General features: G+C 39.2%; 1 protein-coding gene across 5 annotated transcripts; it reads right to left on the bottom strand.

Moving 5' to 3' along the window:
- Positions 1–49932: 49932 nt before the first annotated feature.
- On the bottom strand, positions 49933–56385 carry LOC139637077 (uncharacterized). 5 transcript variants are annotated; one of them, XM_071505600.1, is made up of 6 exons: positions 54936–56385; positions 54498–54559; positions 54317–54361; positions 53138–53372; positions 52139–52305; positions 49933–51330 (listed from the first exon to the last, which is right to left on the bottom strand). In XM_071505600.1, exons 4-6 carry the CDS (start codon positions 53268–53270, stop codon positions 51046–51048), a joined length of 585 nt encoding a protein of 194 aa, XP_071361701.1. In that variant the 5' UTR covers positions 53271–53372; positions 54317–54361; positions 54498–54559; positions 54936–56385; the 3' UTR covers positions 49933–51045. The 5 variants fall into 5 exon arrangements, 4 of the variants coding, with proteins under 4 accessions (XP_071361701.1, XP_071361700.1, XP_071361699.1 ...); XM_071505599.1 differs by having other exon boundaries at positions 51974–52305; positions 52606–53372; positions 54936–56384; XM_071505598.1 differs by having other exon boundaries at positions 51974–52305; positions 54313–54361; positions 54936–56383.
- Between the last annotated feature and the right edge of the window lie 15704 nt (positions 56386–72089).

The raw sequence follows: 72089 nt of genomic DNA, 5'->3' as shown, positions 1-72089 counted from the left end.
TATAATGACAAAGTGAAAACAGAATTTTATTAATATTTGCACATTTATTCAAAAGTAAACACCAAAATATCACATTACACAGTATTCAGACACTGCTATGATGCTTGAAATTTAGCTTAGGTTCCTCCCATTTTTCTTTATCATCTATGAGATGTTTCAATACCTTGATGGGAGTCCACCTGTGGCAAACTCAACTGATTGGACACACACCTGTCTATATGAGGTCTCACAGCTGACAATGCAGATCAGAGCAAAAAACAAGCCATGAGGAGAAAGGAACTACCTGCAGAGCTCAGGGACAGGATTGTGTTGAGGCTCAGATCTGGACATTGATACAAAAACATTTTTGCTGCATTGAAGGTTCCCAAGAGCACAGTGGACTTCATTGTTCTTATATGGAAGAAGTTTAGAACAACTGGGACTCAGGAGCAATTGGGGAGAAGGGCCTTAGAAAGAGAGATGACCAAAAACCCATCATAAAGCCTCAACCCTGACCAGTCTCCCTGGTGGGATTGGATGGAGCAAAGCACTGAGATGAATAATTTCATGAAAACCCGGTCTGGAGTGGTCTGAAGGTTCACCTTCCAACAGAACAATGGCCTTCAGCACAAAGCCAAGACAACATAGGAGTAGCTCAGGGACAACTCCGTAATATCCTTGAGAGGCCCAGCCAGAGAAGTGACATGAAACCAATGGAACATCTCTGGAGGGACCTGAAAATGTCCAATAATGTTCCCCATCCAACCTGAGCTGTATAGGATCTGCAGAAAATAATGGCAGAAAATTACCAAATCAAGACGTGTAATGCTTGTCTCATCATACCCAAGAAGACTTAAGGCTGTCTTTGCGGTTAAAGATGCTTCAAATAAGTACTGAGTAAAAACATAACCTGGCCTGATCTGGATTTCTACTGAGTCAGCAGATGGAGGTTCAGTATTTACCATCAACAGCATGAATCCATGGACCCAAACTGCCTTGTGCCAACAATCCAGGCTAGTGGTGGTGGTGGTGTAATGGTGTAGGAAATGTTTTCTTCACTCACTTTGGGCATCAATGCCAATCAATCATGGACTGAATGTCACAGTCCATCTGTGTACTGTTGCTGACCATGTTCATTGCTTTGTGTTCCATAAAGAATGATGTTCCATGTCACAAAGCTAAAGTCATCACACTGGTTTCATCAACATGACATTGAGTTCAGTGAACTTTAATCGCCTTCCAAGTCCCCAGACCTGAATCCAGTTTCTAGGTGAAGTTTCCAATATCTGGTGGAATCCATGTCATGAAGAACTGAGCCTGTTTGAGAACAAATGGAGGAACTACCCAGTGTTAATAGGGTGTTCCTATTTAAGTATACGCTGGGTGTATTACTTGGCCTGAAATTGCAAGGCAACCAGCAGAGACTACAAAAAGTTATTGGTCCTGAACAAAAAATTGTTTTTAAACTTTGTTTTATTTTTTACACATTAAACAAATAATATATAATGTGTTAATGAGTGAGCTGAGAGGTGCTGGTAGACAGATTGTGTTACTTCTGGACAGTGAGTCAGCTCTTTCCCATTTCCAGTCTTTATGCTAAGATAAATTTGCTGGCTGCATATGAGTCAACCTCATCAGCTATCTCACGGCAAAGAAAAAGGGTGGACTGGCCACTGGGATTAGCGGGAGTGGGGTGCTTAACAATTGGGCCAATAAATATCAAAATAAAGACAAGAAAACTGCTGTTGACAATCTATTGGTACGTGCCTTGGTTGACTGGCCCATAGTGTGGTGTGGTTACTGGGCCATATGGGGGTGGGAAGGGCTGAAACAAGGGTGTGCTGAAAAGTTGAGAGAGAAGAAAAATAACTCTCTCAGATCCAGCATTGCCCTCAGAGCCTTGGAAAAGCAACAGCAATATGTTATGGTTGATGATGATCAGGCTTATTAGGCTTGCTAACTTTTTAGCTAAATCAGTTGCAGAAGAAGAAGAAGCTAACAGTTACACAAGTATCAATAAGACTAATGTGATGGCTGACTTTTTTTTATTCGGTAAGCTTAGAGACTAATCACAAGTCAGAGCTTTTTTCTGGATTTAATGAAACAAGAACTACTAAATGATAACTCTTAGCCCAATTTCTCAACTCTCTGCGGTACTTGCTGTCTAGTTGAAATTCTTATCTTGTATGTACACTATAATAATCTATTGTTGTAATTAAGAGTTCAAGTGAGGTGATAACTTTACTTGAAAAATTGCATTAAACTCTCAAGTATGCTGTAATAAAGGCCTCTAAAGTCTCAAATCTATCTATTTCCCAAGCCTGCCCAAACATTGACATTTTTATTTTCAGTTCTAACATATTTTGAAAGTGGGTAAAAACATGTTGAAGTTTGGACAAATGAAAAGTATTGTCTCTTGCATAACACACACATTGGCGTCCTTCAGTGGAAAATACCAGAGCTGTTCGTTCATTATTTGTTTGTGAAAATTAAAAAGATAATGAATAAAAACACTTACTCAACATCTGTTTAAAGTATTGGATGTCTGCAGGAAGAACAGTTTCAATACTGATGTTTAAACTATTATTAATGCAACAAACTTCAGTTATTGCAGAGTCCGAGTTAATTTGGAGACTGTTTGAGATTCAGCACAGAGCAGTTGTCTGGTGTGGTTTTAAAGCAGTGGTGAAGATGAGGCTGTGGATCGATCTTGCTGTCTGTCTGAGTTTGTGTAAAACCAGGGAAGCGAGTCATGTTTTCCTGCTTCCTCAACATTCCCATCCTGGAAGTTTTTGATTGATCCGGAGCACCGTCGGATCGGAAGCTCAGCGTGCAGATGGGAATGAGAGGCACCTCGTCACGGCCTGTCAATCACAGCCACCCCACACATGCATACACACACACATACTCTGAGCAGCTTACACACTTCATAGACTTGCCTTTTCCCTACGGGAGAATAACCACAAGAATATTTAGTTCCCCCACATTACCAACCACCCACAGACACACTCATGCTCACACATGGCCACACACACACACACACACACACACAGACGATTGTTCAGTCATCTGGCCTCTTTTTTCCTGCCTTCTTTGTATCTGTCTTCTCTCATGTGGTAAATGCTTGCAGTTTTTGACAGGAACACAAGAAGTTTTTTTTTCCAGTTTCATCACTGTCCTCCTGATCACGCTTAGAGAACATGACGGCATGTTGATGTAAGATGTCTCCAGATAACCACCATGGAAAAGCTAGGACCATGTCTGAAACTTACATAAGAAAGAAGGCACATCTGACAGGCATTTTAAATTCACTCCATTTTGGCAGCTGAACAATTCAAAAGTAACTGGTTTTATTAGGTTGTCACTGGGACGAGGAAACTGATGATCAGAGCTGTGAATGAATTCAAAATGAGGACTTTAAATCTTTTTAGCCAAGACTGTTTCAAAATTTATTTCCTATAATGATCAAAAACATAAAATTATCATCTGGCAAAAGTATCTGGACGCTCATTACAGCACATCCATATATTTAGTCTCTGGTCTGACTTGTTTATTGAAATTCAGTTTCGCACATGTATATCCTGTAAACATATCCTTTTACATAGCAGTAAGTCAAACACTGGTCAAAATCCTAACCCAACCCTTCCCAGTAAGCACTGACTTTGTAATCTGCAGGTCTTGTTTGGACTTCACATCTGTCAAGTGTTTTCATATGTCTACATTAAATTTCATTAATTATTTAACAGTATTTGCATATTTCATGTTCATCTATGAAGTTACCTGAAATGTACTGTACATAGAAACACTGTTTAAAACAGCCTGTTTAGCCACATTTATCTTCTTTGTAATGGAGATTTCAAAGCGTATTTGTATCTGCATGTTACCAAATCAGTGCTTACTAGTGCATCCTCATATTGTCAGGCAAGGGTATTATCAGGACTATGTCTAAAATCAGAGAAACTAAACATCTTCTACTCTGAACAAATATATAAACACTACTCTGTTTTTACTCCCTCTTCATGAGTTGAAAATAAAGATCTAAAACTTTTCATCTGAACACAAAAGACACACACACACACACACACACGCAAACACACATGCAGATATACTGTGATGAGATCCTGAGGCCCATTGTCTTGCAATTCATCTGTTACCATCACCTCATTTTGCAGCATCATGTACACAGTTCCTGGAAGCTGAAAACATCCCAGTTCTTGCATGGCCTGTGTAGTCACCAGACTTATCACCCACTTAGCAGGTTTGAGATGCTTCGGATCTGTGTGCACAACAGTGTGATCCACTTCCTGCCAATATCCAGCAACTTTGTACAGCCATTGAAGAAGAGGTGTCTAACAATCAACAACCTGATCAACTTGGTGCAAAGGAGATGTATAGCACCGCAGAGGTCACAACGGATACCGACTCATTTTCTGATCCATGACACAGAGGTTTCATCTGCCTGGTTTGATCACTTCTGGATTTTACCCATCACAACATGATAGAAATTACTGATCTAGTTCCAAAATCTCATCAACTGATCTTTAAGCTGAGGGTCAGTGGCTTGATCATAGAGATGCTCCTGACTTCACACTGACAGAGGAGGAAAGAAACTACAGTACATTACAGCCTCTTTTCTCTAATCACTTCCCAGCATCCACTTCTGCTCTTCACTGTGTGGCTGAGTCTTTCTGCTTTTGCAGATCTGTGTTTGTTGTCTAGTTATTGAGTGAAGAACGCATCAGAGTTGAGAGTGTGTGGGACTTATTCCTCACAGGAAATAAAGAAAACACATTCACAGCAGATAACCTGAGTCAACTCCAAGTATACATGCTCATTGCTCCGAGGTGTAACACCATAATGATGCCCAGGTAAACAAATAGATATGCTGAAGAAAAACAATAAGTGGGAAGCTGTTGACAGGCAGGACTACTTTGGAGAAGTTCACAACAATGGAAGATAAAGTTTTCAGGGGAAATAAAGAAAATTTGACTTGGCTACAATTTCTCACTTTTCATTTCCTTTTATCTTCCTCCTCTCATTTCCTCTCCCTCCTCTTCTTTTATCAATCCACACCTGCTCGCTTGTTTCTCCTCTTTCTCCTGCATATAGGTGTATTTGTCTCTGGTGTACAGTTAATATACACAAGCACAAAAACAACCTAGTGTGTCAGTATATCCAACCCATCTGCCTGGCAGGACACTGACTCTTCAGCAAAAACTTGGACATTTTTTAATTATTCCTATAGTGTCTGTGCATTGAAACTACATTATGGTGAAGTGGTGGTTAAAGGACCAATGTGAAAGATTCAGTGGCATCTAGTGGTGAATCCTCCTCCCCTCACCATTCCCTTTCCAAGTGTGTGGGGGAACCTATGGTGGCCTTCAGGTAACATAAAAACACATAAGGCCCTGTGGTTGGGGCCACTGTAGGAATGTGGTGGTGCAACATGGTGGGCTCTGTGGAAGATGACCCCGTATCCTGTGAAGATATGAAGGGCTCATTGCAAGCTAACAAAAACATGATTCTTAGTTTCAGATGATTATACACCATTGAAAACACAATTATACATATTATATTCCATTTCTACCAACGGATTCCTCTAAATCCTACACACTGGTCCTTTAAGTTTAGTTCAACTAATAATAGTTGGTACTTCAGAAGTGTAGGAGGTGAATATTTTGACAATTGGCACCCTCTAGTAGTATCAAAGCTGATCTAACTAAAATAAAAAATCCCACACTGCTGTCTTGAATGTGTCCGGAGGGGGTCTGCAATCTCAGGTTAATAATCCATCATGAGCTAATTAAAGCAGCCTAACTTTTACTGCAGGTGTGATCACTCGATTGTGATTGGACCAAAACAGTTGTGACATATGCACATAGACAATAAAATAGGTGTAATGTATAAAAGCTACAAAAAGCTTGATCTAACCAACTAGAATAATAATTTTGTAATTTGCATCTGTATAGTGCTAATTGTGAGATAAATAAAGAGTTTGGTGACATTGGTGACGTAATTAGAGCTCAACAGGCTCCAATGGGGGCAGTAGCTTGGGGTTGGTGGGGGCCATTGAGGTCGTTTGCATCTAGGATGAACCTTTATCATCACTCAGGCCAGATGGGGCACATCTGCACACAAGTTGTTTGTTGTTTTAATAAACAGATTGAAATTAAACTTACTGAGCACACTGATGTTCCCAAGGTGATAAACTATTTTGAGGCCTTTAGTTTAGTTTGAGGTTTGTTCATTGTAATATGTAAAACTTTTATCTTGTGTGGTGTTAGTACCTGATCACACCATGAAATGGTAACACAGTAAAGATCCTTTGCATGTTCTCAATAAACTGGTGGTGCTATTGGCCCCTCACCAGATAAAAAGTTAACACAGTTAAATTAAGTGAAAGTATAGGTACCAATAACGCCATCTTTCAGCAAACTGCAAACGTTGCTGCATCTATTGTGTGGAACTGTTTGTACACACCTTCAATATTGCTCTTGTGCAAAGACTGGAGGTGGTTGCTGATTAATGCCCATTGATTTTGAGTCACAGGTTCAGTAATCACATGTAAGTAGAAATTTTCAGGTGTTTGTATACTGTTGTCATGTAGTGTAGTAACTACTTGGAGGTTATACAATGCCAAGATTTGTTGAACTGGTCAACAGTGCAAAATTGCACATCGAAGTTCACCAGAGTTTTGGTCTGAAATTTCACCTGTATTGGATTCTTTGACTCTCAGTGGGACTTTTGTGCTGTTTTTGTGTAGATTTCAAGGTAGCATAGGTGGAGATACTCTGGCTTTTAGTTTGTACTATGAGCTTTGGAAATGGTGGACCCTTTCCTTCCCATGATGCAACTGAATAGCATCCTCCATTAGACCTACATCTGCCATTTTGTAATGTAGATTTTCATCACCAAGGTTATTTTTCATACCTCCACTTCCTTTTCCCTTTTCATACTTCCATTTGTTAACTAGCTGTGTGCCAATTAATTGGCTTATTGGCTGTGTGTTAACTAGCAAATGCTCTTCTGAAGATATAGAAGAATCCCTAGAGAATCCTCCTGAGAAGCCACAGCTAAAACAAAGACTTACATTAAAGATACATTAAATGTGAGTGTGAGTGACTCAGTCTGTGTGCGCGTCTGTCTGTCAGTTGTGTCTAAACAGAGAATGAGAGAGAGAGGAGCAAATATTTGCAATAAGTAGTAATTTCACTTGCCTGACATTATTATGAACAAAACTGTTCATAATAGATGAATTTACTTATTAATGGATGATGCTGGAATACCTTCAAACTACTACTCGCAGGCCTCCTCACCATCTTTAATGCCTCATTCAGGTCTGGCTGCTGCTCAGGTCCCATCACCTGACCTGAAGGCAGTGTCAGAATTCTTTCTTTGGACCTAATTTAATGATAACATATAAATGTGTTGAAAACACATTGCAACTTGCAACTAACCCATCTCTAGGGTTCAGAGAGAATTGTCTGAAAAAGAGAAAATGGCATCAATAACATGAAAGCATGAATCCACCCTGTTGAGTTCACTGTAGTCAAATGGCCTCCACAGTCACCAGATTGCAATCCAATAGTGGTGGAACGGGAGATTTGCATAATGGATGTGCAGGCGACAAATCTGCAGCATCTCCGTGATCATGTCAATATGAACCAAAATCTCTCAGGAATGTTTCCAGCACCTTGTTGAATCTATGCCACAAGAATTAAGACAGTTCTGAAGGCAAAAGGGGGTCCGACCTGGTACTAGCAACCTGTACCTAATTAAGTGGCTGGTGAGTGTAGGAGGAGGGGCCCAATTTGGAAAATGTCGTCCCCCTGTCCATAATTCCTAATTGCTGGCCAAGTCTCCAGTTTACCAAAGTCCTCAAGGGCCACAGAAGACATTATACAGCTGTTTTCAAAAGACATACTCTGAAATAACTGAGCTTCAATACCCTCAATGTGGCATTAAGTATTTTATTTGATCAAAGACATTTTTTGTACCGTTGTCAAAACAGGAGTCACTTTGAGTCTTTAGGAAACATTTCAGCCTTGCAGCCTCTGAGTCATGCAAATGTCTGTGTGATGACAGAGTTTAAACTGTTCTGATACACAGCGCGCATTTGAAGTTTGTTGAGGATTAAAGTCACAGACTGATTTTTTCGGTGTGGTCCAGCAGGCTGCTCAGCCATCCACCCAATGCACAGACAGCCATCCAAACAGCTCGCCAGGCATGAAACCAACAGTCCACCCAGCCACATACACAGTCTTGTCAAAACACAGACAGAAGTATTAGTCCTTACAAGACACACATAATCCCAGGGGGCAGAGGAATAGACCTGCTCTGCTGTCCGCTACTGTAGTTTTTGATATGATATACCAATACTGGACGACCTCATGTGCTTTACAGACTGATTTGTTCTACTTGTGGATGGGCCACAGCCAACACAGGGATGTCTGTGTGTGATTGCATCAGCAAATACACACACTTCTTTGCGTCAGTGTTACTGAAATTTTGTTTCTTCTTCAGTTTTTCAAGTCTACATAAAAACACTCCATGTAGTTTTAAATAACTTGAAGCAAAATCATTAGCGATTCAACTGCAGAACATCGCCACTCTGTCAATTACATATAAACCATTATGTCAATTAATTAATTGTGCATGCATTTATTTATTTATTAATTTTGCTCTGTTTTTTTTTTTTTTTTTTTTTTTTTGAGGTTTCTGAGGTGTTTGATCAAGTTTTTATTTATAGCAGTCACGCAAGCTGGACTAAAGCATGACAGGTTGTCTAAAGCAGAACAGCTCGTCTGTAAGATGTGATGTATTTAATGTAACTGAGCAATATTCAAAGCACTGCACATTAGTGTATTATTGTTTTTTTGCCATTTAAAAATAAAAAAATACACATCAATTAGAACAAAACCAAAGCACAAGTGATATCGCTCCCTACATCTGATCTCAGAACAGCTTTCTGTCACATAAATGATCTGATGCCTGTTTGCACCCATCATGTAATGTACTGCCCTCTTATGGTGGCAGCACTCTCTTGTCTCTGAAGCTAGCTTGACTACCAGCTGTTGTATCTATAGTTTTTGTCATTTTCATGGGCATGTCCAGGTCCCATGGACAAAGGCTGGAGCTTGTCAAGCGGATAGGGCACCAGCAACATTCATAGGGTTGGTGGGAAAATTAAGTGGACAAATTTCAGGGGTTGAGATGCTGGTGAATTTTCTCATGATCACCTGCCTCTCATTAGGTTGAATTCAGGGGTTATGGCCAGTATTAGAAAAGTAAGCCCTCTGGCAGTGCATACAGTGTTATTCTAGGTGACTGTGTATTTTTGACCTACGGTACTGTTCTTCATTTTCTTCCTGCAGCTCTACATGATCTCTCAAGCTAATGGATATGTGGTGTTGTCTATAAATGGAGATATTTTATTGCATGGCTTTAGTGGTAGTAAGGTTGTTATTTCATCCAGTGAGCAGCTTACACACATGGATCAAAATAACGTAAAAGCTCAGAGAACTCATTTTCTGTTGCAGCATAGAAGAATCGTTTCTGAACCAAACACTCATATGAGACCTAGCTACGGATAGACGGCTGCTAAAGAACACGCTGTAATGGTCAGAGACAGGGCTACAGGGCTACTGAAACGTAATCAATAGCTACCCCTTTTGACACAAATCGAGGAAATTGCCCTATTGGTGGTTGCATACAGGTGTAAAAGCTTCAAGTGCTTCTAAAAATGACTCTTGCCAAGGTTCAGTGGAGGGATGAGACTGGAGATAAAGATCCATTTATCATTGTCCATCAGAGAGTCAAGAAGCTTAATAAAGTCAAAGCTTCGGTACCTAATAGGACTGACTGACTATGACATCGAGGGTGAAGCGGTACAGGGCTAGGATACTAAGAATCTTCTCCAGAATATCAAACACCTTTTCGGCAGCAAAAAAACGCTGCTGATTTTCCTTTAGCGTTCCTCACGCATGAGTCTCCAATAATATGCATGGTTGGATGAGGAGCAGTTGGTGGAGGGAATTTCCCCTGGGTTGACAGAACAAATGGTGAAAGGACAAGGAGTGGGGTGGGAGCCCCTCATGGAGCAGTGAGCCCTGGGGCGGTACGAGTGCACAGGTTTGGTGTAGTTATCATAGGTGACAATGAACTGTGGGTTCCATGTGACTGCAGGGGAGATGGGAGAGGCCATGATTCTCCCGCCTTAATGGAAAGCAAACACCGTGGTGAATATTTGACTGATTCGTTCAACATCAACACATTTGTGACTTGCGAAATACATAAAAACATATCCTCATTATGTTTATACAAAATGTAATCCAGTCGCAACTACATTCCGTACAAAACATATTTGTTTAGTTGTAAAGAAATATACCATTAGGAGACAGTGTTGGTCTTGGAGTCATCTTAGCACACCAACAACTTCTACAGGGTGTAGCCACTGCACTCAACCATCTCTGTTCAGACAGATTATCACATTGTGGACTGCTGTTAAGAGATTACTTGGTAACTGTTTCCAGTTTTATGCAAACCAGCAATTCTTCATCATACCTTCTGAGAACTTTTTTTTTTTTGCAAGACATGGCTGCAGACACAGTCTTTAGCGAAGGAGTTCACATGCTTTTGATGTCTTGATATCTGAGTGACACCTTGAAGGACCTTCTTCAAATTTGGCACAAATGTGCACTTGGACTCCAGGATGAACAGATTAGATTTTGGTTGTACAATATGGTGTGTGTATTAGTTTAAACAGATTGTGTTGGTTATATATTGTAACTTTAATAAAGATCTGACCATATATTTTGACAAATGTGTACAATATTGCAGATAATTACAAAAGGTTCACTTCACTTCTTTCTGCCAATGTATATTTGTACAATATACACATACACACATACAGTACAGTCAGTGAGCAGTCCTGCAATAAATCCTACCTACATGAAGATTATAATGCTCAGTTTTTATTGAAATTCTTTTAGAGAGGTGTTGATTCGACTTCATGCTGCAGTTTGTAGTTCTGTTTAATTGTATTGTACAATTATTGTGTTGCGATTATGCCCACCCCATTTACATAAATGAGGGTTCTGTCCTCACTAAGCGTTGTCCCCATGAACACATACACGCAGCTATACCGACAGCGAAACACTCCCCTCATCAATTTGACTGTTTAATCAAGATAACTTGTAAAACTGTAAACAAAGAACAGGAATATACAAATTAAAATGTTGCATGACTAGATAACATCACAATTAGTTTGAGAGCTACAGTATATAACATCTTCCACTACCATATACAGTATACACAGATGAGTATTAAGCTACCAAATAGGTTAAATAAGAAGTTAGTCTGTAAATCCAAAGCAAGGCCATTTTCGTACAAGTTAATAAAACATATTACCTAATGTTACTGTATTAAACAACAAATAATAATGCACCTATGCCACTCTTAGGCCAATAAACGATGTCACTCACGGCTGACGCAATATATGAACCGTGAGGGAGAGGATGCTGATGGATTGTAGCCAGCAGTAATGTGGTGGTCGCTAACTGAGAGAAAATGAAAGTGCCTCGTGTTGCTGCGGTTAATAAAAGTAACTATACAGACCAACCACTTGGGGTGGTAAATGCAATATGAAACAGATCTAGTTCCATCACAGTGGTCTCTGTATAATGTAGCACAGTTCAACAACACCACAACCTACATTCTACAGAAAGACCAAGGCTTTGAAGTTAAAGGCAACAGGTCTTCTCATGTCAGGTCACCAGTGGTAATGCGACCTGCATCTATTACCCACTCCTGGGTAATTAACCCTCACCCCAACTTTGGGAAGAGCTACAACGCATTCAGAAAGTCTTCAGACCCCTTCACTTTTTCCATTTTTTATGTTGCAGTTTTATGTTAAAATCATTCATTACATTATTCTACACTCAATACCACAAAATGACAAAGCCAAAACAGAATTTTAGATTTTTTTTTGAAAGTTATTAAAAAGAAAAAATTGAAATATCACATTGACATAAGTATTCAGACGCTTTACTCTTAGTCGAAGCACCTTTGGCAGTATTACATCCTCATAGATAATCCAGCAGGATTCATGACTTTCCATATCACTGGGGGACTTCTGTGTTTGGAGGGTGACACTGTGCTAAAGCAAAAGTGCTCTTTTTCACCAGCAATGTACAAAATGCAAGAATTGGCTACTGAATGCCCTTGAATGCCTTTTATTGTGACCAGCCCAAGGCACACCTATGCAATAATCAGGCTGTGTAATCTGCAGCTGGTTACACCACACTTGTCAAGTGGATGGATGATCTTGGCAAAGGAGAGCACTGATTTAAACACATTTCTGAAGCAAATTAAAGAGAAATAAACACTTTGCGTGTAGAAAAAAAATCTTAGATCTTTTATTTCAACTCATGAAAAGTGGAAGGAAAAACAAAAGTGTTGCATTTTATATTTTTTGTTCGGTGTATGTTTTCTTTTTTTTTTTTTTTACCTGTTTCTGAATTTCCTCATCTTTCCCTGTACTAAAACAATCATGAAATCTGGATATTATCCTCACCTGGCTCTTAGGACGTGAGGCATTAGTTTTATATTGGATGTGAGCCGAAGTTTTTAGTTTATATTTGTATATTTTAGTTATTTTTGCCTATATTAATGTTTCTTTTTGTATTTAATATTATCATGAACAATGCTTCATATTCACCTTTTGTCATACAGATGAGTAAGGAGATATGTAATTCTTTGTCTGCCTCTGTTAGAATCAGCACTATGGACATCCAATGGAGTCCATTGGTCCCTTAAGTATGGTGAGTGTGGTTTGCCTCCTGGGTTATGATATTTGTTTTTTTTTTCTGTCACATATGTGAAGCAGAGACACATTTTAGGGAAATCTGAAACTAAGGTGCAACCAATAAGATTCAACTGAGTAATAATGTGGAAAAAAAAGCCACAATGAAAGTGAATGTATCCAGTTTGTGTCCTCGTTTTTTTTTTGTCGAACCTTCAGCTGAGATCCTGGATGGCTTTGCTCTGCTGGCTGTCTGCACAGCAGACAACAGTAGTGTTGGCATGTTTTCATGTGTTCCGAGTTCAGAAGAGTGATTGATTCTCTGTCACTGCTGGAAACTTCAAAAAGAGCTTCAAATGACTCGCAGTTAACGGGCCCTCTGCTTCCAGACTGCTCCTTTTTTCAGTCCTTTAAAATCTTATTAGACATCACATCAGTGACTCCAGACTTATTCAGCTGTGTCGCTCCCACTAGGATAGCCACTTATCCTGTCAACCCCCCCTACCCACTGGACATGGCAGGACCCTTATTAACAGGCAAAGCTCCAGTGGGTCGTACCAAAACCCTCATGGGTGGGGGTGATGGTGGTCATCAACACTGTGCCGCTGCACTGCTGAGTGACAGCTAAACGGCTTAAAATGTCACTTTGAATAAGAAGTAGGCCACACACAGGGACTCACACACACAATGCATGCAGGGATTCCCACCCACACAAATGCGTACCTGCCCACACACACACACACACACACACACACACACACACACACACACACACACACACACACACACACACACACACACACACACACGCAACACTTAAATGCATATATACCAGATTGTAGGGTCTTTTTGTTTGTGTAGGGGTCAGTCTTTTCTTTGTCCTGAGTTCCTCATGTATTAAAAAGTAAAGGATCCAAAAAGTAAGTGTCTGTGAGACATTAACACACCAGAAAAGTTCTACATGAGATGAGAGATTTTTTTTTTTTTTGTTAATGACATGTTTCTTCTTTACGCTCACTGAACAATATCTGATGAAAAGTGTTTGCAATGAGAATCATTTCCTCTACTATACAGTCTAAAGTCTGACATAGAGCTTTTCTCGCTAGTATCCATGACAGGACTTGGGCTGTGGTCAAAAAGTCTTTGTTTTTTAGGAAGGTTCCTAACTGATTAGGGGAATGCAGTGACATATTAAATACTTTTCAAATAAATGGCATTATTATTGTCCCTCTCTTTTCACTATTATGTTTTTATTGTTGTTAATATTATTATTGTCACTAATGTTATTGTTATTATCATTTTTTCTTAAAAGCCTCCCGTGGACAAGCATTGAGAATTAACATGTGTGCTAACACACTCAAGCAATGCATCTGGTTCATCCACTGTAATTGTGATGTCCATGTCAAATTATATATATATAAACAATTTTTTGTTGCGAACAACAACTCACATATGCGGTCTGTTGATACCAGGTGTTATTTTACACCAATGTGGAACAATTTTGGTATAATGCGACACTGAACTGAATTGGTCTGTTGTTTCTTTCGTCCCAGCCAGTTCAGATAAAAGAAACAGTGGTGGGACAGATGAAACAACAGTATAAATTTGAGTTGTTTATATTTTTCTTGTTTTTATTAAAATTGTCTGACAATGCCTAATGCCTGACAATGGTAAATGTAATTTTTAATGGCCTATCAATCAATGATGCACATTTGGATTTTTCTTTTTTTGTGATGTTCTCACCCTGACTCTCCGCATATTCTGTTGGTACAATATGTCAGACACGTTTTAATAAATGCTGTGAAGCGCTTATTAAAACAGCTGTTTCAATTGTCCCGACAGTGACTCCTGACTGTTAAACCCAATTTGCGTCGACACTGAAAAGCTCTGACAATACAAATTTCTGGAGCTGTTAAAGTACTAATTAATCTGTCATATTATCATGTCAATGACACTTGAAACAAACACAACTTATTTAAAATAATACCCAAAAACTGACAATTGACTGAATTTACTTATCGCAGTCCAAAACAGTCTCCCAGGTAAAACTCCACAGAAGTACGATGTATCCAAGCAACATTTTGCGGGTCTAGTAAGCAGTGCGTGCTTTACATGCTGATGAAGTTTGACAGATCTGACTGATAATCGCTGTGTTTCATTCAGCCCTCATTTCATTTGTCCCAGCTCTCCCCTACGACTATCTAAGCAGTAGTCATGATAAGAGCTGGTCCAGTTCTCTAAATGATAAAGAAAGGAGCTTCAATGCTTCCTATCTTACCTCCTTTAGCAAAGGAAACACCGGACCATCGTTTCTGAAAGGAAAGAAAATGCTGTCACACAATTCCTTGCTGCAGCAACATTTATAGCGATGCACCCTTGTAGTTTCCTCGCGGCAGACCCACACCACATAAATGAAGAAACAACACCAACACCAACACCAAGATTGATATACATGGATCTATTTATTATATATTTACAATATATTTTGTGTGTGTGTGTGTGTGTGTGTGTGTGTGTGTGTGTGTGTGTGTGTGTGTGTGTGTGTGTGTGTGTGTGTCCAGGTCATTCACTGTCCCTCTGGATGTGGAGCTCACTGAATATAAGGAGGAAGTGTCTCCACCTGTCACCTTTCATACACTGACCACATGTCAGACTGCAACCTTTATTATTCATAAATAAAACTGAAGTAGTACATTAAAGAAAAATATTGGGTCTTCAGGTTTTTTGTATGAACTAAATTAAAGCGGAGGAGTTTGTGCCAAATGTCAGTGGGTTTGGGTTCTGTTCAGACACGATGGTACCAAACTCTGCAACCTCACAGGAAACTGCACACACTCACTGCACCCAGCTGTTCTTCAACAAATATTGACCTCCTTTAATCCTGTGCATTTTTTCAGAAGATACTTTTGTCCAAGGAAATTCCACCTGACTGGTTTGATATATGGGAATTTTTTTTCTGTAACAACTTCGCTCTCTTTAAATCTGAGCAGAGTAGCTGCACTGAAATGTCTGGAGAGAAGCTTCTTCTTCTTTTTGTTTGAATGTCCTCTAATTGTAGCCTGCTGTGTGATGAATATTTACTTACTTTCATATAACATTCTCAAATTAAATTAAATTTTAAATAATGGTTGCAAGAAATATAGGATGCCCTTTTCACACCGTTTTACTGGTGTCATGTTTGACATCACAAACCTACCAGAAAACAGGGTTAATAGACAATAGAGAGCAACATGGAGGCCAGCGGCTACATTACAGCAGTTACTTCTTTATATCTCTTACTTTAGCCTCTTCAAACTCAGCATCTGATGAACAATATTTGAACTGCTTCAACAGAGACAGAGGGAATTTGTGGCTAAGATGGGAAAGAGTTGCAGAAGTTACCAAAAGAGGCAATATGCATCAAAGCATTGTGCAAGAAAAGGGGTGAAAATTAGCATGTACACCAGGTGTGATGTTTCCATCACTGCAGATCTGAGCTGGAGCCATTAAGACCTGTTGACTAGATGCAGATTCCCTCTGAAGACAAAAGCCAGATGTTAGTGAGTGTTTTATATCCAGTGTGAAGCTTTTAAATGTCATGGTGCAATATTGGAGACATATACTTTTGGAAATGATGATATAGACATCCACGGTCGCTCCCTAATTGGGTCTTATCATCAGCCTCAACTACCAGTGGTGAAAGCAACATGGATAATGAATTACAAGTGTTACTATCCTTGTTGTCTTTGCTAGCAGCTTGGCTGTGCGCTTAGGGTCGTTGTCCTGTTGTAAGATTAATGTTCGCCCCAGTCTGAGGTCAAGAGCGCTCTGGAGCAGGTTATCATCAAGGATGTCTCTGTACATTGCTGCATTCATCTTTCCCTCGACCCTGACTAGTCTCCCAGTCCCTGCTGCCAAAAAACATCCCCACAGCATGATGGTGCCACCACCATGCTTCACTGTAGGGATGGTATTGGCCAGGTGATGAACAGTGCCTGGTTTCCTCCAGACATGATGCTTGGCATTCAGGCCAAAGAGTTCAGTCTTTGTTTCATCAGACCAGAGAATTTTGTTTCTCTTGGTCTGAGAGTCCTTCAGGTGCCTTTTGGCAAACTCCAGGCGGGCTGTCATGTGCCTTTTACTGAAGAGTGGCTTCTGTCTGGCCACTCTACCATACAGGCCTGATTGGTAGAGTGCTGCAGAAATGGTTGTCCTTCTGGAAGGTTCTCCTCTCTCCGTAGAGCAACGCTGCAGCACTGTCAGAGTGACCATCGGGTTCTTGGTCACCTCCCTGACTAAGGCCCGACCCAATCGCTCAGATTGGCTGGGTGGCCAGCTCTAGGAAGAGACCTGGTGGTTCCAAACTTCTTCCATTTAGGGACGATGGAGGCCCCTGTGCTCATTGGGACCTTCCTTTCTGTACCCTTCCCCAGATCTGTGCCTCAATACAATCCTGTCTCAGCGGTCTACAGACAATTCCTTGGACTTCATGGCTTGGTTTGTGCTCTGACATGCACTGTCAACTTTGGGACCTTATATAGATAAGTGTGTGCTTTTCCAAATCATGTCCAATCAACTGAATTTACCACAGCTGGACTCCAAGTTGTAGAAACATCTGAAGGATGATCAGTGGAAACAGGATGCACCTGAGCTCAATTTTGAGTGTCATGGCAAAGGCTGTGAATACTTCTGTGCATGTGATTTTTTTAGTTTTTTATTTTTAATATATTTGCAAAAATTTCAAGCAAACTTTTTTCACTTTGTCATTATGGGGTATCGTGTGTACAATTTTGAGGTAAAAATGCATTTAATCACTTTTGGAATAAGGTTGTAACATCATAAAATGTGGAAAAATACTTTCCAGATGCACTGTACGTGACTGATGTGGTCAGAGTAAACACTGTTGAGCAAACGTTACATACATGCATACCCAAGTAAAGTACAGATACTCTATAAAATATACTTCCACTACACTGATCCTCACCTCCATTAAAGCAAATGAACTACTTTCAATACATGTATAGTTACTGGAGGAGGCAGAGGAATCACTAAACATGAGACACAGCAAGCAGAGAGAGCAGGAGAGACAGAGGTAGAAAGAGAAGTCATCGCTAACTGCTAAAGAAACTAGCAGATTTGAATAAAATGTAAACAACTGGTAAACTCTACATCAGTTTTTTTGCCAGTGTTTGTAAGCTAGACAAGCTAACAAAGTAAAGCATAGCTCCACTTGAGCTAAACAAGTGGTTGTCGGAAACACCTTATATCAAGCCCCCTAAATACCCTCCATTCCACAGCCCTCCAAACCCAAGAACTGAGCTCTGAGAAAAGTCCCTTATATCAGTTGGTGCTGGGACTAACTGCCAACTCTCAAACACTCTCACCGGTCTTACAACAACAACAGCGATGCTTTCCAAACACCAATCAGACAGGGGTCTACAACCTTTATTATCAAAAGAGCCATTTTGCCCCCTCTTCCGCCAAAGAAAAATAGTCTGGAGCCGCAGAAAATAACAGAGCTTATAAACTTTTAAAAGTTTTAATCTTTTTTTTTAATTTTACCTGTTACATGGAATACAACAAACAGAAGTGCAGTGTGCATGTGTAGGCCTACTTTGAAATAAATTAAACAGTGAACTATGCAGGCTTATTTGAGTCCGTCCTATATTTCTGTAAAATTAAAATAAAAACTAGCCCACTTTAATATAAATAAAACATTTAGCTGCAGCTTAACAGCAATTGAAAATGCTTGAGCTGAATTCAAGCAAACATCAATTTGCTTGCTGGTGATGTTTGTTGCCATTTTAATGGTCCTGTCCTTGATGGTCTTTGCAGAGAGAGGCATTTCTCTAATTTTCTGAACAATTTCCTGTTTGTTCTTAAAGTCGGAGAATAGATGCTCTGATATTTTTATGAACGATTCTTTCATGTATTCTCCGTCTGTGAACGGCTTTCCCCTCTTTGCGATCTCCTGAGCTGCCACAAAACTAGCAGCTGTAGTTGACTGGAGAAGTGATCCACTTCTTGAAAGTATGTTTGCTCTGCTCACCTTTTCGTTGCAGTTCTGAAATTGCTCTCTTTCGCTCATCTTCAGTTGGGTATTTTTCAGCACATGCTAAGTGCTTGTTTTGAAAATGTCTTTCAACGTTACATTTTTTGTTGTTCGATAATTTCTCGCCACATATCAAGCACACAGTTAAGCCAGCGTCATTGGCAGTGATGGCAAATGAATCTGTCCACGCAGAATTAAACTCTTTATTTTCTTCTGAGACTTTTCTTTTTTGGGATTTATTCATGGTTAGTGCAGGGGTCGCACACTCCACAAGCCGCCAGCAGGTAAAGGCGAGGGCTATAGACGTTGTTGTGATGTATATTTTAGTTGACAAATTATAAAGAAAAAAAACTTTTTAAAAATTAGATGTTAAAGTATCACCTCAAACTCCAAGATAACTGTGCAACAAAATAAACAAAATAATAATATATAAATAAAAATTAAGAAATAACCGTTATTTATTTTCATGTTTTTTTTTTTTGTCAAGGCCAAAGGGAGCCACTACAAGTAGGCTAAAGAGCCGCATGCAGCTCCGGAGCCACAGGTTGCTGACCCCTGGTCTAAGAGCTAAAGACAGAATGTTTTCTGTCCCTAAACAGAGATTATATCTTAACAGTCAGAGGCAAATCTGAACCAAGTCCAGGCTCAGCAACCACAAACTGACAATGGAACAAGGATGACACAAAAATCATGGCAACACAAACAAAACAGAACACTTGGTCACTGTTTGACAATTGAGATTGAAACAGAGGAAACTAGAATTACCTCCTCATGGTTGTATGCCTCGGCACCGTATTTGCAGAACATTACGATGTCACAATGAAATTACATCATTTTATTATTTTATCCTATCAGACATTTGTGTCAAACTCTGTTGTAACTAGAGTATGAATTTGGGAGCTGTGGCCAAAACCGTGTTTTGTGAATAAACAGTGACCTTGACCTTTGACCTTTGACCACCAAAATCTAATTAGTCCAATTTTGAGTCCAAGTGAATGTTTCTACCAAATCTGAAGAAATTTCCTCAAGGCGTTCACAAGAATGGAACAGACAGACATATGGATGGACAACCTGAAAACATACTGCCTCCGGCGCAAACTGTCACTGGCAGAGAGACATAAAAATACTCCTGGGAGAAGGACACAGGACATCTCTTGCTGCCCAGTATATATCAACATGGCACAATCTGAGGGACAGGTAAAGACACACACACACACGCTTATGTGACTATTTACAAAAAGTCCCATGGGTTGTATGTATGTGGGTCTGTGCGTGATTATTACAACTCAGCCATGCAGACACATGTGCATGCATGTGTAATTCCTAACACACAAGCATGCGTGTGTGCCTATGTCTGTGTGCTCATCCTGTGGCTGCATATGCTTCTGAATCATAACAGTCAGGCTTCATCTAAACTCTCCAACCAACAACCAAGGAAACCAGCTGTTTATCTAAATATAGACTTATTAACAGCCCAGTACAATTTGTTATTGTTGTTTTATCTGTTTTCTGCATAGCCTTATTTTAATTTTTTTGCATGTATTTATGATTTTGTTGTAGGTAATTAATAATGATTTGGTGTAAATGTTTATGAGTATTATCACATTATTTCACACCAAATACTTGCTACGCCCTGCAACAATGGATCAATACTTAAAATATAAATTAAACACTCCGACCAAAATTGGCATAGAAAATCTCCTTCAGTGTGTTTTCCCACTCAGAGTCCAGTGGCATTCATCCTTTACTGGCCACTTCTCGCAGAGGACCCAGCCTTTCGTAGGTTGTGGCCTACTCATCAGGTGTTAATTGTCCAGTAAACCACTCTTCTAGGACCTGATAACTCCTTCCTGACACTGGGCAAAATACCCCAGAATACAGAGATGTAGTTGCCCAAATATTTCAAACAAATATCATGAAATCTAGACAGGACATGCTCCAATCATGGCATTGTAAGTTGTCATATAAAAAAATCTGCAGCTATGCTCCAGATTCTTGCAAGAATCTAAAAAGGATATCTCTAAGGATTCTTGGGGTTGTCGGACAGTGTGAATTTCTCCAACATCAGCCCAACTACTCAAATAGATTAGGCTCTGTGGAGCAGTGCCTCTTCAGGGATCAGTATCTCCGTGACCATGCTTCTGTCTAGGGGCTTTGAACCCTAATTGTCTTGGGGCAATAGCCAGATGAGTCAAGAGGAAAAGCGACTGCTCAAGGTCTTCAGGGTCAGGATTCGATAAGAAGCTGGTCAACTTTGGAATAGGAACACCCAGCTGACTCAAGTTCTTGACTTGAGGCCAGCTGACTGGAGGCTAGTATGCTAGTAGACAGCATGCCTGAGCCTAGCTGAAATTTTGAAATACTCCACTCATCACTCATGCTCTCACAGCTTTTCAGTAACAGAAAAAGATTCACTGATGGCAACAACTGTGCTGAACTTCACTGAAATACAAAATAAGTGATTATACACTTGGCCATTACAGAATAGACAGACCATGTTAACTAAAATGGGAAATTCATAAAGCCCTTTTTGGGGGCTTGGCTAAGCCAGTTCAGACTGAGAGGAACTGAATGCTGTTTTGTTTACTATATTTTCTTTGTAAATGTGTTCAGAAATGAGTTTTAAACCCTTGTACCTCCAGCACATCTATATTAATTCACCTTTCAGACAGGAAGAGATGTCAAAGACACACTGGGAAGAGTGTTTGTTGCCAGTGCATTAGGAGTCTTGCTTGCTTCTTGGCAGATTAATGGATCTGGAGATTAAAGCATCATTATGTAAGATAGTGATGTAAACATCCTTGTTATCCGCCTCTAAAGAACGAGCTGAGACTGCATTACAGAACACTGACCTATCCTTTATAATTGAAATGCAAGAAATTCACTCTGTCACATAGTGACATGTTTATTTTTCTGTTGTAAAATATCTTGCAGAGTATATTTGGTGGTTGGTTGTTAAAAAAACAAATTGAGGGGAACATCGTAAAAAACTGAAAAAAAAAAGATTAAAACATTTAACATTTAAAACTTTCAAATGTTATTGGTATAGGTCTAAAAAAATCCTGTGTCAAAAACTCTGATCTGCTTCATCATCACTGTGTGGGTGTGGTTTGATAAGATTTGACTGACCTGTCATCAGATTCTGATTCAAATAATCCCAAATCCTGACTGGACTATAGATGTTCAAGACATCATCATTTTCAAACTAAACCTTCTGACTTTAAACCAGTGACAAGAGCATTAAGAAAGAAAAGAAAATCAGTGAACTCTGTTGTGTGTGTTCATGTAAGACCTCCTTGATATAAGACGACCATTATCCATGGCAAACTAGAAAGATAGAGCTGGCAGTAGCAGCAACGCAGCTGACACACACACACACACACACACACACACACACACATGCAGTGTGTCTCAGCATGAGTGATATATAATATACAATAATACAGCATATAATTTGAGAATATCTGAGTGTGGCTCCCCCCAGTGGTAGTGTTTATGGTAGCATGGATAAAATAACACTAAAGGGGCTTTAAATAAACTGTCGGTCAATGATTTAACAGCTTGGTGAGGCTCATGTACTCATGTTACACTTTAGAAATAGCACATTATTTCCTTATTCCACACAAAGCTGGTTTAATAAAAAGTAAAGCATACACATCCCGAATTGAGTAAGCTCAAGTAATGTTAATTACCTTGCTTCACAGGCTGAGTTACAGATTGTAATGATTTTGTCACGACTATAGTTCCAAAATGTGAGAAGGTTTTATGGAATGAGTTGATGTTTTTAGTGAAAGGTTTTAGTCAGGAAAAGCTGGATTTGCTCCTCCTTTGGCACCGTTTGGTATGAAAAACCAACATCATAGACCAAAGGCATGTTTATTTGAAGTGGGCTTTGGGTTTGTTTTGTAGTTCTTAGAAATATATGAGGAGACTCTTGATCAGGTCACTTTCACAGTTACCTCACTCTGAATGATGTCTGATTTGGTGTGACTTCTCACACTGAAAGACTGAAATTAAGACTCAACCTTGCACAAAGAGCTATAATGCTATTAAATGTATCACACCTATGGTGGACACACATGCATGTGCATGGTTAAGTTCTGGCTCATTTCGCAGGTTATGTAACCTCTGCTCCTATGGTGGCAAGTTTACACACATCAACCATAACTCACCACTGATCACATGTTAGGCTGACTTTATGAACAGTTTCATCACATTGAGAGGATGATGCAGCATCAGACAAATGTCTAGCTGAGTATTAGACAATACCATGGATGTAGTTGGTTGTAATTAGCACGGCGTTAAGCAATAATGAACAAATTCTTTCATTTACTTACTTGTGTCGAGCAAATGAAGCCACATTGGAAGCATCCATTCAGAGGAAAAGTTGCAGTGCAGCTGAGGTTAAGCTAACAGGCTAGGCTATGAAAATGTAGCTAAGCGACCTTTCATTTCCAGCAGCTCTGTGAAAGCAGCACAGGCTGTCCATGTGTAACAGGCTGACTTTGTCATGTTTCTTTGCAAATTCATCACATCAAGTTACAGTAGGTAGAAAAAATTCATTAAATTCACTGTGGCGTTAAGAGACTACCAGCAGCTACTAGCAACTGTTAAGGTGAAATGTTTTCTTGTGTGTTACTTGGACTATTTGTACATATTTTTTTTAAACATATGTTTTTTCGGGCAGTTCTGTCTTTATTAGAACTGCTGAAACTAAGAGAGAGACAGGGAAGTTGGTGAAAGTTGGGGATGACATGCAGCAAATGGCCTCAGGCTGGACACAAAACCCAAACCTATGCAGTCAGGACTGAATCTTCATAGTAAGCGCTCCACCAGCTTGGTACTGATCTGAAAGAACTAAAATTTTTTTTAATTTCAACTGGATTATGTGAAGTACAAATATTCTACTTCTTCGCTTGGAGAAAAAAAAAAATGGCAGAGCATCGTTCCGCTGCGTCCCAGTCGGACTACACCTAAGCTTGCTTGGATATACTGTACTTCAAAAACCATGTATAAGGTTTTATGAAAAGTTGTTTCTGCATTTTACCCTCTTTTTGAATGTGTTTACCCAGTTGAGCTGTAATGTGCTGAGTTTCAACATATTTAAAATACATGCTATATATGCAACAGGTTGTAAAACGGCTGCATTTTCAGTTCTGTTTAAACAGCCCCCCCCCCCCCCCCCTAATTTTTTTGTTAATAATTGTGAATTGTTCTAACATTCTGTACTGTTAAAGATCGAGGTAAGATACCTTTCAGTCAGTAGATGGCACTATGGTGCTGTGGTGGATCTGCTAGAGGGATTATAGCTGCAGTCTCTGCACATCCGCAGCTCAGAAATAAAATGAGCGCTGGCCTGTGCAAGACGCTAACTTTGGTCCTCTCTCTATCAATCCACAGGTAAAACAATACTCACTTTTATATTCTTTAATTAGTTCTAAAACTAATGTAAATGTATTAATAGGTGGTTTGTAGTGTTGTCAGTCAGTTTGGAGGTGTGTAACGTAGTTTTTGTAGTGGAATGTATCGGTGTGTCACATGTCATGTCGGTAGTAGTTCACAGGAACGTCGGCATGTACAGTAGTTTTACAAGCACATGCACTTGATATTGAGAGTCCGTAACTGGTTTAAATGTGCTGTAAATATTGTTAAGATGTAGCCAGCCAAGTAAATGTTTTGAGGAGAAATCCCATGTTTCAGCTAGTTTTGTTTTCCCGGTTCACTGCCATATTGTAATTAAGCTGTCTTGTTCACTGTCGCCATAGCATGCATGTCTGGAAGCCTGTATGTGAAAAGAGGATACAGTATGTGTGTATTTTGTTAGTGCTGAGTGAATGTAACTAAGGTTATGTGCCAAAATGTTTGCGAGAGCTATAAATGGTAGGACAGAGTCACTTTATAATATAATAATTATTATTTTGGTACTGTAAAATTATTTTAAATTCATGTGTATTTATTTTCCTTTTTGTCAGAATGTTTTATATCACTTATTGTCATTTTGGTTGCACACTTGTTTGTTTAATTTATGAAATGTGTTAGTATTTAGTTTTCTTTCATATTTAATGTGGTGATTGAGTAATGAGCAAAGTGAATGAATGAAATGTAGCTCAGAGAAATAAAATGAATGCTGGCCTGTGCAAGACGCTAACTTTGGTCCTCTCTCTATCAATCCACAGTCCACAGCCACAGTTACTGTATCATAGCTACATAGTGTTCCCTAGCCTGTGTGCCGCTTGCTGTCGGTCCAGATTTCCCCTAGGTCTGGTGCCGGAAACATATAGCTTATAGAATGGATGAGATGCGACTATAGGGGCTGCTTATGCATTTGTATTAATGCACCTCTCAGTGGGTGGAATGTGTAAACAGGTATTTGTTGGACTGATAACTGTATCAGTGACAGATCAATGCATGTGTGCAGACTTTTATTGTGTTGTCTTTAACATTCTGCTATTCTTTTTAATTTCATACTTGTTCTTTAAATGTCTCATATTTAAAGAGCAGATTGTCAGTGAGAAGACATTAAGGTCAACATTAATTACGTTCTCATTTCTCTGCATCCCTCAGGCATTAGCTGAACCTCTCTTGAATGGAAGCCCGATGTGTGTGTGTGTGAGCAAGAGAGAGCACATTCAATGTTTACATGGATGTCCATCAAGGCTATCTTATGATAATAGACTATTTATCTTTTTTTTCTGTGTCTGTAGAGCAGTCCTCAGTGTTTTCTTCCTGTGTTGATTTGAAAGCCTTGCCTACAGTGAGCCCTAGGGCTGGATCATGAAAACCTTGTTCAAGCCTCTACAGAGACACAGCTACGGAAATATTAGCCAACAAAAGACTGACTATTGATAGTTTCTACCACTCAGTCATTCAAGAACAAACTGTTCCTCACTGTTGGTTTATAAGATGCCAAAGATATAGGTTATTATTCTCAAATGTTTTTATTTTGATTTTTATTTAAAGTTTTTATTTTGATAACAAGTACAATTGCTGCTACAAGGTCTGCATTTTTTTTACCTCATGATTATCCATCCACCCATCCATTTTCTTCCACTTATCTGAGGTTTGGTCACGGTGGCAGCAGGTCAAGCAAAGTACAGATGTCCAGATTTCTCTCTCCCTGCAACATTTTCCAGCTCTTCCAGGGGGATCCTGAGGCGTTCCCAGGCCAGATGAAATATATAATCTCTCCAGCATGTTCTGGGTCTACCCCAAGGCCTCCTGCCAGTTGGACATGTCTGGAAAACCTCCAATGGAAGGCACCCAGGAGGCATGCTAACCAGATGCCTAACCAGAACCACCTCAACTGGCTCCTTTCGATGTGAATGATGTGAAGCCTCATCTGTAGCATTTCATGATACGACCATATTTTTGTGGTTGTCTACTGATACAGAAAAATTTGGAATTTCTTTAGATTGCTTAAGAGACTTGAAGCAGGGGTAACTTCAACTAGCTGCCATCAAACAACTCCATAGCAGACGTACTTGCATGATGAATCTTAGTTGAGGCTTGTGTCATGGCTACACTCAGGAATCCAATCAGAACATTCACACCTCCCCATGGTATGTATGCACTCCTATGGCTCACATGTATCAGTGATTGGCATACATAATATACATTTACATTTATATACTCTCATTTAAAAGTCAGAATCAGAGCTAGTTAGAGATGTTAGGGTGTTAGAGGTGTTAGGAGAGGAGGTGCTCTCTAAAGCGATGAGTCTTCAACAGATTCTTGAGGATAGAGAGGGACGCCCCTGCTCTGATAGACTTTAGGAGCTGGTTCCACTACTGGGGAGTCACAGACTAGAATAGTCTGGACTGAGACTGCCTTATGTGCAGGGATGGTGAGGACAGACAACATTCATTAGAGGAACACAGTGGTGGAGAAGGAGCATAAGGCTGAATGATGGAGTTCAAAGTAGATGGTGCTGACCCAGAAGTCACTCTGAAGGCAGCATTAGTGACTTGAATTTGATTCTGGTGGACATGAGTAGCCAGTGGAGTGACATGCCCAGCTGTGTGCATTTAACTGAGTAACGTCTGTGACATTACCATTCTTCGGAGCCAAGACCAAATCCGTTCTGGAGGGAACCTCAGGGGCTGATACATAAGAAATACTAATGCTGACCCTACAAACCTAACTGAAGGGCTGGTTGTCACTCATACATCAAAGTGCTGATAAAGTTATAACAGTTGCCAAATTGGAAACCACACTTTAGAGACTCTAGTGCCTCCTACAATTAATTAATTAATTGTTTAAAAGTTAAATAAACAAGATAAAAGAGCCCTGGAGTTATCTGAAGGGATAAGGGATTGTTTGAAGGAAATAAATAGACTGAATTGTCTTGACTTTTATAAGCAATCACTGAAAATTCAGAATCATGATTTAAATATCAAACAAGATTTTTTTGAGAATGACATTTGGGAAAAACTCAAAATAGGAATACACTGCCATGTCTATGACCTGAATCCAACATGTGCTTGAAAGAAGTGATAAGCAATGTTTTATTTTGGTTTTTTTTGCTGCACTGATCAGGCACAGTTAGGTACAGTATGTCAACCATAATCACAAACCTCCCTTCAGGATGTTTTCTCTCTTACAGATGTAAATCTTTGTAGGAGGAAAGTAGACAAAGTGCAAAACTGAAACATGCGTTATCAGGTGTGTGTGCGTGTACAGGTGTGTGTGTATGTAAATCGGTTCATTGGGGACGACTTGTTCATTTCAATATTCAAGATGGCGGCGCGCACGGGTGCAGCGGCTCTTAGCTCTCCAGTTTGGTGCTTGTTTTTATTGTTTCTTTTGAGTGCACTTTTTCTTCCGAACGACGCAGTCACATATAGTCGTCAGGACCTAATTGGCCTGTGCTCCAGGCACAATTCGTTCGTCTCTGATGACTACCAACGTAAACACAACATCCCGGAGGACATAGCGAGACTGCCGGGGTCTCCGTGGATGGTCAGCCCGCCCGGCAAACGCAGGAGGCGGAGGAGAGAGAGGAAGCAGAAGCGGGGATGCCGGTCGGGCTCTGCTGCTAGGCTACGTAAACAACCACACCGGCCAGCAGTTCCGAGCCTCTTCCTCTCGAACGCGAGATCCATTACCCACAAAATGGACGAACTGGAGCTACAGATGGCCACGACGAGCTTCGTGCGGAACTGCAGCATTATTCTCATCACGGAGTCGTGGCTTCACCCGCAGATTCCCGATGCTGCAGTCGAGCTAGCAGGCCGCACGCTACACCGGCAGGATAGGAACCGGGACTCGGGTAAGAGCAGAGGAGGGGGGCTCTGTGTTTACGTTCATAACGAGTGGTGTTGTAACAGCAGGATCACTGACACACACTGTTCTCCGTATTTAGAGGTTCTGGCAGTCTCGTGCAGACCTTTTTATCTCCCGAGGGAGTTCACGGTAGTCATTGTGATAGCTGTTTACATCCCACCGGATGCTAACGTTAGCACGGCTCTCAGCCTCCTGTTCAACACCATTAACGAACAGCAGCTCGCCCATCCTGGCGTGGTTTTTATTGCTGCCGGTGACTTCAACCAAGCGTGCCTAAAAACTGTGCTACCCAAATTCGCCCAGTTTGTGGATTTTGCCACCAGAGGGAAAAACACTTTGGATCATGTCTATTCCAACATCAAACATGCATACAAAGCCACACCCCTCCCCCACCTGGCTGGATCGGATCACCTCTGCATATCCCTCACCCCCACCTACACCCCCCTGCTGAGGGGAACAAAACCTGAGAGAAAGACAATAAGGACCTGGCCCGAAGGAGCCCTCTCTCAGCTACAGGACTGCTTCTCCACAACTGTGTGGGACCTATTCTCCAGCCACAACCTCCAGGAGTACACGGACACCGTACTCTCCTACATCAGGAACTGTGTTGACATTGTCACCATCAACAAAAGGGTCAGGGTTTTTGTGAACCAAAAACCCTGGATGAGCAGTAAAGTGCAATCCCTCCTGAGAAAACGCAACACTGCCTTCAAGTCAGGGGACAAAGCAGTGTACAGCGAGGCCAGGGCAGACCTGAAAAGAGGCATCAGGGAAGCCAAGGCGGCCTACAGGAAAAGGATTGAAGACCACTTTGCTGAAAACAACCCTAGAAGGATGTGGCAGGGGATAAACCACATTACAAACTACAGAAGCAAGAACCAGGCGACGGCTAGGACCGACGCCTCGCTGGCAGAAGAATTGAACCAGTTCTTTGCCCGCTTCGAGGCGGTCAGGCCCTCAGCTGTCGCATCACCCCCATCCCCCGTCAGCACTAGCACACTGACACTTCAGGAGCAGGAAGTGAGACGTGTGCTTAGGACAGTGGACCCCAGGAAGGCGCCCGGACCGGACGGAGTACCCAGCAAGGTAGAGCGTGTGCGGACCAACTGGCGGGACTCTCAGCACATCTGGACTTGTCTGCTTCCCACTCTGGACCCCCACCAGTTTGCCTACAGGGCAAACCGATCCACCGAGGACGCTATTACCATAGCGCTGCACACCGCACTGAGTCATCTGGAGCACCCGGGCAGCTACGTGAGGATGCTCTTCCTGGACTTCAGCTTGGCTTTCAACAACATCATCCCGGAGATCCTGATCCAGAAACTGTCCCACCTGGGCCTCTCCACCCCCATCTGCTTCTGGATTAAGGACTTCCTGACAAACCGCTCACAGACTGTCAGACTTGGCCCCCACCTGTCCAGCACCATCACACTCAACACCGGCTCTCCACAAGGATGTGTTCTGAGTCCCCTACTGTTCACTCTCTACACATCCGACTGCTCCCCGACACATCTCTCAAATACCCTCATAAAGTTTGCAGACGACACAACCGTAGTTGGACTTATCTCAGGAGGGGATGAGTCCAACTACAGAGATGAAGTCAAAAGACTGACTGCGTGGTGTTCGGTAAACAACCTCCAACTGAACACCACAAAAACTAAAGAACTCATCTTGGACTTCAGGAAGGGCGGAGGGGACCCGGCCCCACTTTACATCCACGGGGACTGTGTGGAAAGAGTCCACACCATGAGATTCCTGGGTGTGCAGATATCCGACGACCTCTCCTGGACTGCGAACACCTCGGCGGTGGCGAGGAAGGCCCAGCAGCGCCTCCACTTCCTGAGAGTGCTCAGGAGGAACAACCTGGAGGAGAGGCTGCTGGTGACCTTCTACAGAGCCACCACAGAGAGCATCCTGGCGTACTGCATCACAGCGTGGTATGCGGGGTGCTCAGCAGCGGACAGGAGAGCACTACAGAGGGTCATCTGCACAGCCCAGAAGATCACTGGCTGCTCTCTGCCCAGCCTGGAGGACATTGCCAACTCTCGCTATCTGAGCAGAGCTGGAAACATCATCAAGGACCCCTCCCACCCCTGTAACCACCTGTTTGACCTGTTACCGTCGGGCCGAAGGTACAGGTCACACAAAACTAGGACAAACAGACTTAGGGATAGCTTCTTCCCGAGGGCTATCACTGCAGTCAACAAAGACAAAAAGAAATCCGGATGACCGGTCGATCACACTGCATAACTTCCAATTACCTGTGCAATAAAGCTGGGCCTAAAGTGCAATAATCGGGTTTCATTCATACCACGTGTAAATATATCTGTACATATCACTTGCCTTTTTATACCTCCTCTATTTTTAATTCTTGTGTTCTCTTTAGGTTCTTATTTATTTTATTTAATTAGCATTGTTTGCACCAAGGGAGCAGCGCTCAAATTTCGTTGTACTATGTATAATGACAATAAAGGCGATTCTGATTCTGATTCTGATTCTGATTTGCCATTTTGTGTCTCCAAATGGGAAAAAGCTGATTTTTGGGTCAATGTTTAGGGTCAGAGTCCAAAAAAATGAATGCAAGTCAATATAATTTCTCCAAAAGTAACAAAAGTAAATGTACATGTGTGTTTGAGTGCGTGTGTGTGCGTGTGTGTGTGTGTGTGTGTGGGGGGGGGGGGTGAATGTGCCAAGAGGGTTGAATGTGCCAAGTCAAGCAATCAATTACATTTCCTATTGAGATGGAAAACAAATAGCTTAATCTAAAATCCATCTTCTTCATACTGTAATGCACACACACACACATCCACTCACATACACCCTTTTCTCCAACAATCACATTCACATCCCCTTTTTTTAGACTCTTTCCCTCCAACACACTCTTTTGGTTTTGCTTACTTTCACACGTACACACATGCACACACACTCACACAGGCACAGAAATGTTGGCTAATAGTTGAACACTCAGAGGCAATAGGAAGCCAGATGTTTAAACAATGAGCAGCGCCTCTCAGAGGCAGGATGTGGAACAATAGGATGGGGCTCACAGTAGAACGAGAACAAATATGAATCCAGCAATTAGTGTGAAAATGGTGTATACACACACATACACACACACACACACACACACACACACACTTGTATGACTTTACCTTTGAAGATGTGCACACATTCTAAGTAGGAATCAATTACATCCCAGATGTTTTGACAAAGAGCAAAAGCCACAGGGGGTTTTACACTGTTAAACAGATGGCAATTACACAATACAATATATCACAATACAGTATAAGTGCCTTCATTTCATAATAATGGAGCAGGAGAAGCTGGCTCATTCATTTTAGCAACATACAGCTGAGTACTCAGAAAGACTAGAGCTTTAAGCTAATGATAAAGTAAGTGAGTTGTGTTTAGATCCATGAAACTTTGCACATCCCAAATATATTAGAATGTCACTTCTCAATAAGAGCCCTATTGTACTTGTTTTTGTCATTATGAAATTCACAATTACATCATTTACATCATTGTAGTGTAGGGAATGCTGCTGTTCAATAACACTATGGACCAATTTTAGTGTCTCTCTGTCCTTTATTTTCAGCTTCATGTAGAAGTAGCCTGTTTTGCATCTATTTTTTCTCATTTGGTTGCCGTCGCCAAGCTGTGGCAGACCTCAGGTTTGGAGTTTAGTATTGCTGCTAATTTCCTGTTCTTTCAGAAATTACCAGTTGTTTTAAACGTGTATCAGAGCTTTTTTCTGTTTCTGTTGAAGCAAACAAATCATCTTCTGTTGCTGCTTTCCCACCAGTCAAGCAGGGGATGCTTTTATTGTGAAGAACCTAAAGGAAATGAACTTTATGACTCTATCAGCTAAACCTCTGGCCAGTTTTTGGACCTTTGGTGCTGAACTTTGTTAATTTGGGGTGCGTACCATGTCTTCTGTTCTCTACTGTATCTCCACTGTTGTTATAAAATTGCCAAAAAACAACTGCTTGGGTTAAATATTTACTTAAGAAACCTTACCTTGATCCAGGTTCTGTAAAGAACAATTGGCCAAAATCAACCCTTCCTTTCTTTTCTCAGCAGCTTTTAGCTCAATGATCTTTTTGGACCGTTTCACTCTGCAGTCAGGGCCTGTTATTCCACTAAAACAGCACTTACTAAAGTGGTAAATTCTGTTTTCTGTGGAATCAGGCTCCATCTATGTCTTTCTCTTACTGTGTTTGGGTTTGGATTAGGGTTCTCAGTGTAGCTTTTGATATGTCATTGTATATTCCTAGACTGTTTGGAAAAGCAGTTCAGCAACTCTGGCCCCCCTCACCTGGTTAAAGTCCTACTTATGGGAAAGAACACAGTGTGTCTCCTATAATTATACTATATCAACATATTCTGATGTGAATTATGGAGTACACCATAGCTCTGTTCTTGGGCCTCTGCTTTTCTCTCTTTATGTTTTACCTCTTGGCCATACACACCATCTGACTGTAGTGTCTTGGACATAATCAGTTGCAGTTGATAAGCCATGGTGTGTTAGGACATGTCAGACCTTCTGATTGGCTGGTAGAGGAAGCTGCTAACTTTCACAGGTGTGGTCCTAGATGGGTGTAAATGGCAGCTAATAAACCTGTATTTGTGCAAAGGTATGGACTTAAAATAGGCTGCTCTGCTGGGGTTAGCTAATCTCTCAGGTAACTGAGTTTATGGTTAAGATTTGTACCATGAGCCAATATAGAAGTGCATATTCTTAGTAAGCAAAGTCTGTTATCCACAAAGTCCTTCTCTCACCCATTCTTTGTCTTTTATGTCTTCAGTTAGTTTTTGCTGACTAACATAAGACTGTACAGAGAGTATGTAAATCCTTAGAAACCGTCTCTAAGTTCTCAGAATTAGATTTTTAACATTACCATTACTGACAACTGTATCTAAAGCGATCTTATATTTACTTTTTTGGGGTTCACAGGCGTTAGATGTTTTTTATCAAAGCCAAAAGGAATATTTCATCAGTGGAAATGAGTCTAAATGTGAAATAAAGAATCACCCACTTTTCAGTTTGTTAAAACTAATCACCAAATCTACACCAAAACGATGTGTACTCATTGTATTAGGAATGCACATAATTGACCTTTTGTGGTGGACTAAATGGTCTTTTAATTTCTCTCTGAGTGATTCAGAGCTTAATGTGTGACAAGAGGGTTGGGAAGTGGCATTTAAAGACATTTACATGATGGTATTTAATAGATCAGATAATTGAAGTCGCATTCAAAGACGTAAAGAGTTATACTGACACAGTGAGGTCATCCTCTTAGTTGTGCGAAAATCTTAAACCAGGATATCAGCTGTAACAGCGCAAGTGTGAGGACAGATCACTGTGACGGAGATGATGGGGGTTTATCTGTGTAGTTATCTGCCCTGACATATACAATAAAATATTCCCCAATAACTGACTGTGGACCCAGTGGTGTCTGCACAATCTCATCTTATAATACACACAAAGACCACATCCACCCTGTCACACTGTCACCACACACACACACAGACACAGACACAGACACACACACACACACTGCGACAGTGACACACACAGCATTTATAAGACATGTAGGCTGAATCCCAATGTCCAGCCTCTGGACTTGCCCTCCTGGACGTCTGTGACAAAGTGACGTCTTCATGGTCATCACTTCAAGTCTGCGAGAGCGCTGGACTGCCAGGGGATGAGATAGGACTTAGAGACTTCATGTGCTTCCTTGGAGATGAATTGAATCATATAAACATTAAGCCCTAAACTCAATGCCCTCACAGCATAAATAACAAATCCAATTATTCTGTAATGTATTTTTCATATTCTGTATGTGTAATTTAAAACCTAGATAGATTTAGATTTGGTACATATTATTATTATTGGCACATCCGTATCACTATGGATTATGCCTGTGAATATTCTCATTTGTCCAGGTCATAGTATCCCAAAGGAGTTTTAAATCGAACTTGGTTATTTGTCTAGGAAGACGTTTCACCTCTCATCCAAGAGGCTTCATCAGTTCTTTCTCGCACCTGACCAGGCTGGGACTGGTCCAACTATCTGGTTGGAGACCCAGGTATTAAAACTCCTTTGAGATACTATGGATTATGGTTATCTTTCCATGTGAAGTCTGCACCCCAAGTGGACTCCGTGAAAGTTCACAGAAAGTCCACTTGAGGCTCCTTGTGGACTTGTTGAATTGGATTTGGAAAAGGACTCCACACTAACAGACTTCCCAGGAAGGTGGCTTTTAACTCTGCAAGTCTCTAGGTTTGATGAAATCCGGTCATTTGGATTCAGGCTGTGGGACAGAGGATGAGGAACAGCACATAGAGGCAGCCTGTGTGCACAAACAAGATGTTCTGTAAGTTTTGATCTGATGCCATTAAACTCCAAACATAAACATTCTATTGTATTTACTGAAAATGGTAGCGTTGTGTGACATAAACCAGCTCCACATAAACCAGATCAGTAGTGAATATATATATATATATATATATATATATATATATATATATATATATACCGTTATATGCACTCCCTTCACATGAGGCCTATCAGAAAACAGAGCAGCACACCGACTTTCTTTGAGTCATGCGGCCACAGTTTAACCAGATTTTAACACAGCCACATGCAGTGGACACAAGGGTTAAGCGCAGCCCTCAGAAGACTCTTAAAGGTTATGGTCTTATGTTCCTGTCGACCCTGAGGGTAAAACACAAGAAGACAAGAAGAAATATCAGTTCTTATCCTGGGTGCCATCGTTCTCCCAGAGCTATCATTTATCAGAAGTAAATGTTTTTCTGGCCTCAAGCTGAAAACACAACATGGACATACACCACCTCATGAAAGTTATTTTAGCTAACATGTTCACAGGGTTGTATTTTTATACACCCAGCAGACACAAAGCAGCATTCACACTTATTTGGATTTATATTTATCTTCAGCCTTTTTTTGATTGCTGCCAATTCCGCGCTAAAATATTTGCTTATTAGTGTGTTTGCAAAATGCTCTACTACCTACTTTGTGTTGGTGAACTTTGTGTGTCTGTTTGCGGCCTAACAGGTAGCTACACAGGTTTTGTCAGAACTTGTCTGCTAAAAATAGGTGCCTGCTGCAGCTGAAAACATTGTTGATGAAAATGAAGTCTTTGGGCTGGAGGATCAAAACAATGAGCTAAAATGGGCTGAAGGGCTATAATTAAGAGAGTTGAGGTGAACTGCAGAGCTGGGTCATAATTTGTTGTTCATGACCTTAATTTGATCCATTATTATAATAAACTAGAACTACCACCTCAAAGTTGTTTCAGGTTATGTCCCTGTTTATCCAGAGTCATATAGAATATTAACCATTTGTGTGGAATGTTGTCATAATTGCTGTGTGAAGAGCAATGGTTAAAAAGTTCAGTTCAGCTTTGAGCTCAAGTGAATCTTTGTGCCAAATTTGAAGAAATTCCCTCAAGGCGTTACGAAGATATTGGGTTCACAAGGCCAAAACCGTGTTTTGTGAGGTCACTGTGACCTTGACCTTTGACCCTTGACCACCAAAATCTATTCAGTTTGTCCAGATGAATGTTCGCGTTCACAGGAATGGGACGTACATATGTACAGACAGACAGATGACCAGAAAACATAACGCTGGTGACAGCCAGGGCCATTAAAATATTAATTAATGTTGTTTAAAAGTTTTTATCCCCACGCACAGGGTATAATAGTGAATGTTGGAACTTTAGACCTGCAAAGTGTTGCAAGTATGTTTACAGTATATTGGGCTCAAGGTCAAACATACTCTAGAATAACTGAGCTAAACTTTATCGGGGACTGTCTCTCAGTCATTAGTGTTATTCATGATTTCCTAATTTTGAATAAATTGGGAATATGTGAGTTATAAATTCCACTTGAGGATTAAAATGAATAAATAAAAAGTTGACGGGGATTGGGACTCCTGATACCATGAAACAGGATTAACATTAGCATGTTTCTTTCCTCTGCAAATGCTCCCTATTCCCTGTACAGTCACTGCAGCTAAAACATGCCTGGAGAGTATGGAGAGGATGTGTATGAAAGTCCACAGGTTTATTTTCCCCCACATTTCTTCCACATAGGCAAAGAAACGACAAATAAATAAGAATGTGTAAAATTCCTCAATAATTGATGTTGTTGGACTTGGAGGGGAAGTGTGTCTTATCGCTGTAGATACTGTGAGGAAAATTAAACAAATTCACAGAGGACGATTTTGATTTTTCACAATGATGTCACACACACACACACACACACACACAGACAAAGGTTGTAACCTTCTCTCCATTCATTGTCTTTTTGTTTTGTTTTTGATACACAACATTATGAGCTGATGCAAACACACACATACACATGAATATATCGAACCAACAAAGCCATACACGGGTATGGATACGTTCCTCAAGACTCTTTGTCCAAAACAACTTAGCCATCGAAAAGACAAATGGGACTGTGCGTGTGTTTTTGTATATGTATGTGCCGTGAGTATTTTACAGTTCGTGTATCTGCGTGATGTTGTGTGGTTGAGAGTAAGTGTGTGTTGATGTGTTTGTGTATGTGCGTGTGAGACAGGTGAATGCACGTGAATAATAACACAGTATTTTTCTCCTAAGGGGCTGAACTAGGCCTGAAGAAATAAAATATTAATGATCGATCACTGGTTTGGGACCACAGACACACACACACACTCACACACACACAAAGACAGACAGTCAGAGAGGCACACAGAATTGGTATTGTCACAGTATATTTGCGAGCAGTCCCCTGACCATATTCACTCCCTAACCATCTGTAAGCAGATACTGTTAGCCTGGGACTTAGAGAAGAAGGTTGGTGACTGGACAGTTGTCAGTCTGAACTCAATGAAGACAATGGGAGGCATTCACTGGTCATCAATGTTAAGGCCATGTTTGGAATCATCTGTGATTTCACCTAGTCTTGACTCGCAGGGCGTCAGAATGGTGCTGTCAGTCTGTTGGTGAGTAAAACACTTCAATCCACAGGCATGGAAAAATAGGAGAGACGGCTAACTTCTAGATTCCACGACACAGCCGCAATGCAAGAAACGTGCGTCTCATGCAAGCAGTGTGTCTGCTCTGATCCATAAACATTGACGCCAAAATGAAAACCAAAACGCATCCAGTGTGTCCTCGGCCTAAGCATGGTGCGTAGGAATCATGTAGTTAAACAGTTAAGAAAATGTAGTTTGATGGTGGCAAAAACAGATGACCCTGTCCACAGCTCATCTGAGCTCATCACTCAGCCCTGCTGCTTCTCTAAACTGGGAGCTGATCTGAATCTACAGCAGGTAATACACAGACAATAGATAAGTAACTCACAAAACCCCATGCCAATAACCACTACTAAAAATAAGAAATAAGAAATAAGAAAAGATATTTCTTATACAAACCTGGTGAAGGGCTTTTTTTTCTTATCTCCCAAACTAGTTAACTTGAATGTTTTGTAATGTCTGTCACTAAGCATAGTCCATGTTTTCTAACAGAAAAGCTTTGAAAGGCTGAAACAGTTTGAAAGCTTGAAATACAATGATAATAAAAAAAGGTTTAGAAGGTTGAAACTAAGTTTTGAAGGCTTCCATCATGCTTTGTTAGGCAGTCTCTGAAAAAAAAATGTTTTATTCTTCTTTATAACTGCACTCTTTTAACAGTGTTTCTTCAGCTCATTTGTCACTGTTCTCCCAGTGTAATTTGTGAGTTTTCCAGGTTTGTAACCTTGTAAATGGTGATCTCAAAACTGCTCTGCACAACATTTTTTTTTTTTGGAAAATGTTAGGACAAACCTTTTATTTTAAACTTTTATGGATGTACATTTGACCTCATATTGCAGATTTTTCTGTCAGAGCTTAGTTTAAAACACCCACATTTCATTGATGTGCCCACACAGCTGTGTGTGTTGCGAGCCATGTTATTACTGGCTGCATTGCTGGTCTGAAGCCAAAACAGACGCTCGGTGGGAAAAAAAAGGATCCTGGAGGCAGCAGCATTTGCTCTTAACCTATTGTTTGGTTTCTGTTGAAGTACAGTCCGGTCATGTCGTACTTACTGGGTTAGGTAGGATTGACAAAGCTCCCTTTTTTGCTTTTCACAAACAGATTAAAGGTTTCACAAATCTGAAACTGTTTCATAGGTCTGTACACAGGTCTTTGATCTGGACCTGGTCCGGTGTGGTCAACATGTGAAAAAGAGCAGTAAGATCTCCCTGTTTTCACAAACAAAATAAAGACTCATGGAACAAAGGGGGAAAAAACAGAGGACTCGAAGTTAAGTTTCTCTTAACTTAATCCTTAACTGCTGAATCGGAAGTTGCAAATTAGAAGCCAACTCATGCCATGGACGTAGTATTTGAAGTTAAGGTAAATTTGTTAAGATAAATTAGCTAGTTAACTAAGTTAAGTGGTTATTATCAATTATCAATATTATATTATTATCAATTTTATTTTACATTGATGCTATTCTGCAGCAAGACAGCATAGAGAGCTGTGCATCCTATGCATGTCAGTCATTACCAGTCTGTCAATCTGACTTAACCCAGAAAATGCGTATGTGATAGAACTTCAGCAGAAAGCAGACAATAGGTTAGGAGCAAATGCCCCTGCCTCCGGGATCCTGGCTTTTTTTCAGACCAATTGTTTCAGAGTTTCAGAGCAGAACTGTGAAACAACGCTGCCAGAAATCTCGTGACTAACAAGGTTGCAACTGTGTGGGTAGACCTCCGAGAAGTGGGTGTTGTAAACTGAGCTCTGAAAGTCAGCAATACGAGTGCAAATGTCCACAAATAAAACTAAAGGTTCGCCCTTTCAAAACTCCACTTTCAACAGAACATTTTCCCCAACATACGTGGACCAGTTTTGAGAAGACAAAGTACCAGTAAATATACCAAGAGAACAGTGATAAATAAAAAAACCCTGAAAATAGTGTTTCAGACGTAAAGAAAGAAAACTCAAATATAAAATGTTTGCAGAGATTAGATTTTTTTTCATGCTATAAAAACACTACAGATGCCTTCAAACATAGTTCCAATTTTGCAAAACCATTTTTTTCAACCATTCAAAGCTGTTTTTTCAGCTTTGACACATGACATGATTTTCATCACATATATCTGCCTTTGTTGTTTTTAATTAATTCATCAATATCAAGACCAATACCATCTATTTAGTTTTCCTTCTGCTGCTCTATCCTTCCCATCATCAGTATCATTGACAACAACATCATCATGTGTTGATAATAACAATAATATCAACATCGTCATCACCATTATAGTTCATTCGTTATATTTCCACAAGGGCAAGCCAAGGCCCTTAGGCAAGGAGGCACATTCACTCACACACACACACATGCGCGCACACATCCACACATGCACACACACACGCGCACACAGTGAAAAAAGACAGAGTGGAGCTCACCAATCACTACCATTATTACCCCTTTCCTGCTGTCCCCTTTGGGGAATGGACCGGTCCCTTGTCACTGACTGACATTCCTCCCATGGGTCCCTAATGGTCCACACACACACCTAGATCCCTAAAGTCAATTCCCAAGGAGCTGTCACACTGTCCCTGGCCAAAGACCAGAGGTATCCATGAGTGAATGGTAATGTGTGTGCACATTTATGTGTGTGTGTCTTAATGTTGTCTAAATGTGAGACAGTGCCAGTTTTGACATTTCTTGATCCCTCTGACACATTCTTAGGGGCAGTGGACAGTTATTTCTTGGTAAAAATGAAAATAAATAAAAATAATATAACACATTTTCTATTGTCTTTTGGTGTGGTGCTCATATGATTGGCAGAAATCCTCAGGGGCAGAGAAAAAAGTCACACCTAGACACCAGTTTGGGCTGTGCAAGTGTGAGTGTGGTGTGATGGACATATTTCCTCAAGGCATTATTGACAGTTATTGTCATAATGATGTGAATTTAACCAAAAGGGGAAAAAAAAATGTGACCCTTATGCCAACTTAATTTTGGTCAAATTTATAAATGGCTCTATTGAACCAACTTTGTGGTCTTGTTTTCTGATTAAGTTTAACTTTTTAGATTGCACACCTGCATGTTTAAAACAATTTTATTTTATATGGAAATAAGAATATTATTATTATATTACAAAAAATTATTATTGTAAAATACAAATCATGATTACACAGTAAAAAAGAATAAGAATATACAATTGTCATATATATAATACATGTATTCATGATGATAATATATGAATTTAATTATGAGAATATACAAATCAAGTGTAAGATACAGATTTCATAATTATATGGAAAGAAATCTGATGATTACAAGATTAAAGTTTCATGATCACAATAATAATAATAATAATAATTATATAATTACATGCGATGGATCTCATAAAATACAGATTTCATAATTGCTAGAAATATAACTACAAGCTACAGATCTCGGAGATGCAAATTTTGTAATTATACAAATACAAATCTCAAAAGTACAATTTATAATTACAATTTTCAAATCTCAATTACAGTCAAATTTTGATTTTATGATTACAAATACAACAGAATTGTGAGATGCAAATCTCAAGAATATAAGGTACAGATTTCATAATTTAATAATTACAAGATTTTACAGTTAGGAGAAATACCTCACATATTTATAAAATACAGATTTCATAACTATGAACTACAACATATAGATGAAATAGAAATGTCATAATTACTAGATACAGATCTCATGACTGCAGGTGTACACAGACGTTTTTGTACTACTTTTCTGTTATTACTGCCAACGGTACAACTAAAAACAGTAAAACTACTAATAATAGTGATACTATTAATAGCACTAGTAATACTGCCTAATGCTCAATACTTACCAACCCAATTACCTGGAACTTTGCTTTAATTTGAAACAGGAAATGTTTTGTATGCTCATAGGCCTTTGCTGTGGTTTATATTTGCGCTGACCAACATTCCTATCGTCAATCAGAAACACTTGACAACTACTTTGACAAATGACACATAGCATCTTAAAGCATCAAAGAGGAAACAAAGCCAAGATGTTCTCATACTTTGCCACATCATTTTACAAGCAGCTGCTGAGTTAAGTCACAAGCATCAGCACAGTTGAATCAGCCTGAACACGTCAACACAAAGCAATCAAATTCCCACAAAATGAACACACACAGTGTTTTCCAGGTTGGGTTTGCTGAGATTGGAACAGTCTGCTGGCCAGCCTGTGGGATATTGATAATCGTCCAATTGCATCCTCTGTCTCTATCTTTCTCTTGCTCTACTTTGACATGCTATGTTTTTTGTTGGCTAAGCTAAAATTTACTGTTGGTTAGTTTTTTAGTGTGTTTTATCCTGGAGGTACCTGGTGTTCTGACTTAGATGTCTTTCTTTTCCTTTAAAAATGGTTAAGTGCTTCAAGCTAAGGCCTAAACAAGACACAGTGAGGTTTGTCTGCTGAGAACTTCTGTTCAATAATCATCTACATTCATTCAGAGTATTGCGGACACAATATAAGCTCATCAGATTTGTGTCCATCTTAACTAAAAATGCATGTACTCATTAGCCTTATTATTTCCTAACTGGTTTATGAAAAACAATACTCTTTCATCCTACATCAGTATATTAACTGAATACAAGCACCAAATTAATACTTTATAATACAGTTGAATGTAGTTGCAAGCAACTAGAAGGAAATTTTAAATGTTTATTAATGTAATTGTCAACATTTCTATCTCCTCCAATGAATCATCAATGACATATAAACAGTTAATAATTACAAACGTATATGACACTTGATAATACTGTTTAACACTGGTAGAATCATATATAATCTCACAGCATGCTTTCAAGTATTTATAAACAGTTTTCACAAAGACAGTTTTTTTTCACTTTGTGTCAAAAAGACACAAAGTTAAACAAAAATCAGTGTATTGTATCTTTAATAGAGGAAAATAAAAACAATTCCAGGTTTCTTCTCAGCTCTGTAACCAGGCTGACAATGAGTCATACCTCCATTGATCCATGTATTCCTACAGCTCTCAGTGGTAATGAATTAATGAGCTTCTTTAATGATACAACTCTATTAGAGACAAAATTCATCACCTCCTGTCCTCAACTGGCACCAATTTATCCTCAAACACATGAACCTTAGAAACAGCTGTAAAACCTGATGTATATTTATTGACCCCCACCAACTAACTTTTCTTCATCTAAACCATTGACCTGTCTTTTAGACCTGATCACAACTATACTGTTTAAGGAAGTTTTACCCTTAGTTAACACTTCTTTACTAGATATGATCAATCTGTCTTTATGAACAGGACATGTACCACAGACTGTTAAAGTAGCTATAATTAAACCTCTTCCAATGATCCAGGTGTTGATCCAGGTGAGCTCTAGAACTGTATCTAACCTTCCCTTTCTCTCTAAGATCTCGAGAAAGCAGAAGCTAATCAGTTGTGTGACTTTCTACAGAACAAAAGTTTCTTTGTGCTATGATACATCTAAATCCTGACTGAAAATCCTCAGAGACAGACAGCATTGGTCAAAGTTACAAATGACCTTCTAATTGCATTGGACATAGAAATTGTCTGTTAAGATCTCAGTGCCGCATTTGATACCTTTGACCATGTAGCGGACATACGACCCATTAAAAGAAGTTCATAGTAAGGACATGCAGAGTTATTGGAGTAAAAAACCAGATTCTCTATTTGTAACAAAAATAATTGGTATTTAACTATTACTTATATAGGAAAAGTAACAACAAAAGGACTGTGATTCACACTAAGGAGTGAATCCTGGGCTCTCTGTCTCACATGCATAAACACACAAACTAAGGTTTCCTGCTCTTCCTCTGTCCCTCTTCAGATAACAGAATCATAACTTAGGCTACAAGCCACATTCCCATCCTGACTAGAAACCAGCAGATCACTCCTCACACAGATCTATAAAATTATAAAACCAACTATCTAACTATTCAATAACCGATGTGATGTGTCTGTGTAATAAGTCAACCCCTAAATTTCTATCCTATAGGGCTGAGATGTAATATATGGATTTAGAGACAATATCTTTCATATGACCATACTATCAGCATCCTTCACACAAGGTAACAGACACTACAGGCATCCACAATGTCTTTATTATTATCACTATTATAATCAAAGGACTGCTATGTAACCCACACTTATTTCCTATTAGCTTTAGGAAACACTGATTTTGTTGTTTGATCAGTTAACCACTTGTATTATAATTACCCTAAGGTTTTGAAGGATGTAGGCCTAATATGAAATCTGTGTTTGTATTGTTTTCTTCCTGTCATTATTAGTGCCACTAGGTTTATAGGTTGTGTCCTTTAATGATGTGTAAGTTTAATAGATAAACTCTGATTAAACAATTCAATTCAAAGTTCTATAGAAAGTTACTCGCTCCTCTGGTTGAAACAAAAGGTGAAAACAGAAACATGCTCCAACCCCCAGGGGATAAAACTGTTCGTTCATAACACATCCTTGCTTTTTGCTATTGTTTTTTTGCACCGCTTTTTTCCATCAGGTTTTGCCACACCATGCTTTTGCCATCCATGAAGCTTTGCTTCTGGCTCTTTGTACTTTATAATTTTGTCCTCGTGTTCTTTGCCTTTCTTCTGTCACATGCTCCAAGTGGCCTAACTTTTCTTAGTCTACACGCACGATCTTTTATTTTTATAAACCAATGCAAAACCAACGGAATCAAGCACCAGGATTGTCTCGGACTATTTTTGTAACTTTTAAATTATTTTCACAATTCCCATTTTTGAAGATTTTTGACAGTCTTGGAGTCGCCTGGTCAACGCCAGTCTCCTCTAAAGTGAGGCCTAAATTTAATTTATTAGAGCGTTATCTCACATCAACCCACAGGAGATGACCTTGATAACAGATGACGCCTCCAGGAAGAGCCATCCAGAGCCCGCCGTCAAGATAACTGTTCAGCTGCTTTGGTTCCAACTGGGTCTCCTCAGATTGATTTCAGTTTGCACATGTTAACTTGCTTGAAGTTTCTTCATCTCCACACAGGATCTCTGGAGCTCACCCAGAGTGACCATTAGGCGCTTGGTTACCTCTATTACCAAGTTCCTTCTCCCCTGATTGCTTAGTTTGACCGAGTGTCCAGCTCTAGGAAGAGTCCTCTATGTAAGAATGATGGAGGTCTCTCTGCTCTTGGGAACCTTCAATGCAGCAGAAAAGTTTTTTTTGTCCTTCCTGGGATTTCAGCTGCGACACAATCCTGTCTCTGAGCTCTGCAGGCAGTTCCTTCCTCCTCATGGTTTCTGATGTGCATTGTCTGCTGTGAGACCTTAAATAGACAGATGTGTTTTTTTCCATACTATGTCCAATCAGCTGTTTACCACAGGTGGACTCCAATCAGGGTGTTGAAACTTAAGCCATAAACCAATATGCTTTTTAAAAGGGTTTTAGTCATGTTTCTGTCAATGTGGTGGAGGAAATAATCTGTGTTGACTTTTTAAAAGTTAAAGTACAATATGAAAATGTCAGTAGGACTTTTTATATATGTTTAGTTTTGAGCATTAAAAGAATTAGATTTTTTTAATGTTTCATAATTGTAGTGATGAGTTTTTGTTTCTGTTAGTTGATTCTATAGAAAATGTCGAATTAAACAGGAATCTGCTTCAGTGTTTTATTAACAGTGCTTTTGTTACCTAAACCATAGTTTGGATGCAAATCCTAGGGCCAGATGCATAAAACATTGTGTAGATTCATGACTAAAACTATGTGTATGCACAAAACCAGAAATATGCATACACATTCTTTTGGTCAGAATTATAAAGGCGTGTGTACGCATGATTTCATTTTATTAATCTCACTCATTGAGAAATTGGGCACATGTGTATGAGCCTCATTTCCACTCTGACAATTAACCATGCATGGATGAAGACACTCCTTTCATCCATCATTCTGCAGACAAAAACACTGTCTGTGCCACAAGTTGTCAGGCACAGGAAAGAAAGACAAGAACGAAACACAATTCATCCGGTTGTTGGTTGGATCACAAACAGGAACTCATCAGTTTAGTTCAATAACTCCAATTGTACGGTCCTGTTTTACTCTGAACATCATTTGTCAGAACAAGAGACAACTTCATTAGGCTCCAAATAGGCGCCTGAATTTGTGATTAAACAATTAAATAGTATGGAAACCATTTACAGAATGCAGAATATAATACAGAACATAACATTAAACAATGCCAAAGGAAATACTGAGCACACAAGCACAATTATTCTGTTGAACTGTCAAATTCTTATAAAACTTAGGATAATGAATTTGAGCTCCGTGAAGTAGCCTGTTTTGTTCTATGTTAAACTCGCTGTCCATGTGTATGGTCAAAGGATGCATGAGGTGCGCACAGTCAATTCATGTTTAACACCAATTCATGTGTGGGAAATAGTGTGTGCATGCTTTTTGTATGTACGCATCATTTATGCATCTGGTCCCTGGGTCTCTGGTGCGATGGTTGCACATTTTGATCACCTGCTATCTACTCCATATATGTCCTGATAACACTGCTGCTGTTAACAAATGGCACATTTAATAGTTTGGTGAGTTAGTCATCCTTCTCCCCCTTCAAGACATCATTGTCTGCGGGCCATAAGCACTGGTCCAGCGTTTTTAGCATCTTGATTAAGTCACTGTCGCGCAAGTGTTTGGTGAATGAATGAAATGGCTTTCCCCCCGAGGTCTTCATTGCTGCCAGCACCTTGATTTTGTTTGCCGAATACAGCAGGTAGCATCATCAGAGCTGCATCCCTTTTTCATCCCTTCCCTTCACGACAGGTAGACATGAGGAATAACGAAAATAAATAAAAATAGATAAATGAAATATTGTCAGTGGAGGATGTTCACTTGTTTTTCTTCTTCCTGTAGAAGATCCTCACACACATCCTCACACCTATCTTAAGTCCTGCTTACTTCACTTACTGCAGTCACAGCTCGGACTCCTTCATTAATCATTTAAATCTTTTGATGAGATTTTAATGTGGACTCATCTTGTATGTGTTTTTTTTTTGTTTGTTTTTTTATTAGTTTGTTTAAAGATGTGAAGGTTGTGTCATTTAATTGATATTGATATTTTGCAAATGCTTAATGTTAACTTAATGTTTATTATGCTTTAAAGACAACCCCACTGATATTCCAGCAGCTGCTGCACCAACACAACTCTTTGGTCACTGATGGAGATGAACTTTCATTCCCTCTTCCTCTACTGCTGGGGGATGAGTGGAGCTGATTGGTTGCGGCTGAAGCTCACCCAGACTCCACTGACTGTCCTCTTCATTATTACTAATAATGTATTCAGCCTCTCGTCTGTACCCTGTTGTGCCTGCTTTGCTGGTCACGCCCCTTTGCACTTGCGCCTGGAGATTTAGCTTGAGTTTGTGTATGAGCTTTTTTTTAACAAAAATAAAGCCCTCAGTCTTTTTTTTAAATGTTGCCTACACACTTGTTCACGTGTGATGTGCTCCATTATTCCTGCACAAGGGTTGTCAGTGCCATTTAGCACCTGCATCTTCATGATTGTCTGAATTACACTGTGTCCCGAACAATGGGTTTGTGTGTGCCCTGAATGCTGTTACTCTTTTGAATTGAGCTGTGTAACCATACATCCATCATTAGATTTTTAAATGTACACAGGAAATAACTTGTATTAATTAATTTAGACATTAAAAATCCATCTGATTTCATCCCTAAGATGTGAGTAGAAATGCAACAGTCGCTCGTATTTTTTAAAAATGTTACTGTGTTTGTATTCTCTGTCCATGGTGCTGAAATGCCTCTTTGACATCATATAAAATCCCTTCATATAGGAAAAGCCCATAATTTCATAATTTCATCAGTTTTGGTCATTGCAGTGTTGTAAATGTGAGGTGATAGGTTTTTCACAGTAAAATTGTTTGAAGAAAATCAAAACCAATCTGTAAACACTGTGGTAAAGCAGTGTTTCAGACATGAAGCTGGGCCCACAGTACAGACATCACTCCAGGCAGAAAGTGTTGGGCAGATGTACAAGGAAAAAGGTGGTGGACAGCGGTGTTGTGTTGTTGGACAGTTGCTCCAAAAAACTGGGGAGAGAAGAAAGTCCTGCCAGCTGTCTGTGCAGGATTTTAGAAGACTTTAAAGTTTATTCTGTTTGTTGTCTTCAAAAGAGTTTGCATATCAGATTGAAGCAGAGGCAGACAGAAGTTTTTGTTCTGGTTTTAACTCTAGAAAAGTTTGGTTATTATTAAACCACCTTTACATAATTTAAGTTAAAAGAAACTGTTAACCGTGTGTGCTATAATTTTCTGAACAGACTAAAGGCTATGATAACAAAAATCACAATACAAACCTATATATTTCTAGCATTAATTTGTGTCTCCTTGGTAGCTTCAATCATGAAATAGTGTCTGATGTAGAATGCACAGAATAAAACTGTCACATACACGACTTAATTTCTGTATTTGGGATTTGAGAATTCCTTGATTTCTTCATTAATATGGTTTCTCTAAACATTTATTTTACTATGATAAAACCTTAGTTTTAAAACTGAATTAATAAATATATTACAATTCAGGGTTGTTCCAAACAAATACATTGTTTCTTTTATTTTTGGATATGACAGAAAAAGATTTTCTTTTTTTTTTAGTTTAAAGCTTGATTAAATGACTTTGTAACTACAAAACTATAGATTTATTTATTACAGGAACTGTGACAGAGGAGTAGATATCTGCTTGTTTCTCCTTTAGTATTAAAACAATTACTAAAATAATTTACCCAATTTAACAACATGCAGTTGCTATACACAATTTTTTGTTTATTTCTTCTCCTCCTTTTTGTGGAACATTGGGAGGAAGTGCAAACAGAGGCGTCATCAGCCTGAAAACAGCACTGGCACACTGATTACTCTGCCACTGTGTGTGTGTGCGTGTGTGTGTGTCCATGTGTGTAAAAGAGGAAGTAACAGTGAGTGAGAGGTGTGTGCACACACACATACACACACACACACATAGTTTTTGTCCAATACAAACATATTTTTTTCCACTCTCAATAAAGTGTTTAAAACTTACTGCTGCAACATTTTTGTACCTGAACAAAAAACTTATAAGACTTTTTTTTTTTAAATATAACAAAAACTTTGGTAATACACTCATCATTTTAAATGTTTAACACATTTTGTGATATGCTTTCAGGTGTCAGTTGGTTTGCCATTGATAGTTTTTAGCAACCATTAACGAGTGCTGACTGGTTTTCACACATCACCAGTAGGCATCTGCTGGTTCGGCAGCTTGTGTTGTGATTATTTTTAGTGCACATCTGTTCATTTTTATTGGCCGCTGACAGTGATGTAAAGGCGCTTCCTGTGGAGTCTGATGAAATTAAAATGAAATAAAATCAAAGTAAAATGATTTTAGGGCAAAGAAAACCAGGAAACAGTGACACAGGGGAAAGTGAGGAAGCCTTGGAAAAAATGAGAAGTGTAGAGAGTAGGGTGAAAAAACAGGGGCAAAGTTTCAAACACTGGCTGATGACTGAATGTGAAACAATTATAGCAGAGATTTGGGTTGAGTGGTGGAGAGGCGATCCTATTAGGGCTTTCAGGAGAAGCATGTCATTTCATCGACAGTGACAGTGACACTGGATGTCATTTTAATTGACACTCTGCCATAGGAGGAGGGAATGAGAGCTCGAGAGGGAGTCAAAGAGAGAGAGGGGAAGAGAGAGGGAGCCAGAGTCCTACTTCCCCCAGGGCGATCTTAATTGGTAAAGTAAGGAATATAAGCTATGAAATATTAAATGTATAAAAGTAGAATATAGTCACTCACTTTTGCTCAACAGGAGCTTTTGCACAGCAGAGCACCTAATAGGTAAAGTTGGTAAATACTTCCCCCCCCATATGCCTTTGTTTGAAAAATAACACCCCCTCTGCATTAAATAATCATAAACATGCTGCACTTACTTTCATGTACCTAGACAGGGTATATATACTGTGTGGAGCTGCATGGGTAAGAAAATGCACTGTGAAAATATTTCTTTTTCATTCAAAGTAAGATGAGGTGAGGAGTGTGAGCAGTTTGAGCCTCCAATGGGCAGTGAGTGGTAATTAGTATAGAAGTCAAACTTAGAAATCTTAAAAATCAAAGACCAAATTTAGCGAGTTGTTTTGAAGTTTTATCAAGTAAGCTGTTCTGCAGAAACATGCCACCCTCACCCGATCCTGTCACTGAATAGTTGCAGTGACAGGATCGGGTGAGGAAGGTGCTGGTGGGTTTGATGGATTTGGGCAGCCATTTTTCACTCGTGCACAGAGGCTGAGATGGAAATGGACCTCTAATACACCATGAGGTGAGATTGTATGGTTCTTGTCTCCAAATGACAGTGAGTGGTAATTGTCTGAAATGTGTATTACTCACTTAGAAAGATAGCTACCAAGTTTGGACTAAACTAATACACTACTTTTAGCTTTGTTTTTAAATGAGATCTTAATATTTTGCTATTGTTGATTTTCATGTATGTTTTTTTTTTGATGTTGCTGATAAAAAGAGATGAAGATTTGATCTGATATCCCATTAAAACTGGGATCTGGATTGATTACCATATTACCCTTTCTACACCTAAATTAGTGCGTACAAAGTGTTTTTTTTTTAATATACACTCAAAAAAATAATTCATTGGATGAATGTAATTTGATCTTGCCACCTATATTCCATCTAAAGAAATCATGTTAAGACAGTCTATCTTGACTGTGTTAGTCTGATTTAAGTAACTTAAGTTAGTGCAACACAATTTAATCTTGTTGGATTAACTAATATAGCTTTTGTCTGTTTTAATAATGTAAATCTTGTTGAATGAACTAATATAGCTTTTGTCTGTTACACTAATGTAAATCTTGTTTAAGTGTTGTTCTCACTGTTAGTGTAAGCAATATGTTTAAATTACCAAAGATCCAATAACATACATAAAGAACAGGCAAAAATATTTACAATTTTTATTTGACACTTGGGCGCAACATAGAACTGACATCGGATCTTTACCATTGTCTTGTTGTCTTTGATGCATCTCTACAATATGCAACAGTACCACTTAACTGCTGACTAAAACAGTGTCTTAAATCCTTCCAGCATCAATTAAACCAATTTTCAAGACTCAAGTTGTTTGTGTCAAATATTAACCATACGATGCATTTGGGAATGCTGTATTCAGAGTTCAGCATTCACAGTCTTGCAAAATTTTAAAGTTTAACATTCAACATACAAGATTTTTTAAACCTTTTTCACAAATGCTTGTAAAATATTTTACGAACAAAATAATTGAGACTGTGTAAGAAAACAGTCTTAAAACAATCTTACAGGATTTGTGCATGACTGGTGTCCTTTCAAGTTTTAAAATTCTAAGTGCAACAACGAAACTTCTTAAAACATTTGTAAAAATGCAATACAATGTGTGCATGACTATAAAAATATGCGGAATTATTCAAGTCAACAAATGCACACTTTTTAAACTAAACTTTTTAAATCAGAAACGGTGAAAAATTACTGTCAAAGGAATGTCAGAAAATCTACTACTAATACTCAACTTTAGGAGCTCAAAGTGCAAGTATGACTGCTCCACTCCCAGAAACTGTTTTTGAAAACATGTATGAATACAACTGCTCCAGCCACAATTGTCCATCTAGTAAAATCAGTCTGGATGTGTGTTCAAAAACATTGTTCTGTGTCATCTCCATTTTGGACATATGAGACGACAATCTTAATCTCAGTCCATTGTGCAAACTAAATTGTCTGTTGGAACATTTTTCTTCTAATATTGAACTTTCAAAAACAAAAATCTGCATTGGCAGACATGTGGACCAATGCCATGCTTGAATCAGTCTTCATCAACCTTATTTACCCCATAAGCTTGCTTTTCAGGAACTGTGCCTTGGATGATAATCCAGCTTCAGCAGAATTTTCTGCAGGACTTCAAAAGTGCATTTGAGCTCAGGTGGGTAGCTCAGGTTCAGACAGTATATCAGTCCAAATAACAGAGCATAGGCAATCGCAGTTTCCCCCAAACCACTGAGGACCTCCACACCTTCAATCAGGACACTGATGTCCTCTGGACCATCTCCCGCCTCTGCACCCTCCTTCTGTATGACGTACACTCCCATCACGGTTTGCTCCATTGAAGTGTTGGCCTCAGTGTCTGTGTCCTATGGAGTAAAATATGACGATAAATACATTTGATATGAGTCTAGAAAGTGTGGAAATAGACTTAGAATTTTATGAAGAAAAGGAGTACAAATTAAGTCGTACAGTTGGAGATGTACATAATCTCTCCTATCTATCTATTCATTTGAGAACTGGAAAATGAAGTAACGGAGACCAGCAATCAGAGATGGGACCAAGTCACACATGTGCAAGTCTCAAGTGAGTCTCAAGTCTTAAAACTTTGACACCTGAGCCTCAAAATGGCCGCCCGGAGTCCTTTGCTTATTTTGACCATAAAAAGGTCAGAAAATGTCCTATGAGTAAGTGCTTTTGTCCATTTCTCCAGAATACTTGGAACTTTCAATATCTGGCAGTTATTTTCAATTTACTGCATGGTCTAACACTGCAATAAGAGTTTAAATGAAGGGACAACACAAAGAGGGAATTTGATTTTAGAGTTTTAGTAAAGAAAAAACACTGAAACTGTACACTGAAATTTGAAAAGTATAGAACTATTTACAATATAATTTGTGAACTTACAATAAACCTGCAGTGCATAACAGACCATGAAAAAAATAAAACTATATACAGGGGTTGTTTCCCTACACAGGGCAATTGCTCCTCTCTGGCTGCGGACTCAAACACATTGGTGGTGCTGCCAGTAGCAGTTCCTCTCTGGCTGCAGACACAGGCGCACATCACATTCCTGACACTTCCAGGGAGTGCTCCTTTTACGGAGCTGGCAGCGCCGTCGCCCCATGCTGGCTCTGTCAGACTTTGTGTGGCCCATATTGAGAGGGGGTTGGACACCTGGGGTGCGTTTGGGGTTAAACCTCGGTGGTCGAGGGACTCCATCATCAGGCTCTGCTTCAGTCTTCCACCTTTGATGACGCGGTGAGCGGCTATGGTCTCTAACACCATCACCGGAGCCTCCAGCATCCCCACGGCTTCTCCCTCTACGGCCCTGAATGTGACCTCTGATAGATAGATAGATAGAACTTTATTCATCCCCGAAGGGAGATTCAATTATCTAATGGCTCATCGAAACATAAAAATGTGGTGGACACGTGCATGTAATAACACACACAGAATAATTTGTTACACAAAAAAGACTTGGTAACGCAACGTTGCACGATTCTAAAAAAGTCACCACGCAATACAAGCGTCGATTTACACATACAATAACGTAAAGAAAGTAAAAACTAGATAGAGAAAAGTTAGAGAGAGCTTCATTCATTCAGGAATTCAACTTGGAAATTCAACTCGTCTAACGTTACCTTTCTTCGTCTGAGGTTGCTCCTTCCGTTGCTCCTTCGTCCTCAAACCCATCTGTGACCGTCCACGGAGGTTTTGTTGCGCGGGAAGGCCATTTTGCTAACATTTTCGATCAGTAATGTGCTGTATTACTCCACTCTGCTGTCTCTGTATTCGGGGCACTTTCCCGGTTTCATGGTAGGAGCGGGAGTGAAATTACCATAATGACATCTATATGCCTATAAAGCGCAAGGTCTTAGCTTTCAGAAACCGTTGGAATTTTTCCGATCGCTCAAACCGTTACAGTGTTATGGTAATCCAAAGTGTGCCTGTGCAAATGTGTCGCCGACGACACACTCGGTTTTAAAGGGTTAACCTTCAAGTCTCAAGTAAGGCCCAAGTCATTTTTCTTTGGGCAAGTCAAGTCAAGTCAAGTCACAGGTTATGTCAAGTCAAGTCCTAGTCAAGTCACCTTATTATTGCAATTTCACCCACAGAATCTAAATCTAAATAAAGTGAAGACAATATATTAGAATAGAATAGAAACGTACGTACCTACGTATACAACCTTTATAGTTGCTTTGTCGTGTATTTCGGAGGTCACTGACAGGTTTACAAACTCATTTCCAAAATCAGCATCTTGATATTGAAGCCGAAAATCTTCTTGCAATCCAAAACTGGTCTTCATTGTCTGGCACAATTCTTCTATGGAGTCCGGTATTCCTGCTGGCAGAATTAGTTTCCTGGCATCATCTTCACCTAGGATGACCCTCAGTCTTATGGGTTGGGCCTGAACAAAAAAAAAAAAAAAAAAACACTGGCTGAATATTTCACAATGAAAAAACACAGTCTCTTACAATAATTAATAATTAGGAAAGTGTTGATATGTATTTATTTATTATTATTTTTATCAAAACTAGGATCGTATGTGATAAGTATTACTCTGCTCAACAGCTATTCATTTTATAATGCTCACCATCTCGAAAAGACGTGTAAACCCGTTGATCACCATGCAAATCCTTTCTATTTTCTTGAGCTATGTGTTCTTCAGTCACTCTATTCAGTATTTTATTGTGACTCAGTATTTCCTGCAATGACTGCAATAAAGGGATGTACTGAAATGACCTCCTTTGGTCTACAGATAAAATATACTCCACAGGCTCTACAACCCTAAAATTTAGCTTGTAGTATTGTTTTCTTTTATAAGACGTAGCAAGGGGGCTACACTTGCCAAAAACTTTAGCCACAGGGTTAGAAACACATACAGAACTTCACCATACGATACATCAGCAGAACAGCCAGCCCTCACATTATCAGAGGTATCTGACACTTGCAACGGGTCCACAAATGTAACTACACTGGCTTTGAGATCTTTCAGTGTGTGTGGATGATACTTCCTGTTTTTGTGTGTGTAAAATGTGCTGTAAACATTTGTCTTGAAAGGGCAACCAAGAAACACACAACTAACTGTCTTGTTACTTCGCAGATGTGTTCCAATATGAACAAAAAAATCTTTCTCAGTGGAGAGGTCACTGCATTCACATAACTCGCATTTAAAAGTTACTGAACTGGAAGTTGTCTGCGTAACCTGAGATGAATGAGCTTTATAGACATGAGTGTTGAGTCCACTCCATGTCTTGAATGTGCATGGACAATTTACATATATGCACAGAAAATGTTGGCTTCTTCCTTAATGATGATGCCATTTATAATGTTTAAGTAATTTGTACCTACTGCTCTCTCTGGCGACACAATGCTTGCACTGCCACATACACGTCACTGAAAGTAAAGAGAAGAATCAAAAACTTTAGCAAATGATAAATAAATATACTACTTGGCCTCAAATAGAGTCCAGGGGAATGCTACACACCAACTAGATAACAGATACACAATGACAAAAATATTAACAACTTACCATGTATTTCTGAGGTGCAAATCTCAGGGCATGGGGACACTACTTTCTTTTGGGATGTATTTCTGGTAAAAAGAAGAGAGAGAAATTGTTTTAAGAGTTAATACAACATCTGTATCTATCGTAACCAGGGCACCCCCACCCCACTAGCTGTGCTGGATCCTAGCATGTCTCTCTCTCTCTCAGCAGCAGCAGAACGGGGTGAAGCGCTGCAGCCGCGGACCGATATCCGGCCGCCATGACAACTTAAGCCTCGACTAGTAACAAGTGTGAGGGCCGTTGTAGTGAGCTAGCGCGATGCTAGCGCACGCACGCACGCACACACACGCTAATCTGACTCAAAAACAAAAAACATGTTGACTAAAGTATGTCTCACAAATGTCTAATGTGTACAACTTATCACTCACGCCGTTTAAATAAATGCATTCCTGGATTACTTACCTTTAATATCACGACTGGCAAACAATTCTTGCATGCGCTGTGTGTTGGCGGTCAAACTCTCCACCGGACTTCCTGACCTTTCTCTGCAGCCGGTGGGTGTGGCGCATGCGCAATAGCGGTCCCTATCAGAGTCATTGATTTGAAGGACTTCATTCTCGTTGCATTGAAATGAATGAATCTAATTCATCTGAATTTTCTTTCATTCATGTTAAACAAACAAGAACAAATCATTTAATGGAGACAAACATGATTACTTCATTTAATGCGAACATATTTCAAGTTTGCTAATCAAACACATGCCCTGAGTGACTTTTTTGAGTGTAGGTAAACCTGCTAAATGAAGGTGATTGACTCCTTTCACACTACCTTTCAGTTCAGGCTGAGGAAACACATAACTGTAGGGATCAGCGTCATCGCATGCAATTTAAGAGCAGAAGAGTGAGGTGCTAGCTGCCATGCAGACTGATAGGTTGGTGGTCCTGTCAGTGTTGGAGCCACTGATTGTGATTGTATGTTTTTAAAAACATATTTCAGGGCTGCAGCTCGCTCTCAGCAGAAGATGTAGCCGTGTTGTTTCTGGTGTAAGATGACAGGTCTGTTTAGAGTGGGTGTGCTCTGAAAGATGTCACAGCACAGCAAAAAGACAAAAATTAGCGTGTTCACCCGAGTGAAATGTTTAAATCACTGCCAATCAGAGCCAATGAATACCCGCGACTATAGTGCAGAGTCATTTGACCTGGGAGTGAATGTTGATTGTACCCTTTCACCTTGCTAGTACAAGCCTAATGTTAGTGGGTGTTAGTGTGTATTTTTGACCAGGGGCTTATGTCATTCATCGTGATGGAATGAGACAGCCTTGGGAATAGTAATTAAGTTAAAGTAGACTTAAAGGTTAAAGGTCCCATATTTTACACTTTTCCTGGTGGGTCCTGGTGGGCTGTGGTGGGGGCCTGAGGACAGTGACTGCTTTGTTGTGACATCACACAGTTACATTATAGAAATCTTGATGCTCAGTTTCTGAATACAGGCTGTGTGCATTTCTATGTGGACAGAGCACTTTGATACTAGCACAGTATTAATACAGAACCTAGGCTTGCTTTATAATCAAAAAAGACATGGACATCTTCCTTTACACAATATTGGACCTTTAATGCAACTCTAACTACTTACAGCTGATCAGGAGAGTGCATTTTTGTAGTTCTCTATAATCCTGGTTGCAACCCCTTCAGAGTGTGGCCCTGGTACATAGATTAATATGATAGTGATCTGACCAAATTCTCTTGGCAAGTAGAAAGGTTGAAACAAGACCACCAAAATTTCATAATCACGGGTGTCGACTTTCTCTTGAATGCTGGGAACTAATGGGAACTGTCTGGAGGGCTACTCAAACTAGCAGCTGTCCATTAAGGGCTTTGGCAGCTAGAGGGGTGTCAGAGAGCTAAGTTTCTATCTCCATCTGCCGGGCCACATTACAATCTATAAAGCTTACATCAGCTCCTGAATCAATGAATGCAGAGAGGGGTAATGACTGGGATCTCCCCTGGAGGGTGGCCCATTACTGGTAAGCCGGCTATTTTGCAGGTCGTGTGGGGCAGGAGGAAATGATGTGGCCTGTATGGCAGGACCTCACCTCTGATGTTAAATGGGCTCTGCCTAACTGCATGGGCTCAGTTCAGGGCCACCCATGAGGGCTCATGGGTATTTGGGAGGTGTGGGAGGTGAGTGCCAGGAAGTGGCTGATGGAATTGTGGAGGTTTGATGTTTGAATGGCAGTGCTCAAAGAGACAGTTGATGATTCTGATGGCCAGGGAGATAAGGTGGTCTAGGGTCTCGGGTTTATCTTTATCGGTTTTATTCTTTATTTCCCCATTTAAAGACTTTTGAAAATCACCCTGCCTCGTTGTTCCTAGCACTCACTGTAGCTGGGGTCCTGAAAACACCAGCCAGCTCAGCAACACTACCAGAGAGAGAGAGATAAGACATTCAGCAGTGTCTTTAATACAAACAGGAATCTCCTTAACAAAAGCATCATAGGAGAGACAGAAGGCAGACTGGCTCTCCACACAGCAGATCCACAGATGAGACCAGATCCCTTCAATGAGTTGTTCAGATAAGCAATGAGAGCAAGGTCTGTGGCATAAGAGAGGGGTTGCTATTCAAACACAAGTGAGTATGGAGTTCAAAAAGCTCAGCAGGAATGAAGGTCACTGTCATACTGGAACAAAAGATTCATGGAGGAGAGGAAAGCAATTAAGAGCCTGACCAGCCACAACTGGGGGTGAAGGCGGAAGTGGACCTAGAGAAACTGGTTGCGGTAACTAGAGGGGTAAGTTGAACAGTAAGCATTGTTACCTGGTTAGAGAGATGGCAGATCCAAGTGAGTATGGCTTGGTTGCTTTCAGAGAGGGTTCGGGCTGCTAGAGGAGAATGCCTTGGCTGGAGATAGCTCTATGAGTTATGGAGAAGCCGGAGGCATTTTTGGATTCAGAGTCTGTCTCTTACTGGGTTGATCATCTGGTCTGACACAACTAGTTTTGAGAACCCAAGTGCAGAATATAGGGGAAGAGATAAAAAATCAGAAAAAGGTGTAATATATTAACAAAATGGGTTTGGTTGCAGCAGCACAGTCTTTGTGGCCAAGGAGAAGCAGAGTCTGGGTAAAGAGGAGCTGGGGGAAGGTTGAGGCTGGGAGCTGGAGTTGGAAGCTGAGATAGAAGCAGGGAAGCTAAGCATGGCAATGCAAGAGAATTGACGGAGGGGAGCAAGGTAGAGAGATACTGAAGAGCTTGGGAGAGCAAAGATGATCCAGGCAAAACAAGAGAAGGACGGAGACAGGAGTTGATCCAGAGCAGGGTTTCAGGCAGAACAAGAGTGGGATGGAGGCAGAGTCAGGCCAGGAAATGCTGAGGGCAAAGGGAAATGAAAATTAGCAAAAAGTTTCAACAATTGCAGAGATTCAAGATCACCATGACTAACTGCGTAGCTGAGTCTATGATCTGGTGGATCTGATCCCATTCCTGTAGATGAAGAACACAGACAAACAGACAGAGAGGGACAGAGGGAAGCTCCTGGTTCAGAGGAAGAGGGGGCAGAAGCAGAGGGCATGAAGACTAATGTGTCACTGGGATCAGGACAGATTGGCAAAACAAACCTTTAGAGTGGGTGGAAGACAGAAGGAATTTATATTTGTAGGACAATAGTTTCACCATCATGCAGTAGTTAAAGCATGAGGTCACATTGTGTAACATTTTGCTCCAAATAGATTTGGAGCCTTAATATCAAAGAGTCATAAAGATTATGAAGTGTCTAACACACTTTGACATATGCAATGATAGAACTAGGACAAGATGGGCATGACAACAAAAGTCCTGGATATGGAAACTAAGTGAGTTCGCATGATGAAATTCATGAAGCTCACTTGGAAATCATGATGAATGAATAAAGTAATGACCAACTTTGGGAAAAATGTATTAAAGTATCGTTACACCAGATTTTTTCCAATTCAATAAAATCCAATCACTTTTTTTGATTTTTTTTTTCAAGTACCAGATTTTTTTGTTTGCTGCTGAGAAACGAAGAGAGCATCTGATTGTTAATTCTCCTGAGTTGAATGGGAAAGTCAGTGATGAGATGGACTTAACATACAAAAACAACACAACAAAGGCCAGATAACCACCACCATCAACAAGCAATGAATAAAAACAGTTACATTTATTAAAAAATAAACCACATTAGACATATAGCTTTATGCTGCTTTAAATTTCAGTCCTCCTTATACACAATGCCAGTGCTGAAGTGCATTTGCCATCAAGCAAAGAAAAGTGCACATTCATAAATATTCATTTATACTATTAATATTTTTGTAAAAAAAGAAATACATAAATGAACAGCTTTCAAGGCCTGCTATGAAGCAGTATGGAGCATTTTTTCTTTCAGCATGAGCCAGGAGTGACAAATAGAGAAGTCAGAGCAGCTGAATGCTTTCAACAGGGTGAGGAAATTGCTCCCCTGTTCGTAACACAGCGGACCTAGGCAGGCACCTAGCGTGCTGCCTGCCAGAAGAAGCACACGGAGGAGAGAAAAAAATGTGTGTAATTTATCTGGCTAGAGTAGCATCCAATGTGGCAACTTGATAAGTTAAAAGCAACGCGGGCACTACAGTATACACGTTAAAGTGTTTTTTCCCCAGACTGCACTCACACATGGGAGTAGGTTTGTCTCAATATTATTTGCCTGAATAGGTCAATAATTTTTGTGTAAATGTGCAATCAGTAAATGTAAAATGAAGAACAATTGTTAATTCACAAAAATATCCTGCTAATACAAACAGACAAAACATACATGTGAAGACATTCAATTAATTTACAAATAAATGTAAAGCAGTTGTGAATAACTACCTGACATTTACAAAGGCACTTTTGACTCAATATTCTCTTTGTAAATCGAAAAAGCATTTGTGCATCTCTATTCTACTCTTGTGGATTTGTATTTTATACATATAGAGTTTTAAGAAAAACTTTATCCCAGTCTAATAAAAAATCCATTTGCCGTTTTCTGAAAGCATGTGATTGCCTGCTGATGATGTCCTGTGAATGTGAATGTGACCACCTCTGAATGTGGTCTGAGTGATTGGATCTCAAATGCGTCCTGAATGTGTCCTGGTTGCGTTCACACCTTCACTCAGGACGGATGTTAATCCAAAGTCTAAACAGGGCCAGAATGATGGCTTCAGTTCCATTACAGTTTGGATGTAAATGTCGTACATTTCACTCCACTACATTTATTTTTACAGCTTTTGTTACTTTGATGAACTGGATACTTTTAATTTTGAATTTAATCAATAAATAAATAATCATTATTATAGTACTTTTATTTATTAAGAAACCCAGCAGTACATAGAGTAGTTAATATTAGTTCCACTATCACCAGCTGCCACCTCAATGATGCTTACATCTAAATTCATCAATAATTATAATCAAATAATACATTTTTCATCAATGCAATGACATCACCAATGGAAAGTCCTCAGGACTGAGCTAAGCCAATCACAGCTGTAACCCAACAAAGTGAGACTGTAGTGGGACTGTAGTAGGACTACCTATATCTGCTTGAAATGACCATTCCTGCAAATCAAATTGGAATATTGTTAGGGGTGTCCACAGCAACTCTGTATAGACAGATGAATGAAGCCGACATTTCTAATAGGGGTCTCTACAGGACATGTACAGACAATGAGCTTGACAAAATGGTATCAAACAAAAAGGCAGCAATACAGTGATATGGCATCAATACACGGGGTGGATACTCTTGGTATTTCGTTCAGACTGAGAGATTTGGGTTGTGTGGTCAGTCATACATATTGCCCTGCCTGAAATATCTGGTGCACATACATACCTACACCCTGCGTACCTGAGTGGATAGGGTTTTTTTTTTTGTTTTTTGTTTTTTTAATGTGGAAAATTAGATGGGTTTCTTTGCATTTGTGTTGTAATATCCTTGATATGTTTTGTTTCAGCTGACTGACTGTTTATTCAACTGTTTATTTAGCCAAAATACTGTCAATAGAACAGAAATATTACAAACATGGTCAGTTTTGAGTTAGTAATATGATGATTTATTTCAAATACAGATATTTGAATTTTTTCTTTTTTTTTTCTTTTTCCCCATAAAGCTGTGCTGCAAAAATTACCCCACCTATGCAATGCCAAACTGTCAAATTGAAGGGATGTTGGATGTTTTCGTTTCTCTTTTGCACAGCAGCTGGAATCGGTTATGTGTCATACATAATCATAGAGTGCCAGAGGGATGACATACCAGATGTTAGCATCACCCTGGTCAATTAGACAAAAAGCCAATGGGATTATTACAGAAAATAAACATCAGTTTATGATCCTGACAGGTTTTGTTCAGGAGGATAATATTAACTAATGAACACCACTTTATGATGTTTGAAGCCTAAATACAGTCAGCAGAAGTAAAAAGCTCATGTAAGGCTATAAACCAACCACACCACGGTCACATGACTTCAACGTCACCATCACTAAACTTCAACTTCTAGTTTGATTTCGCTCTGACCTCTTCTGCAAAAGACTGGCAGCGTGCTGATCTAAGTCAAGTAATAAGTACACAACCCCATGTCAAATAACCCCAACTACCACAGACCTTGTTTCAGTCACCTAACCAAAAATCCATTCAAAAAAATTCAGGACGAAGGAGCCAGAAGAGCTAAAATTAGGACTAATTTCTGCAGGACTCTATATACAGTCTGTGGTCGTGAATAACAGAACATTGTGGAATCATTTGTTTGATTACTAACAATTTAAAACCATCTGGAGTGCATAATAGACAAAGGAAAGAGGATGAGGAAAGAGTGAAAATATAGAGGTTTATATTGATGAATGATTGCAATTTGAAAGATGAGTAGTTTATTACGTCTTTTGTCCAGCCAAGGCTTGTTTAAATTACTATATAAAGGCTGAATTAAGGTTCAGTATCCCTTAAAGAACATATGATCAGGACATCCCTCACTGCTACTGCCTGCTACTGTTATTTTATCTGTAACATAATTTATGTGTCGATGTGATGATGTGACTGTTTAGATTTATTTAAAGCCCTTCTGCTCAGGAACATGAGGTCACACTGACCTGCAGCTTCTGACAGATGTCTGACCATCTCTGTCCGCTCCCACAGATCTCACTTCCACTGGCTCCAATGGAGCTTCTGTTCTGCCTGCACCAGAGTTTTCTGTTGTTGTCGCATTCTGATGAACAAAAATAAAACCCATGAAGCCCCAGATTTTTTTTAGATCTGAAGAATGTTAATAAAGGTATGCACCTCTTTAATGAGCCAAGTTTAGAAGACATGAAAAACAAGTCTGATTTATAAACTTCAGCTTGATGTAGTATGAACTAAAAGTGGAGGATCCTCCCTGGTTTCTCTGATGTTGCTGTTTCCCATAGCAACAGATATGGTGATGTGAACAGTAAGCCAACTCTGTATTTCTTACAGTATGTGATTTGATTAGCCATTGACTCCCTGTTGAGATGATATGTTTGATTTATTTTCTTTTTTTTTTTTTATTTATTGAACTTTTTCACATACAAAAAAAATACAAGACAGGCCAACAGGCCAGACAGAGTCACAGTGAAGGGCTGTGCCACCGGAGAAACAGAGGGAAAAATCACTCACTGTTTTCTGAGTGATCCAATAAAAATGTAGCAGTTTTCAGGTAAACACTCAGAGAAACCAAATCCTGCACGGTTATACGGTGGGTCCATGTGCATGACTGAGAGCGGTGACTGTTTTGTTGTGATATCACAAAGTTGCAGAAGTTGTGACGGCTTGTTTTAAGGCTCAGTTTCTGAATACAGGCTGTGTGCATTTCTCTGTGGACTGAGTGCTTTGATGCTTTCACAGTATTAATATACAACCTAGACCTGCTTTATAATAAAAAAAGGACATGGACATCTACTATAAGGGACCTTTAAAACTCCTTCTGAAAAGCCAAAGTAAAGTGATTTTTTTATCTGTACATTTCAAAGTTGATTTTCAATGCAGCTGGAAAGGAACAGGAAATATTCTTCTGCGTCATCTGACATCAGTATGACCACTGTCATACTGTCAAAATAAGCTGCTGATTGTTCTAATTAGGAGATGAATGAACACTGCAGGGCTTGGACAAAGCCAAAACCAAGTTCATTTATATTTTTTTCCATTCTATGTGGCAAAAGAGGATATCACTGAATTCTAAAAAAGTGAGAATGTCAGCTTCAAATTATAGGTTGATTTATTTGTTGGGACAATTACTTAGGGCCAATTAGGGCTTGCAGCCAATTAGCATCTCTGGCTTTGAGAATAAATAAGTGCATTCACTGAAGCTGTTTACAGCAGCTGTCTGCTAATAATAACTCTGAGCATTTCTCTCAGCCTTTCTACCTCTAATGGGTTAATGTGACATTTTTGTGGCACATGATGGTTTTATAGTGGAGCTTATTCACTGTGCTGCTCTTTCATTGTATAGGGCTTCCTCCTTTTAGGCTGATATGGATCATTGTGACATGTACTTATTGTTTTTTCTGACATAACTTTCTCTCTCATTCTCCTGCTCACACTCTTACATATTTCCTCTTTCTCGCTAGAAGGTTTATGATGATTGGTGTTTCCTATTAGTGTGTGTGTGTGTGTGTGTGTGTGTGTGTGTGTGTGTGTGTGTGTCTCCCATTGTGCACAGTGCAATGTCTGACTGTAGGACCAAGAGCGCTGGATAGTGACTGATGAGTAACATGCAGGGAAGAATAGGGTGGGATGGAGGAATGAAAATTAACTCTGTTACACACACACACACACACACACACACACACACACACACACACACACACACACACACACACACAGACTTACACAGAGAAATCTATAGAAACTCATGCTTTTATCAGAGTGTTTATGAATGACTTAATTCTGTTCAAACAGGACATAGACAGGTGCACACACACAGACACACATGCTCATAGATCAAGAATATAGTACTGTTATTCAGAATGTGATGGTCTGCAGTCTGACTGAATGCATGCTTATTGTAAATTGAATCAGTGCTGCTCTGTTCGCCTGTGGGAAACACTGTCATTGTCTCCTGATGGTCCAAAGCTTTTCCACTCTGACAACAATAATATTCTGTGTAAGATGTCCTATGTCAATGTTACTGACTTGTGTGGTGTTGACTTTTATTACACCACAATGATTTCCTTTAAAAATATAAATTGTTCAAGCCAAACAGATGATTTTACTCCTGGTGCAGTTGGGGTTGGGTGTCCACATTTTCCACTACTAAGCATAGTTCAAAATGATGGTTAGTTATCTGCTGCTAATTCTTCCAACTGTCCAGGCAGCCAAAGGTGTTACCTTGTTTCATTGCAGTCTCAAAACTCATTTCATTAACTAATTGATTATAAAGCACACTTTCATTCTGTGAATGCTGTCTTAATCTCTTAAAAAGGCACCAATCAATATTTTGATACAAACAATGGCTGAAATGGTGTGAATTAAAATGGTGAATGGGGCCACTCATAGCGATGAACCCATAGAGGACTATAACATCACTGTGGTTTGGAGTATTTTTGTGTGTTTGAGCTCATTGTTGTGGTTTCATGACCTGCAGCTTCATTGCCATCCATAATTAGTGTTGTTTTCAGATGTAGCAGGAGTTGGTGGAGACCATAACAAAGGTAAAAGAAGACTGAACCAAGGCCATTACATTTAAATAAAACCTCAGCTCAAAGACTGAAAGAAAGTAAACTTTAGGAAAATACGGCCTCTGTGTCTGGCAGATAGTCCCGCTCTTTTACCAGGACTGTCTACTAAATCAAGCATGGCCAAAATCAGTCATCTTGGAGACATAGTCTCTGGGAGGGCACATCAGAATTATCTAATGCCTTCAATCCAAACATAATGAACAGGTTCACTCCAATATTGGTAGGACATGTCCCTACTGCCCATATACAAACCTGCACCCATGGTGTGAACATTGGATGTGAATGAGTAAGTATTTTGAGTTTTCTTGTTGTTTTGTGTTTGACTGAATGATGTGCTGGATGTGTAACAGGCATACATTTGGTAATTAATCTGCTTATGGTCATTAGAGCTGTGTGTCTGTTAGCTTCTTGTGGAGTTCCATGGCAAATAAAAAAATACATAGTTGAAAAATAATATGATAATAATAATAATAATTATAAAAATGATTTAAAAAAAAACACCCACTTATTCTGACACTTAAAACTGTTGGTAATTGCTTTAATTAGAAAACTTCAACTTTAGTGTGATTATCTGCTTTTTGAAACAGTGTTTGCTTAGATCAAATTGTGTTTCTGACAGTAAACAAACCTGTTCCCTCCAAGTTTCCTCCTTTATTTTTCCGCCACCCTTTGCCTATTACCCATGTTGTCCATCTGTCCGTTATTTCTGCATCCATCCATCTGTCTTTCACATCATCTGTCCATTGCACCTCATGTCAGTTCTTCTCCTCTCTCTCTATTCATCTGTCAATCCCTCTATTATCTATCCATCTCTCCTTTCTTGAGGCTTTTTAGTCTTTTTACTGCTCTCAGAAATCATGGCCCTGGATCCCTATGGGGAAATTTGTCCTGATAAAATGTCACTCACACACACTCACATGCAAACGCACTCATAAACACTAAAGCACACACACACGCTCATACACACACAAATACACACACGCACGTATCCAAAAAGCCTGTATTTGTCCTAATAAAACGTCAAGCCAGCAGCAAAATGAACTGTAATGACTTTCAGGCTGTACTAATGGCCAATAAATCCTGGATTAGGAAGCTCACACGCACTCCCTCTCTCTCTCACTCTCTCACACACACACACACACACACACGCACACACTCACACAAACACACCCACACAGGGTCATGTTTCATGGCGTGCTGCGCTGGGTTCATTCAGGAGTCAGATGGGTAAAGTTTTAAGCTGTTTTCTACTGTTAATGACTGTTGTGCTGACTTTTATAATAACAGCATGGAAAGGAATCAGCAGGAATTAGCATGCTAGGATCATTTAAACCAATGATTCATGATGACTGGGGCTGGAAGCCATACACAGAGACATACACACACACACACACACACAGAGAGAGAGGGGAGAGAGAGAGAGAGAGAGAAAGTGTTTCCACACACAGCGCTTTCATCAGAGAATTTCACTTTATGACAGTTCAGAGTCATTTTCCGGCTAAATGTACAAAATAAAATCCCGGAAGCAGTGTCTCCGTCGTCTTTCATTATCAGCCGAGTGATGGATGCATTTCATCGTTTTATTTTAGAGAAAATCAGCAGGATAAAGTGGGAGGAAATTGTGTATGAGGGATTTTTTGGGGGGAATTTCTGCTGTATTAGGCAGCATGTTGAGGAGAATGATCAGTGAGATTACACAGAGAGCAATGATGTGGCGGCAAAGGTCATCAGGCTGGAAAGATTTATTTGGCTCAAATGAGAAAGAACAACAACAGTGCAGAGCTCCCCATCAGGCAATATAAAACAATATTATGTACTGTATCTGTAGATGAACTTTGCTGCCAGAAGATATAATTGCATCCTGTAACTCTGAAACAACATCCACATTAAAGCAGCTAATTTTGATTGTAGCTAATTTGTCTATGTCCATGTTGACTTGATTGCATTACATAATTTGACATTAAGACCATGATTGATTGGGATTAAGACCCAAAGTGAGTCAAGAAAACACCCCCACACCATCACACCAACACCAGTCAGGGACTGTTGACACAATGCAGGTTGGGTCCATGGATTCAGACACTGACTCTACCATCTGCTACCTCAGCAGAAAACCAGATCCCTCAGACCAGGTCTTAAGCTGTCCAGTGTTGGTGAACCTAGGTTGCAGCCTCAGGTTTCTGGTCGTGGCTGACAGGAAGTGGAGGTTGAAGTGTTGTTCACTCTGACACTTTTCACCACAGTTGTAAAGAGTGGTTACCTGAGTGACCGTAGCCTTTCTGTCAGCTCCAACCAGTCTGTCCATTGAGGTCTCTCATCAGCACAGAGCTGCTGCTCACTGGAAGGTTTTTTGTTCGTCTTATTTGTGTTGTTTTGTTCAAGTACAAACTCTACAGATTGTTGAGTGTGAAAAACCAGGAGATCAGTAGTTTGAGAAACACTGAAACCAGCCCGTCTGACACCAACACTCATGTCACAGTCACTGAGATTCTGATGTTTGATGTGAACATAAACTGAAGCTCCTGACCAGGATCTGGAGGAATTTAAACATTGCACTGCTGCTACATGATTGACTGATTGGATAATTGCATGAATAAGCATGTGCACAGGTGTTCCTAATAAAGTGCTCAGTGAGTGGATAGATACATAGACACATACAGTACACATAAATTGTATATTGTAAATGGCCATTTAATGATTTTCGATTGAAGACATATACATAAATTCACTTTTCAATCAATATGCATTAGGTCACATATTCAGTTGTGCTGAAAAAAATGTATTTCAGTTACTTGCTTGTACTTAACAGTACTGAAGTTTTACAAACTTGCAGCATGCAAGCAGAAAGAAGATAAAAATGAGACCACACATGATAATGAGTGATTGGCTCTATTGACATTTAAGAGAAAAATAAGCAAAAAAGAACAAACAAAAAAGTAAATTTATTTATGTAGCACATTTGTTTTTCTAATAATTAAAGACAATATACATCAAAGCAAAACTGGAAGGGAAAAACTGGTAAAAAAAAAAAAAAAAAAAAAAAAGATGTCAGATAAAGATAAAAATGTCAAAAACGAAAGTGAAAAAGATGTGAATAATACAGACATACAACGAAAGTGAGAGCTGAAAAGTGACATCTGGTTAAGATTGCGAGGTTTAATCCACTGTACTGGTCTGTGGTCATAATATTAAAGCACTAGCGTGCCACTTTGTTAAATGTTGAAAGAGCATCCACGGTTTTCCACTTACATTTACATTACATTACATTACACTGAATTTCCCATTAGTTGCGGTTTGACCACAACAGCCTTTTTTATGCCTTTACAAAATGGCTGAAATCAGAGCATGCATTTTTTTTACTCATCCTAATAGTTGGTGTGAATGTCGGAAGGTGGATTTAGAGAAATCTGTGTTGTTTATTGAAGGAGGAACTATTTGGAACTCAGCAATTCACATAACACTGTAGGAGTTTTTCAGTGGGTGAGACAAAGGGAGGGAGACTCAGACAAAAAGGTATGGGAGGATGATCATGGTCATGTGGAGGAAAGATTTATGACTCCTTAAGGCTGCGGCAGGGGGTAATGATATTCAGTGTCACCAAAAAAGAAAGGAACAAAAATTTAAAAAGAGGACCATGGTACAGAATTAACCTGCATTCTTAACACAGAAGGATTATAGGAGATCAAATTCCAACAATTATCCACATGGTATTTCATTCACACTGAAAGGATATTTGAATTTGTTTTCATGTAGAATTTAGACTTGATTGTGGGACATGATGTTTCAGAACTTGACGACACAAAATATCATCTGTATTTCAGATAAGATTATATGTGACTTGGGCTCTTCAATTGAGGCTCTATAACCTTTATAATGATTCCTGTAATGATGCAAGAACCATTATAGAGGAAAAGTTAGGGTTTTTTTTTTTACACTTTTCTGATGCTTTATTTGAAGTGTTGATGACTTTTGTTGTGACATCACAAAATTACAGAATTCCTGACAGCTCATTTAGAGGCTCAGTTTCTGAATACAGACTCTGTGCATTAATCTGTGGACTGAGGCTTTGATACTTTCACAGTATTGATATAGAACCTAGACCTGCTTTATAATCAAAAAAGACATATAAGTCCCACTTTATACAATATGGGACCTTTAAATTAATTTCTAAAAGCAGTCAGAAGCCAGTGTATAAAGAATAGAGTACTATTGAAATATCTATCTATCTATCTATCTATCTATCTATCTATCTATCTATCTATCTATCTATCTATCTATCTATCTATCTATATGTTACTCTTAAAACATTTATGTGAAGACAAGAAAGACATTTTTATAGCAGAATACAGAATACATTTTAAAGAAAATATTTTTTAACCTTGTATCAGAGAGAATATTCATTTTGAAATGTGTCTTTTTAAATAAACTCCTTGAATATCAGCATACTGCAAATGCAGCTCAATTACAGTATGCTATAGTTTAGAAAATAATCAAAGTTCATTGAAATTTTTTATAACAGAAAATATGTTTTAAAGATAAGATAAGAAATACTTTATTTATCCCTATAGGGAAATTAACAATTATCCAGTAGCTTATTCATGTATTTAGTTAAATTAAGATTGAGTCTGTGTCATTATCCACTGCCTGTCTGAGTTGCTAGTGTAATGGCAGTCGAAACAAAGTATTTCCTAAACCATTTAGTCCTGCAGTGCAGAGAGATGAGACGTTGGCTGCTGCTGTAGCGAGTTTTCTGGCCTGAAGGATGTTGTGGAGAGGATGGTTGGTATTGTCCAAGATGGCCTGCATCTTACAGTACACGTGTCTCTCCACAACAGTCTTCAGTGAGTCCAGACTCTTTCCAGAGCACAGACCCAGCCTGTTTAACTAGCTCATCCACCCTCTTTGTGTTTTTATGTTACATTCTGCTGCCCCAGCAGACCGCAGCATAAAAAAGAGAACTTGCCATCACTGACTGATAAAACATATGCAGTTCACTGAAAACATTCAAAGGACCTGAGGAAAAAGAGCCAGCTCTTCCCCTTCCTGTAGATGGCATCCGTGTTCACCGTTCCAGTTTACTGTCCAGTTGCACACCTAGGTATTTATAAGTGTGCACCATCTGAAATACTAAAGAAAATATTTTTTAAACTTTGTATCAGAGAGAATGCTCATTTTGACATTTTTTTAAAAATTGGAAACTCCTTTAATATCATCCTGCAAATACAGCATAGTTACGGTATGCTTTGGTTTAGAAAACGATCACAGTTCAGATCACAAAATAAATGAATAGATAAATAGATAAAAAACTAATAACTAAAAAAAATTGATTTCTACCATTCGCATGAGAGTACAGATTAGCTGACACTGAGTGAGAATTGAATTGACACAGCAAGAAACCTTTAAAGAAGAGTTTAGTTTTAAATATGGGAACTATGAGTCATCTGCAGATCACTTATACCATCCCTGCAGTGTCACTATTTGCTCTAAAATCTAGAGAAATCAGAATTGTGAAATAAATTATCTGTCACAAACCAATTCCTGTAATTTGCTGCCATCGCGTTGAGGGCTGAGTGTACCTAACACTTGATCCATCACTTCATTTCTCTCAAACATATAAATCCTGAACAAAATGGGGCTCATCCTACTCCCACTAATCACTGCCTGTTTGTCCAAATTAAAGCTTGTGGGAAGTCCTCTCCACACATGGTTATAAATCCAAATGTAGGCGTGAAATACAAAAATACAATTAAGTACTTAGTGGACCTTTCCAGCACATGCTGTAGTTTACCGACTTCATCCTGCAGTATTTCCGGATAATGGATTCCTCAAAAGTAATTTTTCAGCCACCTGGCATCACCAAGATGCAAAGTTAAGACTATTTGTGCAGTACACACTTCTGTGTGTTCATGCTTGCTTTTGTTGAATTTGACCGATACGTTACCCAGAGTCAATTCTAGTTAAGGGCTTCCCACAGGCAGCCAGTGTAATATTGACCACCTCTGTAATAAATATGTGATCGCACTGCATCATATCCATATCAGAGGTGAACCACAGGGACTGGACCACAGCTCTGTTTTAATAAGAAAAACTATTGACTTCACATATTGACATATGTAAGCCTGTTTGTACGTCTGCCTGCATATGAATAATTCCAGAAATAAAAGCGGTGGATCGACACAATGCAGGACGCACAAAAATCTGTTGTCACTATGCACCCACACACACTGCATCCAAACACACTATTTTATATCCTTTTCTTAGTTCCTTAGTGTTCACTATTCAGTAAACACCTATGGGAAAAAAAACAAGAAAAATATTTTTTAACAGCAGTGAAAACACTTAAACACATACATATAGCAATGGATTGATGTTCATCTTATTCTTCATGTAATTATTTCATGCATTATGAGTAGAATGTAGTAACTGTGAGCATTTATACACCTACACACTGTATACACAGATATAAATGTGATACTTTGACAAATTAGGATATATTTGTCATCAACACATTTCGATCAAGACTATTCATGTCATACATATTTCAGTACTTGACATACTGATATAATTGTTTTTCATGTTACATTCCATAATGTAAGTTTTGCTCTGCCACATATTCAAAGTTTGGGCTATTTGGTTTTAAACTTTTGTTCTATTATTACTGTATGTTTTATTTTTTGATAATTGTGATTATATCTTAAGCCTGTATTACCATATTTCCACCAGTTATGAATAATAGGTTAGATAATTTATGTTTTATTTTAAGGAATGCCTTCATATGAAAGTCATGCAAAAAAAAAAAATCTGGCAAGTACTTTGTAGTCATAGAAAAAAAAAAACATACAATGATTTACAGTAACAATGCAAATAAATGACAGTGCCTACTGTATGTATTGTGTAGTATAGTACCTCTATTTTTAAGTTAAAAAAATATATATATTATTAAATATTATTATATATTATAATTATTTTGAGTTTTATGTATTGAGATGGAAATTGCAAATTAACGTAGGCTGTAAATGCTGTGGTGTGTGGCATTGGTCCATAATATAGGCTATACTTGTCATTATACAAATGGAAATGAAATAGAATACATTTTTTAATACTTTATACTGTACATAATGTTCATCCTCTATAAAATATTATATTTTCTTATCTATTCTTGTTCCTCCTTCTGCCATATCACCTCATTTAACTGTGGGATCAATAAATCTTATTGTGTCTTATCTTCATTTATTTTAGTTTCTTTTAAATGGCGAGTGTACAGCTGCATTAATGAAAGACATTTCCATGTTTTAAACACTGCTTGTTGCTTGTGTGTGATTACATTTTTGACCAGCACAGATAGTGTCAGTTACAAAGAGGAAAACTGTGCTTTTAGCTTGTTTCCGTTGATGAATATTAACGTGTGGATTTTACAGACCTTGTTTCTGCTGATGAATATGTATGTTCTGTGCGGGTCAGAAGGCAGAAAGTTTCAAGTGCCGCTTTGGGAATCATTGTCATGAATAACTTAGTAAATTTTGATCATAATTTGTTGACCAAGACATTTTTGTGCTGATGTAGTTTAGAAATCAGACATCATATTACAATGTAAAAAAAAATTGAGATAGAAAGTTTTGTTGAAAACAAAATATATAAAACAACAAAATATATAAATATAAAACAAGTTTTTGTTGTGTATGTTAGCATCTATATTTATATAAACAATTTGTCTATATAAATTAGCACCGACAAAAGTTCCATTTTAAATAAAACAAAACACAATTATACAAATGCTGAACAAAAATCTGATGAAAAAAACTTTTGTACTAATATATTAAATATGGTAGGAAAATGTATTTGGAAAGTATAAAAATCTATATAATAAAGTTCTCTGCATTCCACAACACATTTATGATTTTTTTTA

This window comes from Trachinotus anak, unplaced genomic scaffold (genome assembly GCF_046630095.1).
Source record: "Trachinotus anak isolate AG129_WGS33_773 ecotype Australia unplaced genomic scaffold, CSIRO_AGI_Tana_v1 ptg000019l, whole genome shotgun sequence".
In the NCBI taxonomy this organism is placed as follows: Eukaryota; Metazoa; Chordata; class Actinopteri; order Carangiformes; family Carangidae; genus Trachinotus; species Trachinotus anak.
This window is presented reverse-complemented; position numbering and strand designations above follow the sequence as displayed.

Coding starts and splice junctions, on each gene's coding strand:
- LOC139637077 (XM_071505598.1), bottom strand. CDS start 53,270: ATGAAGACCAGTTTTGGATTGCAAGAAGATTTTCGGCTTCAATATCAA. Junction 52,306..53,137: donor TATAAAGGTTGTATACGTAG/GTACGTACGTTT, acceptor TCTATCTATCAG/AGGTCACATTCAGGGCCGTA. Junction 51,331..51,973: donor CTACTGGCAGCACCACCAAT/GTGTTTGAGTCC, acceptor TTTACTCCATAG/GACACAGACACTGAGGCCAA.